The sequence below is a fragment of the Conger conger genome, chromosome 18 (genome assembly GCF_963514075.1).
Source record: "Conger conger chromosome 18, fConCon1.1, whole genome shotgun sequence".
Classification (NCBI taxonomy): Eukaryota; Metazoa; Chordata; class Actinopteri; order Anguilliformes; family Congridae; genus Conger; species Conger conger.
Window position 1 is genome coordinate 14,017,456 of NC_083777.1, and position 66,010 is coordinate 14,083,465.

The following is a 66,010-nucleotide window of genomic DNA, read 5'->3' on the forward strand; positions in this document are numbered from 1 at the left end:
GACCTACAAATATTCTGTGATATGCAAATGGATGGCGACTGAGAATGCTCTGCAAAACTGAACAGGTACGTCATTTCACGCAGTCAGATGAATATAATAAAGCCACAAAGCATCTGACAGAACAAGAGGCCACATTTCAATACAACTGAATTACTCATAATAGTTTTTCCAAAAACAATCATGCATGTATTTACATAAACACGCACACACACACACACACACACACACACCAACCATGCAAGAATGTACATACACCACACAGACATCCAGACACACACACAACAATCATGCATGCATGTACTACATTCACAAAGATAGACACACACACACGCACAAACCTTTAAAAGAAGAATGTTATTATAACAATAATAATAATAATAATAATAATTATTGTTATTATTGTTATTATTATTATTATTATTATTTTTATTATTATGATGATTATTATTATTTGTTTTAGTAGTAGGGGTAGTAGTAGTAGAAGTGGTATTTATTATTTGTAGTATTATTTATTTAACTTTGAGAGAATTATATTTCTTGATATTCTTGATGTCTCCATTTTCTCAGTGGAGGCCGAGTGTGGTTATTTGCATTGACAGGAAGACGCCAGAAACATCATTTCACACTACTGACTCTGGTTCCTAAGCAACAACTGTTGAGAAGGACAGAAGCAACAGACTGGTTTCTACGCAAACAGGGAGTGCTGTTGTATTTTTAAATCAGCTTCATCATTTTAGTGGTGACCCTGTCTGCTGCCTCTCTCCCAATGAGGTGTCTCTTATGAGAAGTAGTCTTTTATAATGGCTAAATGTGTGGGTTTGATTTCCATGTGAACAACTGTAGTTTAATGAGTGTGGCACTAAACCAGTTACTCGGATACCATGTACTTGTGTCATAGGGCAATATGTTCAGAATGAAACTGAGCACAATTTGCCTTGAACACCACAAAAACGCATAATCATCAAACCTTTATTTAAGCAGGCTGTCCTAATAAAATACCTTGATACAAACTTATGGCCTACACAAGATAACATACACTATCAGTGTAAAAGGCATTCTACCAATGTACTATATTAGTGTAAAATGTACTCAATCAGTGTATTTTTGATAAAAGGACAATGTTGAAGACATTTTATTTGTTTGGAGAAAGACATGCTAAATGGTAGTTTTGATCAGATGCCAGTTTGTTTTGCTTGTAACAGTTAACGGTTGGCTATGGGACAAACGTCTTGCCAGTCGTTCACATTATCATTCTTATTATGTAATCAGCATATTATGTTGTACTGATTTTCTGAAACGGCACAAACATGGGCTAAATCCAAACCAAGAATACTTAAATAGTGTAACATAGCCCTAAACAGGAAGTGATGTTCATAGAACTAAAATGACTAAGTTTGCATTAATCATTATTGATTGGCCACAGGGTATAGTAGTTATCTCATATTTGCACTATTACTTAAACATAACTATGGCTGTGAACATGAGACTGAAAACCTGCAATAGTTATATAAACAGCAAAAATGCATAAATCATGTTTTCATGTTACTCCATGTTAAATTAGTATTAAGTGGTGTAATTTTTAGAATCAATTTTCAGTCATTGCTGTTCCAGCCTCTAATGTGATTGAGTCACATTTATAATAGGTCATGTCATAATCCTGCTGGGGAAAATAAGATCTTATGATGTTTTTCAGTTCCTAGATTATAACTACATTTAATAAATTAAATTAAATGTAATAATACATGTGGGTCAAAGAGCCTGTTGGAGGGGTGCTGTTGAGGCCTATGGGATAGTGCAGTTATAAAACATGCACTGCTCTCTCTGCTCCATCATTATCAACCAAGTTTCTTAGCAAAAAGTGAGTGTGTGCGCGTGAGTGATTATGGTGCTGAAAAATAAATGCTGTGAACACACAGAAATCCATCTAAGCGGAATGCCTGTCTTCCGCTTCACATTTTGGCCTATGCATCAAACTCGTAAAATATAGCACACGTTCCTTCTGTAAAAGTTTCTTTGCAAGTAGAGATGAATTGAAGTTAATATTCTCTACTTTCCATTCTTAAAGCTAGGTTAGTTCTTTTTCATACACACAGTGAGCACTTTATTAGGTATTTATTTGACTTATTATTTATACTCAAATCTTCTGCTGCTGTAGCCTATCCAATTAGAGGTTTGATGCGTTGTGTGTTCAGAGATGCTGTTCTGTGTACCACTGTTGTAATGTGTGCTTATTTACGTTACTGTCACCTTCCTGTCAGCTTCGACCAGTCTGGCCCTTCTCCGTTGACCTCTCTCATCAACAAGGCGTTTCCGTCTGCCAACTGGATGTTTTTTTGTGTTTCCCACAATTATGAGTAAACTCTAGAGACTGTTGTGCGAGAAAATCCCAGGAAATCAGCAGTTACAGAAATACTCAAACCAGCCTGTCTGGCACTATCAATCATCAATCACGGTCTAAATCACTGAAATCACATTTTTTCCCCATTCTAATGGTTGATGTGAACCGTAGCTGAAGCTTGTGACCCATATCTGCATGACCTTATGCATTGCATGCTTCCACACAATTGGCTGCTTAGATAATGAATAATAAGTTCCCAATAGAGTGCTCATTGAGTATACTGTATATGTACATACAGAATATGAGTGTGTGCTATGGAAAGTGTATCACTCAGGATGTACTGTAGTTATGTAGCATAGTACTGGCACACCTAATCATCAATGGCTGTGGTGGAAAAGAAATAGACAACTAAGATTGTGCATTATGGTTTAGGCTGGGTGTTTGTCATAGAAGTCATGAGTGTCACGGATGCCATGATTTCTTTCTTTTTTGCAGTGCCGTGACCTTCCCTGTTTGTTTTTTTGGCATTTCCATGATTTCTCCTGTTTTACGGCTTACTGTTTTACTGATGTTTTTGGAAGTGTTGGATGGTAACCTTAACGTAGCCTTATCTGTATAGGCCTATGCATTTTAACCATGTTGACAAATGCTTGGAGGAAGTGCAACAATGTATGCAGATTCTGTAATGCTCTGGGATCAAGATTCACATCTTTTTGGGTTGCAATCAGATGTTTAATGGCCCCAGTAAAAACTGTTGCCCAGTTATCCTTCCCCCTCACAGTAACATCAGTGACACAGGCGCTCCATCAAAGACTGAAACCTTGCAGTGTACAACAGATTTGGACCATATCAAAGTTTAAGAAAGAAAAAAGGGACACGATGTAGCACATTTCTTTATATTAGTAATGCAATTTGAGCACACTCTGTTTCTAACTATGTTCTGTTAAATGAAAGACAAATAGCATACTCTTTCACTTTTTTCAGTTTTCCATGATTTAACAACTTTTCCATGACTTCTCCTTGACTCCGTGACCCAGCCTTAATTATGGTGGTTGACAGAATTAAGTTCTGTCACACTCTGCTTACTTTTCAAATACATGCATTAACTACTGGAGGGTTAGGCTAAGTGTTCATCTGAGAAGCAACTCAAGTCTTTGAGTGACATAATTAATAGAAGTTTCACCCACCTTCAAAACACAGTCCTGTCACTCCAGTGATGATATGCGCATTTCTGAGGAGAGGATTTGTTGCAGTGATTCTCATCATGTCTTACTGACAACAAATTATCCTGGGTGAATAACATATCTTCAGTGAGTTACATGTCAAGATATTTGCTTGGATATATGCTGAGACCATTCTGATTAAGTATATTACTATATTAGGGCTACAAGGTAAAAGTTTGTTATGTTTCTTAATGTGGCCGTGGAACTCTCTCAGTCAACAGTGAAAGCTTTTTATTGTAATGAATCTTCTTTTATTTTGCAATATAGTAGACTAAATGAGAATGGTCTGGACTTGTGCCATGTTTAGTGCTCTTATGTTTATTCTTAGATGTGCATGAATTGTAAGCATGTCTTCAGTGTCTCTGGAAAAGGGGTCATGAGACAGGGGTTCTGTGTATGCTGTTTTTTTCTATCTAATGTAAGCTTTTAGCTTTTACGGTGATCAGCACTATGCTGGTTCAACCTGTTCAATTTTGCTATGTCTGCAAAACATTTGGCTTCATTGATTTGGGTGTCTACACCTTCAGCATTTCGGTTTGAGTGAGGTGGGTCAGTAAGTGTGTGTCTGTTTGGCTAAGAGAGGTATACTTTAAGACCATGAGAGGGCCTCTTGCTGTGGACTATATTGCCACATTGAACAATGCGGTGGAAAGATGGGCAAAGGGCTGTTGAGATTTCTGTGTTGTTGCTGAGGGTCCAGTCGAGCATGTGCTAGCTGAAGTGGCTGTTCACTTGCTCTATTCGCACCCACTTTTCCGAAGGTGCTGTTCAAGTGTCCTCCATATATCTCGACATGGCAGGCATTCTAGTTACAGAGGGAGGGAGAGGGAATGTAAACTATATATTCTCTGTCACTAAAATCAATAACGCAGTTTTCGATTTGCCCGGAGGACGTCGAGAAGCACACTGGTTGGTGTACGTTTTAGAGGTTTAGCATTAGCAAGTCAATCAGGCAATCTGTGGTTTGTATTCCGAAAGGGAACCCAACCTCTTTGATTTGGTTTTATTGTTCATAGCAGAAAGGGGTGAGTCCCTTACTTTCATCCAGACTCAACCTGGAAAATAAATATTAAAAGTTGGATTTTTGTATGAGCTTTATACCAATTAGATATAATTGTGTATGGTTCCTGCGGTTTATAGCAGGCATGCTTGACTGTGATGGACCCGTTGGGTGCAGAGCATTACAAGGGCATCAGTGATGTGTAATTGAATCAGAGAATATCAAAATAGTCTGGTAAACCCAAAAGATAGTACATTCTATGAACAACTTTTGCAACTACAATAATTTTTATAATAAAAATGTACAAAGAATAAATCAATACTTTAGGCTTATGCCCAGCTCAGATGAGAAAAAAAGCTTCCCAGTTCACAACATATCTTGACAACATCTTTTTAGAAATCCCAAATCTGAGCACTCCTGGACAAGCATATGATGAAACTACCAGTTTGCTTCCGGCCTTGACACATCAGTAGTAAATGGAAAAAATCAGCGGATCTGATTGGCCATAATGAAACCCACAGGTGTAGTGTATTGTTGTAACACTGGAAGCAGTGGTGTACAGGAAGGGCTGTTGGGGCCCGGACCCACCACTACTTGGCGGTACTGTGTTCTTATCACTCATTTACTTTCTTATCTCTGAAGCATTGCAGTTCAATGAAGAAAATTAGTTTTAATCGCCCAGCCTTGGATAGATACTATCCACAATTCCTCTTTTAAAATGCAATACAATAAAATGTAATACAAAATTGTTTGTGCATTCTGTACTGTAGCGTATGGTGCTTGATTCTGACAATTATCTGTCAGTGGGGCCGGCCTCAACCCATAGCCCTAAAAATATGACAGGGAACCCGTTCTGCGTATGTCATAGCGGATTTTCGATGTTGGCCTGTGGGGCCCAATTGTCTCAGCCCCATGTCTGATAATGCCGACATAAAACTTAATTGCAGGGCGCAGATATCATAGCTATATGTCAATTGGCTAACTATCTGTAGATATTCTCAGCAGTTGTAGCTGTAGTAGTGGTCTCTTTAAAAGTAGGAGACTTAAATAGTAACTTAGCTGTAGACTCATAATTATCACAGCTTATGAAAATATCACAAGGTTGAAAACCATTAATTCAGAAAATATTAGCATCACCCAAGCAGGAATTGATAGAAAGCAGGAAACGATAGAAAATATTTCTATTTCAATCCAGTGCGGTTCCAGAGATTTCACGTAGCATAATATTTGACTGTAATAAAGCATACTGAAATTACCGTTTGTTTGTTTTAATTGTTCTTTTCACTGCATAGTGCAGTTGCAAACCAGTTTCCCACAATATAAACAGGTAATTATATCAGCTGAACTGATAATTATGCCAGCTCCCCTGATTACCTCCATGTTTGATCAAATAGTAAATTGGCAATGATCAAGCCAAACCGTGAACATCTTTTTTATTTCATGTTCCTCCCAAAATTTATGTTTGAACATCATTAATTTAAAATAGATTTGCACTCCCTGGTGGGCTACTCTCTTGTAAACTCTCACCAAACTTTTTATGCCAAAAACGTCACTGACTGGAAGTGAGTAACTCTGTAAGGTTGGGTGGAACTTTATTTTTGGTACTAGCCACCTGGAATATGTTTTTAAAGCACAAAAAGCAAACATTAGCATGTGCCACATACACATAACAAAAGCATTTTTTATTACACTATATTATCAATAACAAAACTGCATATAGTTATCATTCAGCTTTTTACACGAATGTTCTCTCATACTCTTTTGATGAAGAGTTCTTTCTAGTGCTCTCTTTTTTTTTTTTACTCACCATTTGTCTGAACCACTGGTGGTCGGAGCCCTGATTGTAACTATGTTAGGATGCAATACAGTAATGTTCTAACAGAACTGAGGAAAACAAACACATCTCATATGCAGTTTAGTCCTGTTCATGTTTGTACTCGTTGAAATTCCCAAACACTGTGGGGAAAAGAAGGAGCATAAAAAATTATGTGTGTACAAATCGTAAAACATTGGTGTAAACCAGGGATGTGAGGCTGACATTTTGGCAACAAACACAGATTTGTAAATGATCAGTGAGCATGTCCAAAAGTTTCTGCGTCATAGACTGAGAACGGCATCAAGGGACTGCAGCAGCACTTTTACACAGCAGCTGAGTGCAGAAGTATATTAACTTTCATAATTAACAAAATTGCTTGTATAATTAAACCGCATGGCCCACTAGTCTGGTCAGAGCAGCATGCCTAATCCGCATGCTTAATGTGCAAAATTTCTCACAGACCTGCTCAGCACACCCTCTTGTTTTACAAAATTTTAAATTGTGATGGATGCAGCATGTAACCTCCACAGATAGCATATCTGCATGTTGAGTTGAGCTTCTTTGCAAACATAGGTCAAATGTGGGCAATGGCTGGAAAATGAAAATAAGCAGTCGACAGACAGATTTAACAGCTTTTTATTACAACAGTAACACATAGATATATAGTAGTCTGTCATATATGAACAGTTTGTGATACCGAATAGTTATGCATTTGTACATTGGTTGGATGGGTTGTATTGGTTGTCAGTAGCTTGCTTTTGAACATGAAGGCCCATATTATTAAATAAACATAATTAATGTTAAACATTGCCAATATACACTTTATTAGGTTTTTTTTTAGACCTTATGTTCTATTTCTTTATTAGCTTCACTTTAAGCTCTATGGGAACTGGATTTTATCCAATCTCGAGACTGAAAACGATCTACGCAACGCCATCTTGATGGCCAATCAGGGCAAAGATGCGCTTTAGCGACCGAATTTACATACGGTGGCTATATAAGCGACATCGCAGGCCGTCATTCTTTCTTCTCAAATTTTCAGCGCAAGGTTAGCAACCTAGCTGGAGACTTACGTTTCTACCACGCCGAAGTTCTTCGTCTGCGAGCAGAAACGCGCCGCTGTGAGGAAGGAGCTTTTTTTCCCGACTCAAAGGCCCTCGCTAGACGACGTCGAGCTCGAAGATTCGCCATGAAGCGGTGCCAAGGGTGCGACGCAGCCGTGGAGGGTACGGACCCTCACACTGCTTGCGTTATGTGTCTCGGCGAGACCCATGCTCTCGCGGCCTTAACTAAGGTGACCTGCACCGCCTGCGCTGCACTCGGGGCGCAGGAGCTACTGCGCCGGGCAAGCATGCACCGCGAAGACGCCAGTTGGGCTGACTTCCCGGAGCCTTTTGCCATGCACTCTCAGGAGGACAGACCGAACCTGCGCGATGGCAGGGTTCCGTCTGACACGGCCCATCTGGAAGAGGCGCTCCTGACCCTCGCTAACAGCTCTCGGGACGAGGACGACGACCTCCTTCTCCACTCTAGTGACCAGGAGATGCTTCCAGACGACAGTTTGGAGCCTTCCGGCTCTGTCGCTATCCCAACGGCGACGGGTGAGTTGGAGCACCACCCCTCCCTGTTGAAAGACTTTCCGGTCGTGATGAAAGCGGCGGCGACCAGAGCGGAGCTCCCCTGGCCCCCTCCTCCTGCAGCGCCTGTAAACCAGCTGGTGGCTCCAGTGTACAGGCGCGACACACCGAGGCACCCCGTCTGCCCGTCTGTGCAGCACTACGTGCAGCTAACCTGGGATAAGCCTTTCTCTACAAAAGCCCCGGTAGTGTCTTTTTCGCCTTTCACGGTGGTGTCAGGCCGACAAAAGCTTCAGACAGAGGGGGTTCCGCGACTCGAAGATTCCTTGGCTACTCATCTCCTCGCCCCCACAGCAAGGTGGAGCGCAAGGAAGCCTAACCTTCCCACTCGGTCTGGGCAGATATCAGCTGCCTTGTCTGAACGTTCGTTTATCTGCGGTTCCCAAGGCGCCGATGCAACGAACAATCTTGCTATCCTAGCGATAGCACAGACGAACTTGATCGAGTCCCTTACTTCCTCCCTCGCAGATGATGTTTCTGCCGAGCTGAGGAAGAACGCGGGCGCAATCCTGCACCTCACCCAGGGGTTGGCACAGGATTTTGGACGGATTATGGGCTGGAGTGTAGCCTCTCTCCGGCACTTATGGCTAGCGAACTCGGCACTCCCTGAAGCGGACAAGGTCCCCCTCCTCGATGCCCCAGTCTCTCTCGACGGTCTCTTCGGTCCAGCGGTGACCGAAGCGATAGCGAGGTTTAAGCGACTGGATGAGGAGAGACCCACTCTGCAGAAACACCTGCCTCTTGCTTCAGATGCAAGACGCCAGGATCGCCGTTCGTGGTCTAAGACTCGCCGCACTCCTGTGTCGTCAGCCCGGCGCTCAATTGAGGAGCAGCCCGGTGGCCGTAGAGACGCTACCACTATTGCTAGCGGCAAGGCTTGGACGAAGCCGTTCAACCCTGCTGCACCCAGGGCTCACCCGCCTCAATCGAAAGCCCAGAAGCGTTCCTGAATCGCGTTCCTGAATCTCCGCGGGAGAGTGTCATAGAGGCGATCCGGTCGAGTGGACCGGACACCCCTCCTGTATCACTGACTTTACTAGCGCCTACTCGGGAGCGAGTTTTGCCCTTACAGTCACGAAGCACACTCCCCCTATTGTTACACAAACATTTCCCTTGCCCTCTGCCTCAAAGCTGGCATCAGCGCTTGGTGATTTCTCAGTCAAAAGGGGCCTTTTTCCCCGACATTCAGGCAGTATTGGAGTCCTCGCCGGCTCAGAATCGAAGCCGGCCAGGACTCTACGTCGGCCTATCACAGATAAGCACCAGGTCGCTGGCTCGAATTCGACCCCGCCCTCACTTAAGAGCCGGGCTTCTGCAAATTCAGAAGCCCGTGGTACAGTCTGCACTGCTTTCAACCAGGTCCGCGTTCAACCTTTGTGCTTGGACTCGGAAGTGCAAGCTGACGCCATGGCTCAGTACTGTAATCAGAGCGGGCTACGCGTTACAGTTCGCTGTCCCCCCTCCTCCTTTTGTAGGAGTAAGGGAAACGAATATGCCCCTGCATCTAAACAGCGCACTTTCCCAAGAGATAGAGACTCTCTTGGCAAAAAGCGCGATCCGCCTAGTCCCCAAACACGACGAAATGCGAGGGTTTTATTCCCTTTATTTCCTCGTTCCAAAGAAAGACGGCGGTGTGAGACCAATACTGGACCTGCGAGCTCTGAACCGTCATTTGGTGAAACGACGTTTTCAGATGCTAACGCACAAGCGCGTAATGAGCTCAATCAGCCAAGGGGACTGGTTCACGCTCGTAGATTTAAAAGACGCTTACTTCCATGTGAACATTGTACAGCGCCATTGGCAGTACCTTCGTTTCGCTTTTCTGGGAAGAGCGTACGAATTTACCAAACTCCCATTCGGTCTGTCCCTGGCACCCCGCACCTTCGAAATGGTGGCGCGGGCTGCTATCGCCCCGTTGCGACAACAGGGCATACGTGTTTTAACGTATCTGGACGACTGGCTTGTGTTAGCCCCTTCCAGGGAGTTGGCTGCGAAACACACAGAGATGCTGATAACCCACATCGAAGGATTGGGTTTCACCATCAACCGCGACAAGAGTGTTTTCACCCCGAGCCAGTGTGTTCAGTACCTAGGGCTCCGGCTGAACTCATTGTCAATGACGGTGCGTCTCTCTCAGGAGAGAATTGCTTCCCTGAGAGGCCACGCTTGCCGATTTCTCCCAGGTCGCTGCATCAGTGGAATCACGATTATGCGCCTGTTGGGTTTAATGGCGGCAGCAATCGCCGTGGTTCCGTTGGGATTGCTACGCATGAGACCGGTGCAACTCTGGCTCAAGCGAATGCATTTCGATCCAATGAGAGACCGCGCAAAGCTGTTTCGCATTCCGCAGTCGGTTGTGAGAGCACTCTCGCACTGGCGAGATGGGCGAATGCTGAGTGTCGGTGTGCCAATGGGCGCTATCTCCACTCATGTCCCTGTATACACAGACGCCTCCACCAAGGGGTGGGGGGCGGTCTGCAATGGAATGATGGTGAGCGGGTTGTGGAACCCTCCTCTGCCTCATATCAATGTGCTGGAGATCACAGCAGTATGGCTTGCATTACAACGTTTCGAACCCCTTCTTCGGGGCAGACACGTTCTAATCAGAAGCGACAACAAAGCGACAGTCGCTTACGTAAACCGACAGGGCGGCACCAAATGTCCACATCTACACCGGCTGGCGGTGAGGATCTGGACTTGGGCATACCCGCGAGTTCGCTCCTTACGGGCGCTCTACGTCCCGGGGCAGCTGAACTGCGGCGCAGACCTCTTGTCTCAGGGCGGTCCCTCCCCCCTAGAGTGGTGTCTTCACCCACTCGTGGTAGCGGAGGTGTGGTCACGCTTTGGGAAAGCGAGAGTGGATTTATTCGCCTCCCGACAGAATGCGCATTGCCCATTATGGTTTGCGATGACAGCAACCGGCTCGCCCCCACTGGGAGTGGACGCGCTAGCCCATTGCTGGCCCAAGGGCCTCCTTTATGCCTTCCCTCCCTTTGGTCTGGTACCGCAGGTACTAGCCAAAGCGAGAGAGGAGAGGAAACCCCTGATTTTGATCGTGCCAGATTGGCCGCACAAACAGTGGATGGCCGATGTAGCCCTGCTGCTGACCGACGTCCCGTGGCGACTTCCCCAGCGCCGGGACCTCCTGTCTCAGGGGGCGGGGACCATTTTTCATCCCCACCCAAGCAGGCTGCGCCTCACGGCTTGGCCCCTGTTAGGAGCAGGCTCGTGAACATGGGATTGAGCGAGGCAGCTGTAAATACTATACAGCATGCTCGCGCTATCTCAACTACAATGGCTTATAAAGGCAGATGGGAGGCCTTCGAGACTTGGTGTCTCCAACGCTCTCAGGACCCCCTGGTGTGCCCTGTATCCATAGTGCTCAACTTTGTGCAGAGCCTACTTGATAAGGGGTTATCTTTGTCCACGTTAAGGGGGTATGTCTTCGCAATTTCTGCGTGCCATACTGGCTATAGTGGCTCTACGGTGGCTGCCCACCCCCTGGTAAAGCGTTTTATCCAGGGCGTCTGGCGTCTGAAACCCGTGGCCCCACCCCGTGTTCCGCAGTGGGACTTAACGGTGGTACTAAAAGCCTTGTGCAGCCCTCCTTTCGAACCGCTGGAGAGCGTTGAGTGGAGAGCTTTGTCCCTTAAGGTAGCGCTGCTTACTGCGCTAGTTTCTGCTAAGCGAGTAAGTGATTTATGCGCCTTGTCTGTGCACCCGGACTGTCTCTCCTTTTCAGGATCTGACAGAGTCGTGCTGAGACCGAACCCTGCGTTTACCCCGAAGGTAATCACCACGTCCTTCCGCTCACGGGTATTGGACCTGGTGGCTTTCAAGCCCCCTCCTCATGACGATGAGGAGGATGCTATGCTGCATAAACTTTGCCCAGTGCGTGCTCTGTCGATATACGTACGACGTTCGCAGCCTATTCGACAAGCAGATCAGCTGTTTGTCTGTTATGGTGCTGCTGCTAAGGGAAAACCTGTTACGGCACAGAGATTTTCCCATTGGCTTACTGACGCAATCAACTGGGCGTATGAGTGTATGGGCTTGCCCCCTCTGTCGGAGGTTCGCGCCCACTCTACTCGAAGCATGGCAGCTTCTCGGGCACTTTTTAAAGGGGTCAGTGTGCAGGACATTTGTACAGCGGCGTCATGGAGTTCGCCATGCGCCTTTGTGCGTTTCTATCTGCTGGATGCATCGACACCGTCAGTGGCGCATGCAGTCCTGAGCTCAGCGTCCAATCGGACGTAGCTGCTGCTCAAACACATTATGTGCAACGCCTCTACGCGGTGGCTAGAGGCGTGCATGTTTATATTGGCCATCTCCCGGCTTGGGTATTCGGTAGCTGGTTTACATGAACCGAGCGCTGGGGATGGTTGTGGCTCCTCGGTTTATACAGTCCCCCTTTTTTTCATGCATAAAAAAGGGCTGGCTATTGAGGGGAGCCCCTCTTGATTGGCTATCACTGCCATCGCCTGTTGTTCTGCATCAGGGGGCTGATGTTGACGACAGGGCGTGGGCTATAGGGTTCCCATAGAGCTTAAAGTGAAGCTAATAAAGAAATAGAACTTCCGGGTACAGTGGTACCCATTGTTCTATGAGTTATTAGCGAGCTTTAAGCTTCACAGGCCCTGTCTCTTTCCTTCGCTGAAAATTTGTCTCGAAGAAAGAATGACGGCCTGCGATGTCGCTTATATAGCCACCGTATGTAAATTCGGTCGCTAAAGCGCATCTTTGCCCTGATTGGCCATCAAGATGGCGTTGCGTAGATTGTTTTCAGTCTCGAGATTGGATAAAATCCAATTCCCATAGAGCTTAAAGCTCGCTAATAACTCATAGAACAATGGGTACCACTGTACCCGGAAGTTCTTCTGCTGCTGTAGCCTATCCACTCTGGTTTGACAAGTTGTGTGTTCAGAGATGCTCTTCTACAATCCACTGTTGTAAGGTGTGGTTATTTGTGTTACTGTCACCTTCCTATTAGCTTTGACCTGTCTGGACCTTCTCCTCTGACCTTTCTAATAAACAACGTGTGTTTGCCCACAGAACTGCTGCTCACTGGATGTTTTTGTTTTTCACACCATTCTCTGCAAACTCTAAAGACTGCTGTGTGTGGAAATCATAGGAGATTAGTGGTTTCTGAGATACTCAAACCACCCTGTCTGGCAACAACAAATTTCAAATTTCTTCACCATTCTGACATTTGGTCTGAACAACAGCTGAACCTATTTACCACGTCTGCGTGCGTTTATGCATTTAGTTGCTGCCACATGATTGGCTGATTAAATATTTGCTGATGTACGGGTCTACCTAATAGACTGCAGGTTAATGAAGGTTTTTTTTAAATGCAGCCCTTCTCTGTAAATAGCACTGGAACTCCCCCATTCCATTTCTTATTCCTGTCACAAATAGCACATTCTCAACTGTAATTTACTTCCGTAGTCCTTGAACAATCTGCTTTATCGCCGTATATGTTTGAAAGCAGGGTAAATTTTTTTATTTTTTTTTGGCAGTATGAAATATCCTTAGCCCAAACCAGCAAGGGCAACTTCACTCAGATAACAAGCCTGGTTTGAACCGCATCGCAGAGCGATCTCCTCCAAATAAACAGAGCCCTGTGTGAGAGCAAATGAGCCTTGCTATTCTTAATGCTCGTGTAACGTTTCTTTATCTCAGCAATGTGGCGAAGCAGTTTCCACGGAGATGGATAGTGCAGTGGGGAGAGCAGAAGGAGAAGGATGGTGAAAGTTTTCAACAGAACTGGTATTTGACGGTTTTATGACATCCCATCAATCCTGACTCACTTACCGAGGTTGATAGATGTATTGCTGATGCAGCTCGCTGGTGTCGGAAGAATGATAATTTATACGCTTATATGGGACATTGCAGGTGCCTTCTATAACGACACCATTTATATCAATAAAACAATGCACATTGTGCAAAGAAGAAACAGGGAAATATGGCGGCATTTGCAACACTTCAAAAAAGCACACAATCACAGCTGTGCACTTTCTAAAAAGTTAAGGCACATACTTTATGGCAAGGATAAATCTCAACTGAGTGGAAAATAAAGACTTAGATTTTCTGCATTTGGCACTTCCATTTCCCTGTTCTTTTATGTTTGTATTGAATAAACAAATAATAAGCCTGACTATGGTAAATAATAAAGGGTATTACGTCCCACTGCTTTTGTGCTTGTTTCGTGTGGCTTTGTGTGCTTCTGTGTTTCTTTCTGTCTCCCCTACAGGTGGACACAGTGATGTCTCCTGGAGGCATGCGTTGCCATGGACGCAATGTGAGATCACCGGGCCAACCATTTGAGGGATGTGTGTTTTTGAGGTTGCCAGCACCGTCTTCCAACTGATTACCTGGTGAGACCTGCACTGAGCTTGTACATAATCTTTAGCATATAGAAGTAACTCCCTCTTTGCTGTAAATACATGTCTGCTCGTCTTTTAGTATCATTTTGGCTCAACTGGGTCATCTTTCAGGTTGGGGTTATAAGTGGTTTAATGTTACGGCCACTAGTGCACACCTGGTTATTGTAAGGAAGAGTCATTATAGCCCCATCTCAATCTTTAAGAATACAAAGATAATGAAAATACACAAAGTATGTAAGTTACTGTTCAGCTGAAATCTCAGGTTAATCATGAGACTGCTTTTGTATTTTTTTATATTGCCGTTCATACAATTTTCAGCAGCCCAAAATAAAATTTGAAAAATCTCTAGTTATAGTTTTATTTAGTAAGACACAGAATAAAAATTAAAAAGCTTTTGTATTAACCATTCATATGCTTGATGAATTTGAAAAGGTACTCAAATACAATGCATATAGCAATCAAAATGAATCCTAATACCAATAAATTCAAGTAAAAGAAAGCACTCTGTAAATACTCTCTGTGAACATGCACTGCGGCTGAAACTCATGTCCACTTTGGTGTAAGCTCATATGCAGTATGCTTGAAGCCCATATGCACCTCGGTTAAAGCTTACAGTGTACAGTATGTGTGTTACAGCTGAAGCTCCATACACATAATATCAATTAAATAAACACCAGGATGAAACGTGCAAAGCATCAAAATGTTTAATTCCAACTTGTGCTGCAATTGAAATGCCAGTTGACTGTGCCACCTGTTTATGAGAACTAAAGATGCAGGACCTTATAGACTGGAAATGGCGACGTTCCTTCAGCCTTTCTATGTTTGTCTCATATAAATAAACAGCATTAAAAACATTACAGATTAGAACGAAGAATAAGAAGAAAGAACATGGCACAACATTCCATATCTCCAAGGGGAAGGCAATTGGTCTTACTATAAAATGTGACAGCACGTGAGACCAAAATGGATGCTTGCATCCAAAGGTATCCCAACGAATAAACAAGGTCTTCATTATAAGAATATAATTAGGCCAACTGGGGCCCCAGAATCTCAGCAGAGACCAGGGCTACAGGCCAACTCATGGAGTGATGCAGAAAATCAGAGAGGGGGTCTTATTTTATATCACACGTCTCTCTCCTGGGGTTTCAGCTGCGATTGGGAGCTTTTCGCTCTTCTTGGAAAAGCAAACAGCAACACCACAGCACCATCTCGCAAAAGAAAACAACATAAAAAGCATAATGCCATGGCCCATGATGTCTTCTCCTGGTGGATTTCTGACATAAAATTGCATTCAATAATGACCAATATATGCAATGATTCATACATTAAGGAGAAAAAGAAAAAAACTAGATAAAAGTGAAAAGAAAATAATCCTGAGTGCTACTGGGGAAACAACAGGGATTCCCATCCCCCTTTGATGAATTACAATGGGGAATTTACATTCATGTGTTTAATTGTGTATATTCATGTCCACTTATACAGTATAACTATAAAAACATTTTTAATATATATTTTGAATAGCGTGCCACTTTCATGGATTTTGTTTAGTTTGGCAGGTACAAACCATTTAGCAAGGACAAGAAGGTGCACTCTCATCAGCAAGCATCCCAGTGCATACATTCATCTGTTTAAACACAATCACAGCCCAGTCGTCCTTCCAGTCACTTTTAATGCTGTGTGTCATGTTTAAAGTGGAATTAAGAGTATTTCCTGAGAGGCAGATAAGGTAATCTTGCACAGAAGGCATTGACTGAACAGTTTCCAACAGACTGACTAGCGTCTCCCAGTTCACATTTTTTTAAAAACTGCCACACTGCTATAATTGATAACGATCCTTCTTTCAGCACGTGCCAATTGTTTATTCTTGTAAGCTGCAAAGGATGTCTAAGTGCAATAAAATAGGTTTTTAATCAAAGTACTAAAGTGCTTCTTGTTCTATAGCAATTAAGAGCTGTTGATGAAAAAGGCACACAGCTCACTATCTGATGAGCATTTGTCTTCAGAATCCCAGCCGTAGGCAGCTGAGCACAGGCACTCTGTCAGATACAATGTAGCTCAACAGAAGATATGCACATAATGCAGGAATCTGCCACGACGATTGTCTGTCTGTCCCCACACTGAACCAACTGTGGTAGATGGGCCCCACATTCCGTCTCTGTTAAGGCACTATCGCAGTGTGTGGATGGGCCCCATGGTCTAATATCTGTTAAAGCACTGTTCTACTGTGTGGATGAGCCCCATGGTCTGGTATCTTTTAAAGCACTGTTCCAGTGTGTGGATATGCACCATGGTCTGGTATTTGTTAAGGCACTCGTTCCAGTGTGATGATGGACCCCACAGTCTAGTATCTGTTAAATTGGGGTGCCCAGAGCCAGTTAGGGGGTTAATTTTCCTGAGCCAGCAGCAAACCCATGAAGCAGATTCTTGTGTGAAAAGGTTCATACAGGTGACATTTTATTGAGTCCAGGGACAAGTAGACCTGTGTAGAGTTACTGTTTGAGGATGCATCTCTGTGCCATAACTCTACAGAATGTGCTCCACCACAATCAGAGCAGTAACGAGAACTTTATAAATGAAAGAAGCTGCATTCACGTCAAAGCCATGTCTGAAGAGCACTCCTGCATGCGGAGAGCGATTACGTGCCTTGATTACATTAAGCGGCGTGATCTCCCACTTCAGTATATATAAACTTTTCGGTCAATTCATAACCACTAAATTCTGCTGCGCTCGGCAATATGTCTGTCAGGCGGAATGACCATCAAATCAAGTACGGCAAAGACAAGGCAGTCTCGCTGCACCAGTGCTCTAAATCAGCCTTTCTCAGTCAGAGCATTAGAGCCTGCACTGCATCTCCAGATAACGCAGTTCTCACTCCCGTGGAATGACAGCGGTCGTAAAAAATGGGGATAGTAAGTCACCATCTGCTGGTCGGCTATCTAGAGAAAGCACATTACTGTATATCAGCACCACTGGCAGGGAGCACTACGGCACTGATAAAGCCAGACCCATGACTCTCAGCAATATTCTGATTGTGCATCCAATAAGCCCTTGCAAGGGTAGAAAGAAACCAGAAGTAATGCTTATATAAACACTACTGTAGACAAGAAAGTACCAAATCTTTTGTTTTGGTTCATTGTGTCAAATATATTTGTAAATATCTACCAATGGGCTACACTCAGGGGAGGCAGAGGACATAATTCAATAAATGATAACGGACAGACATATTTAAATAGGATTTTAGCCAAACTGCTCTGTTATCGTTATTCATTATTCATACCATGTTTTATAATGCATTCTGATTACACTTTGAACTCTGAGCAGAGATGGGCCATGACAGGGGGTGGGAAAACTTCCCAGTGAGTATGATGATCAGAGTGAGAAATAAAACTTCAGCACTTTTTGCTGTGTTGATTTTCCTCTGATATACGTTTGAAATACGACACATAAACTCAGTGACCATTTTATTAGATACTGTGTAGCAGTTCACCGGCTTGTTAATGCAAATATAGAATTAGCCAGTTATGGGGCAGCAACTCTAATAAAAATTTGCAGAGGTCCAGTTCTTGGTCATACCAAACATCTGAATGGGGAAGAAATGTGATCGAAGTGACTTTGACCATGGAATGATCAGGGTGGTTTGAGAATGCAGAAGAGCATCTCTGAAGCCACAACACATTGAGCCTTGAACTGGATGGGCTATAGCAGCAGAAGACCAATACTTAGAAAAAAAAACCCTAACAAAGTGGTCACTGAGTGTATATATGATTATATATATTATACTTACATACATTTATGTCCTGGCCTCTGCTGAAAGATCAGGAACATCAGCAAGTCATGGTGTTGGTGTCTTTACCAGCTCTAGCAGGGCGAATCCTGCTGTCATTATTCCATAGGATGGAACCCATAAAAGCCAGGATCATATAAATCATACAGGGATGCGCCATGCACTTTCCTTTCAATCATCTTCGCTGCAGATATTGTTCCAAAATACTGAATACATCTACTAAAATTAGTAGGAAATGGATTGGAAATGATAACATGAAAAATACAGTGTAATTATCACCTGCTTAAAACAAGTGTCATTTTGCTGGAGAAATGTATGGGAGCCCGTCTGCAGGAACAGCAAGGACAGAAAACAATTAAAGTGCAGCAATTTGCGGAACAGCCGCCATCTGTGTCTAACTGCCCGAGCGCTCCTTGTTATGTGAGGGATAAATCAGGGCAAGGAGGGACGGAGAGGGGGAGAGAGGTGGGCAAGAAAGAGGAGCAGAAAGCCAGAGAAATAATGTCAGAACAGCGTGGGGAATAGAGAAAAACTGAAATGTTGTTATATCTTGAGTGGCAGGGGATGACGTAACAAGGGATGGTATTATTATTATTCATGTTATCTGTTACTGGAATAATTTCTTGTTTCAAGAGTGATTGTTGTGGTATGGCCTAATTTCAGAGAGAGAGAGAGAGAGAGAGAGAGAGAGAGAGAGAGAGAGAGAGAGAGAGAGAGAGAGAGAGAGAGAGGAGAGAGAGAGAGAGAGAGAGAGAGAGAGAGAGAGAGAGAGAGAGAGGAGAGAGAGAGAGAGAGAGAGAGAGAGAGAGAGAGAGAGAGAGAGAGAGAGAGAGAGAGAGAGAGAGAGAGAGAGAGAGAGAGAGAGAGAGAGCTGTAAGGGGAAGTTGGCACAGTGCCCTCTCTTTGCTGATTCCTGATTTACACATTATCAATACCTACTTCCCCTTTCCCCTTTCAAAGCTTATAGCAGCCGCAGGCCAATGTTCCATCAGTTGGCTTGAATATGTACAATATTTTCTCAAAGGATGTCTGTACACTGTTACGAAGCACAGGCACAAAACATACTGTAACCACTGATGTTAATCAGGTCCACAGAGGCAACATTTTATAAACAAAGACTGGACATCAAGTATATATGAAGACATATATAATTACATTCCAAAATTCCATAAAAACTTTATGCAGTATTAATAACACATAACTCGACGTCATAGTTTTATTCTGAAGTTAAAGTTTAATGCATAGAGATAGAAGAGTCTCCCAAGTGTGCATGAAGAAGTGAACGTCTCCTAAAAGGTGACATCACCCCCAGCTGCGAGGAAAATATGTTTAGTTGGCTAATCTGTGGTCTTAATTAGAAAATTGTCCTGTCAGTGTTGCAGTTGATTTTTGGCACCAGAGGTATTACTAAACTGCAACCCACAGGGTGAAATGAAGTATTCCAAAATTCTGTGCAAGGGGTCTTCTATAAGTAATATATAAATATTATCCAGAAAGCGTTAGCAGTTTCAAATCTGGCGTTTTCGAAAATACTATCTTAATGAATATGACCACAGAGCAGCTGTTCATGTTAAGAAGAAAAAAAAGACAAATCAAATTTCTGTTTAAAGTGATGAGCATCCTGTAGGTGTGTAGATCGCTTTCACCGGGGTCCCTGGGAGCGAGGAGATGCAATCTGAGAATATGTCTGCTTGGAAGCTTCTGGAACTGATGGGAAAAATTAGCTGGTAAAATGAGGAGAAAAATGAGGAGAAATAAGACAGCTGGAAATGTGTGCTCTGCAGGGACCTGCCTGTTTGTTTGTCCAATGAGGAGTGCCACTGTCTTTATTGTCTCATTCCTTACAGTCCTCTCCGAGCAGCATGCAAGCTCCCAGGGCCTGGACAAAAACTAACAATGAAGCTGACATTTCACAGATATAGGTATGCTCATATAAAATCTCACTGACTGCGGGTGGGTTATTGAAGGCCCACACGCATCAGTGCTATCATCCTGGTTTTAGTACCTAAAAGCACAAAAACATAATAATAATGCTTGGGAATTTAAAACAAGTTCAGCTCTAAGGAATCACTCAAAGTGATTGACATAGCAACGACATATGCTCCAAAATGTTTGGGACAAATACTTTTTCTTTTTTTTTTTTGGCTCAGTACTCCAGAATTTTAGATTTGTAATCAAAGTGCAGATTCTCAGATTTTATTAAAAAGTATTTTTATATAATTTGGTTTTGGTAGAAACGACAGAATGTTTTATACACAGTCCCCCTATACATAGGCTTAAATGGTGAAAACAAGATCCATGCTCTGCAATGGCCATCTTGGTCTCAAGACTTAAATCCCATCAAAAACCTGTAGTCTGGACTGAAGACAGCAGTCCATAACTGCAAACCCAAGGATATCAATGATGTTGAAAGGTTCTACATCGAATCCTTCCAAATGTGTTCTCTAAAGACCCATGACTAACATCTTTGCCAGGAGTGGTAGCATGAAGTATAAAACCAGGGGTTCCAATAACCGTGAAACCTGCGAGTTTTTATTTGAAAAAATGGAAGACTTTGGTTGATTCCATTGTATCATCAATAAAGCACACTACTTTGTACATTAATAAAATTAAAGTTCATGTCAATATGGTTTTATTTCTTAGTTTACAGTATTATGTGCATATTTATCAATATAATATCAGAATAATTCTGGGGACTATATGAGAGAGTGAGAGAGAGGTGGTGGTTGGTTGTTGTTTGCATCTGCTCCCCAGTCCCACAAGAAGTTTAGTAGGAATAAAGCGCACCAGACAAGTCAACAAGTCTGTGAAACGGAGCTCACAGCCCTTGTGGATGCAGCCGCTGCAGGAGACTGTAAACAGAGCTGTCACATCCGTGTGGTGCGAAGCCACACACGGCGACAGACGAGACACGGGGGTTTGTCATCTTCCATTCCGCTTTTCCCCACAGCTTCATAAATGAATGCATTTTAAAACAAGTATTTCAGCTAAAATGGCAAAAGCACTGCTATAATTCATCCGAAAAACTACTCCAGCGGAACACAAAAGCAAACTCATTTAAATAATCCGTACTTACATTCAGCAAGTGAATACTGGGCTTTATTTTCTTGGAACCATGACTTCAAGTAGAAGCCTTGTAGAACTGACTTCTGCAACCCCAGCATTTGAAATAACACATTCACTTATTATTTAATTATAAATATCTATGAATGTTGAAGTAACCATCACCAGTTTATTTGTGTTCATTTGTATAATGGCACCCAGTAATAATTTTATTATTTTATAATGTAGCCAGTAATGGCCTGTTTAACACATGAAAAATGAAATTTCAAGAATGACATAGTATCTTTAAGACTAGATGAACTTAGCTGAATCTTCGCTTCTTTTCATCTGCAGTCATTAAAACCAGTTCTTACAAATGTGCAATAGCTATGATTTTTATAATGAAAATTAATATTATAAATGGCACAAGTGTCTTGCTTCATTTCAGCCATTTTCCAAGTCTCTGTGATGCACAGGTTATAAAACCTTAAATAGAATACTACATAAATAGGTAAGGATTAGCCAGATTTGGCTTTGGCATTAAGGGCTTAAAAGATAATAATGAAAATAATTTGCACACTTATTGTCGGAGCCCTGTTGGAACCCAGTGGCCAGTGCACTTGCGGCTTTTGCAGAGAATTTCAGAGGGAGAGTAAAGAATTAAAGAGTCCAACCCATGTCGGCCCAGTTTCTCAGGTTTCAAGCAAAGTCCATCCAGACAAACTTACCTGTCCTTGGAAAAAGACTGACTTGACTGTGCACTCACTCGCTGTAGAGTCTCTAAAACCCTTCCTGTTCTAGAAGCATTAAAGTCCGCTTCAGTCGCGAGCCCACTGTAGAAAATCTGAGCATAATTCTTCCTACTCCAAATTCTAGTACTTTCAGCTGAAAAGTCACCCACTGGTTCTGTATCTGCAGTCTGCACTGCCACCAGTCCCTTCTGACAACTCTCTTCACAGCCAACAAAAAACAAACCCACAAACCCAGACATTAATTAAAAACATTACTTTAAAACAATGTAACAAACTCAAAAGTCTAACCAATGACAAAACATAAAACAGGCATTGCCAGCAGGTTAACCAAAGTTCAATAACCATTTGAAAAAATAAAAACAAGAAAACTTAACCCCTTGCATTCTGCCCGCTGAGAAAAGTGCTAAAATATGCAAAACAAGAGAAAGCACAAAACTGAACATAGTGAAAGAAACACACTGCAATATTTTAAAAGGTAACTTCTTCACTTCTTCCAACAAATTCAGCATGCTTCTCCTTTCCTCTGCTCCTCCGTTCAGCACAGAGCTTCTTGTATGTCAATTTCACCAAGAACACACAGCTTCAATTGTTTGTGTGCAGAGACTGCACTTGAATCGATTACATTTCTCACAATTTGTCATGTAGTCAATTTAGTTTATTCAGTCTGAAAAACTGAAAATATATTGGATGCATTACCATCCACCGTAAATTCTTTACCAACATCATGCAACTGCAATTAATTGATTTTGTGTGAATACTGTATGTGCAAAATAAATTCTGATTGTGCTTGACTGAGCAATTTGCATCAAACTATTGGTCATTCAATTGAGCTGAATGAAAATAAAAGCTGTTTTATGTCCAGATATTTAGGAAAGGAAGGAGGCATGGACTACATTTACAGTTTGGACTTTTACACTTAAAAGTCCAAATGCCCAATGGTGTCGGCGCTGGCCTTTCCAGTGTTAAGAGATTTACAATGTAATTTAAAGATGCAGGTTCATCCAATTTTTGCCCAGATTGATGTTTCTCCACATCTGGAATGTTTTTGAAATTAAAATCTATTATGGATTTGGTTCTCTGGACCCTTGCCATGGAAATAATACCAATTTTAGCCTGCCACTTACAAAAAAAATGACTACAGCTACTTGAAGTTATACTGAGGTTAACTGAAATGCAATGCAGTACAATGCAGTTAAAATGCAATAAAAAGTGTTCTACTTCATGAATACTGCACGTGAAGGAGTGAAACTACATTCTAACTGCAGTAATACTGCAATTTGAAAATTTAAGTGTGTCCAATAATTACAATCATTTCAACTACTGTTGAACTGTAATTTTTTTTTTGGAAGGGGCTCATTTGTGTGGGATGTTCAGGTCTAAAATGCATAGAAGGTGAGGTCCCCCAAACCGTAAGTGGATAGCGGAGTCCTCACCGCAACTATATCGACAAAAACAGTGACTAAATATATCGTTGGGATCATTTTTCAGAGCAATAATTTCCAGCTGCATCAATGATGAAACACAGGTAGCCAGTCAAAAAACATCCGAATTTACACAAAACGGCAGATGACATAGCCAAGAGACGATAAACAGAACGTTATTGTTCATCAGTGTGGACGCTCACATTGTTATTGTAATTGTTATAGTTCTTGGTGTGAATGGGACTTTAGTGTGTTAATAAACTAGTTTAGCAAGCTAAATTTCCATTTTCCCTCAATTTTAAAAGGTTTGCTATCCCTTCATGCAAGGAAAGAAAATGGACTGCTTTCTTGCTTCAAAGATAAGGTCTCAACAAAGCCCACCCACAGTCCCAACTGACCTGGGGTCACTGACATTTCTTAAAATACACACTGTACATTTCAGGGTTATGGTTGGACCTGATGCATATTATCAATTGATATCAATACAGGCATTTATGATATTGATCATGTGTGTAGATTGAAGTCTATGTTGAACATATCATATACAGTTATTATCAGTGTTGTTTACAAAATGCAGTCTTTTCCCTCAAGGGTGCCAATAAGTCTGGAGCCCACTGGATATATGCTTTATGTATAAATACATGCATATGCATGCAAATACATATACACTCACTGAGCACTTTATTAGGTACACCATACAAATATTTAATCCACCGATCATGTGCCAGCAACTAAATGCATACAAGCTTACAGACATGGTCAAAAGGGTTCCCCTGTTTTTCAGACCAAATGTCAGAATGAGGAAGAAATTTGATCTAATTGACTTTGACCATGAAATGTTTGTTGGTGCCAGACAGGGTGGTTTGAGTATCTCAGAAACTGCTGATCTCCTGGTATTTTCATGCACAACAGTCTCAGTCTCTTTTGGTGTGAAAAACAAAAAAACACCCTGTACAAACGCATACTATATCCATATATGTGCGAAAACATACATACTGCATGCTGTCAGTGCAAACACATATGCATGTACACGCAATGTCTTCTGTACAAACAGTTTTGACAATGCGCACAGGCATAAATACTCGCAGAGACATAGACACAGGTACATGTACTATAAACACAATAAACAATAAATTAATGCTTGCATGCATAGCCAGATAAATACCCAGACACACATACAGCTAAATGCATGCACATATTCACACACTCACTGGGCACATACACAAACACAGGCTATCAGTTGCTAAGATAACGTGGTTAAAGCATGTCCAATTTAAAGCACAATATCATTTCCGAGCTTTTCCTTTCATGCATTCCAGGCTAGCAGCTTACATAACACCTCTCTGCCAATGGAGTCAGCCAGGATTGTGGACCAGCTGACCAGATAAGGACCTCTTTACTGTTGATGCATGAGTGTGCCAGCTGTAGGAATGTCTGACTTCCCTCGACTAGCCCTCCGTCCCCCCACCCCCACCTCTCTCTCTCGCTCTCCCTCGCTCTCCCATCCTCCTCCTCCTCCTCCTCCTCTCTCCCCCTCTCCACCTCTCACTCCCTCCCTCTGTCACACACACAAACACACCAGGACTGCAGCGGTGGAGGATGGAGATCTCCTGTAAATGCTCCTGTCGCCAGTGAGTGTGTGCTGTGTGTATGTGCGTGCGCGTGTGTACGCGTGTGTCTCTCTAGCAAGGACCGGAGCCGGGCTCGCGCATGTGCGCGCCTGTGCGTGTATGTGTGTGTGTGTGTGTGCCTGCTTGTGTGTGTGCGTGTGTGTGTGTGTGTGTACTCTGCCTTTCGCTGACACCTAAAGAGAAAAGGAACCAGCACCTGATTCTCACTGGAGACTTTTGAGGCATTTTGCTTCAAGCTGAAGCAGGGGACCTGCGGGAATGATAGCAGTGCTGCTGTAGCCCTTCCTCATGTCTGGACCATGGAGGAGGCCCCCGGACAGAGACTGAGAGGCTCCCCCCCCCTGTAAAGGACACATACTGGGAGAACTGGGGAGCACCAGTTCCACCCGCTCTGCCCGCAAATTGCTTTTTGAGGTGAGTCACTTTCCTTTCACCTTTTAGTTAAAAAATGAAAGAAGTTAGTTGATTTCCTAGAAGGGGGGAGGGCGGGGGGGTTATAGTTTTGGCATCATTTCAGATTCCATCTTCTGCAGACTGCAGAACTGCTGTGCTGGTTTTCAGCGTGGAACATCTGTGAACGGACAGTGTTGTCACATTTTGTTTTCGGGGAGAACCAAAAGGTGAAATAATTAACCACAAACTGTACAAGAAATACATCAGGACACGTTTTGTGCGTGCTTACTTTTATAAAATGTTGAACACCCTTAAACTCACAGTAAATAAGTTCAAGAGACAAATGATGTCAATCTCTGTAAGACAAGAACTACAAATGTAATTGTACAGTTCATTTGTAATAAAACAGTTTTGTAATTCAGGATTGCGATGTAAATGACTAAGGCAGGATAATGACATTTGCATTAGTTAATTTGTTTTGTATTCAGTTTGCCTGAGTGAGCAGTAGTGTCTAGTGATCCGGAAATAATGCTGAATTTCTTAGTAACATGTATCCAATGTGCAGGCATGCATTGTGCCGGCATATCTTAAGAACAAATTGCAGGAGGTGGAAAAAGTATAGGAGTTTGTGAAATGCTGTCAGCTGCTGCTTGGTGTATCCAGAGACTAGGGAAACAGCAGAGAGGAGCGATCAGAGTACAAATGACTCCATTGCAGAGAACGCAGATATTTAATGAAACATAAGCACTACGGTGAGATGGCATCTGAGGGGGCTTCAACTCCTGGCTTCAACTGAGGGGACAATCACGAGTGATGACATGCCTGATACTGCTCGTGACTGAGCTAGGGGGCATCGCACCAGAGTGAGAGAGAGAGAGAGAGAGAAAGAGAGAGAGAGAGAGATGCCCCCCCCCCCCCCGGAGTAATATTCCCATCCCCCATTGCTTTAGCGCTTAACTTATTTTTAGTTATTAATATTTTTCCTGCTTTTTATTTAAGTCTTGATCCAGAGATTCCTAACTCTCCCCCATGATCTGCTCTGTCTACTCTGTAATCCTACCATCTGTCACGCTCTGTCCTGAGGTGAACACCCACACCCTAGTGCTAGCTTGGGACATTCCAGTACAGTGCTTTTTTTTTTTTCCTTGTTTTGTTTATAGGGTGCATGTTTCTGATATGCAAGTCTGTGAGCATGTAACCCGCTCTAGTGTTCTGGCCAGATGTTACTTTGCATGTGCCGTAAGGCTAATTCCCTGAAAACCAAAACCCACAGTCTGCTTGCATGTAAACGTCATCAGTCGCGTATTGCGTTATAGGAACTGGGTCCGTAACTTGGTGGACAATTTTCTGATTCTCCGGTTGGCTGTACATTGGACAGGGAATTCACGTGGAATTGCTGCAGTAAACGTCCAGCTATGTACTGTAACTGAATAGTGTACAAAGAGAGTATGCAGGCTACCCTGGGTAAAGGTGACTGTACAGCAAATAAGCTATAGTCTGCAGAGCCTGATAAAATCACACTTCACCACCACATAAAACACTGACGTTGACAACTGGCTCCAGAACTGCAGTGGAGCTCTGCTATGACTGCCACAGAGCCGCAGCATCTGCAGCTGGACTGTAGACCAGGGGGTAATGCTCCTGCAAACTGAGCTGAGCTGAGCTCTTCTGCTCCTGGAGCCTCATTTACTGTGTAAATGGTGCATACAGACAAGAAAGACGCATACACCACTTCCCCCGTGGATTTGTGATTCACAAACACAAACCCGACGTTTACACACATAAACTACCACCCATCTGTGCAAATGTACATTTGGGAGACTAGAAACTGCTGAGTCGGATATACAGATGCAGATGGTAAAATGCAGGTAAATGTACAGACCCAGTTCACTCAGTTCCTTTCACTTCATGTCAAAGTACATAGCTAATAACAATATGCATTGTGACATGAACATAAGCAATTTGTGTTTTTGTGTGACTATGTAAGACCTCCGCTTTTAGATGCAATACTTTTCTGTTTAATCAGACAATAGTATTATCTTCGTATCATATCGTATAATGTTTTGAATAATGGCTCATCATAAGCTGATAAGTGCTGTGACTCAGTTAATCAAAACCACTATTATTAAGTCCTGGATATGGTAGACTGACCATATGAAATTTGGGGGCAATTGGGGGGGGGGTGATGCCACAGGCACATATGCATTAATTGCACTGACAAAAATGTGTTATGTCTCATAATTCTGAATGGTGCATGCCTCTTCAACTGTGTGTGCAGTAAATAGTTTGAGATATTAACACTTATAGGACGAGTACAAAATAGGTGGAAATTGCCCTCTGGGGGGGCAAAGGGGAAAGGGTTAATTTTGTGAGCTAACAGGGCAGAATACTAGGCTTGTGCACATATGCAAAATTTCAAGTTTTTAAAGTACAGGTGAGCATGGACAATTTTATAGATCAGAATATTTTTGAAAGTATGCACTTTTTTTCTTTTATGCAGACATGACCTTTAAGTGCAGAACCTCCGCAAAGTAGTGCCCAAGGTTTTGGGATATTTTTGGTCCCCAAAAGAAAAAAAGATTTTGGTCAATCTCGTTCATACCTTTGATCAGATCTCTAAGCATGGGTGTGACATGAACAGCCAGGGGGTTTTCTCTCCCATTTGAAACTCGCTCATGGCATTCCGACAGCTGTCGTGCGATGCTCGGCTCACAACCAGTCATATACCTCCTGGTGTTCAAGGACTGAAGCTGGTCTATGTTTAAGCACTGTGATTAGCAGGCTATAATATGGGAATAGGCTATACTTGAGCACAGTCCAACTGGGATGGATCTTCAGTTCCATCTCTGCTTTGTGAAAGAGCTTCAGGCTGCATGAGTTCTCATCCTGGACTATTCAGCTTTCAGCCTCTCTCTTCAGAGTCTGTGTGCCAAAGGGGGATTTGATATGCGATAGCAGGGCACTGACCTCACATCTTCGTGCCTTAAGGACAAAATCCTGTATGAGAGGCCAGGGAATTGAGAGTCAAAACCTTTGATACAGTCACACGTTTGGAGACAAAGCAATAAAATAGTGTAACTAATCCTTTCTGGTATAAAATTCCCAGTGCTGACTACTCACTGACTACTTTGCAATGAGAAATCCTGCCAAACTGCTATACTAACCACAATACTACAGCCAATCCGCAGTCCATAATGAATAAACAAATAGATAAATAAATAAAATCTTGTTGCGTAATGGCACAATTTATCAACTCAACTGCATAACTTTTTGGATAAATTGGAAAAAGCTGTTATATAATTTCATTGAGACCTGCTTTATCAAAACCCAAGGATAATTTTCATTGAAAATTTCATTGAAAAGGGAATGCATTTAAGGGCTATAATGGAAATGTTATGTCTGTGCAGGAAAGGAGAATATGTTTTTGCAGTCCTGAGTAAAGAAAATGGGCTGAGATGCAAATGTAGAATTAGATAATCTACTTTTGCCACAAAAACAACTGGCAGACATGACATTGCTTCACATGGCTCTCCTCACACACAACCCACTTCAAAGCATTAAATATAATCTTGAATATGCAAACCCACAGAAAAAACAGGATTTTCAGATTAAAACTGCAGGAACATGTACGAGAAATAAATATTTAAAGCAGTCTATTTCTCTGAGATGTATAAGCCAAAAACAGCAACACTCATTTAGCTATAATGGCCTAATCTTTTTATTTTATTTTAAATTGTATGAGCCCTTTGAGGATAAAAATACAGTAAAAAAGCATATGAAGCTTGAAAGTTAAAGTCCCATTAAGCCCAACTCATATGTACAATATAATATCTGGCTTTATCTAAATGTTGTCCTGTATATTATACAGCATTTGAGCAGTGACACAATTTATTTTGTTTTGGCTATAATGTACATGTACTATAATGAACATGTGGTTAAAGAGTATATTGTCAGCTTTACTTTGAGGGTATTTACATCCGTATCACTGTAGGAATTACTGCTTTTTTTAATATACACTCACCGAGCACTTTATTAGGAACATTTTTACTTATTAGGAACAATACACCCACTTATTTATGCACTTATCTAATCAGCCAATTGTGTCGCAGCAGTGCAATGCATACAATCATGTAGATACGGGTCAGGAGCTTCAGTTAATGTTCAGATTAACCATCAGAATGGGGAAAAAATTTGATAGAAGTGACTTTGACCGTGGAATGATTTCACACTCTACTGTTTGCAAAGAATTGTGCAAATAACAAAAAACAATCCAGTGAGCAGCAGTTCTGCAGACAATTAATGAGAGATGTCAGAGGAGAATGGCCAGCCTGGTCAAAGCTGATAGGAAGGTGACAGTAATGCAAATAACCACACATTACAACAGTGGTATGCAGAAGAGCTTCTCTGAACACACAACACATCATAAGTCTACGTGGATAGGCTACAGCAGTAGAAGTCTAAAAAATAAGTCTAATAGATACCTAATAACGTGCTCACTGAGTGTATTGTGTGCCCATTTCAGGGCACCAAAATATTTTGGATAAATGGCTTCACAGGTTTCTGATTTGTCAGGTGTGTTCAAGTGCTTCCTGTCTGCTATTGGCATTTAATGATATCATCAGCCTGAACATGCATTTCCTTGTCCAGTATTTAAACTGCTTTTTTGGCTTGCATTCTTTACTTCAGATTAATGCGGGTCACATAGAATAATGTTGTATCAAGAGGATATGCTTGATATGTTTTGGAGAAGATACACTAAAATGTATACAAATACCCTTTAATAAAAGCTCAGAGTCTGCGCTTTGACCAAATGTGAGTTGTTTGATTACAAACAGAAAAAGGCAAGGTGATTCCAAACTTTTGAATGGTAGTGTACGTTTATGAATTTTTACAGATGGAAATGGCTGCAATTTGTGCCAACACTGCATTTTATTTTCCCACAGTACAAAACACCAATTGTAGCATCTTTCATGACTCTCCTTCATGTACGGCAGCCATTTTGCACCACAAAGCTGAGGTGAAGAGGGAGAGAACAATGTTTTTGCTAATAAAAGATTAGGTTGGGAATTTTGCCAGGGCATCTGGGAACCCCCGACTCTTTGCAATGAGTGTCACAGGATCTTTAATGACCACAGTGAGTCAGAGTCAGTGGTCAGACATTGACTCTCCTGAATACAGGCACTGGCCCCTCCCCATCTATCTCTCATACAAGCGGTGGACACCCAACCCTGTAACTGCAACCGACTTTTATCACACTTCTATACCTGTACCTTCATATATTAAGGACAAGGGTTATTACTTATTATCATTAGCTTGTAGACCTAAAAGTAAAATGAAAAATAATTACATTTGTGATGTACATTATTCAAGTTAGCTTGTACTTAGTTTGTGAAGCAAACTAATGGTTAGCTTAATGGTTGTCGTCTCTTTAAATACAGTAACATGCACTTGCATAAATGCAGTGCGTGATTTTACTTATGAAAAATCATGAGTATGGGATTTTGCAGTTGGCAGTGAGCAGAGGTGCAGTAGTCACTGAGAGGTGTATATTTAACCTGGGGTAAACCCCAGTCAGATATACAAAGAGCCCAGCAGTCCATGTTTCCCTTCAGAAAAACTGCTGGTTACATTGGAGAAAGAGAGCTGCAGCAACTAAGAAAATAAGTATGGATGCCATCCAACAGACCTGTTGGGCCCCGGTGCAAATGATACTCCGGGCCCCCCTCCCCTTCAATAATATTACCAACACGCACACCTGCAGTGCGCATGCACCAGCCATTCAGAACCACAGACTGTAGACAAAGCACAAGGATAAGCACTAGCCAGTCCTCCTAACAAATAGCAGTAATGTTACTAGCAGATATGAGACAACATCACAATATTAGTTTTTTCACATTTTTAGTTTTGAGAATGAGCATTTGGATGTGGCGGCGGTCACTAGTAGCCTATGGTGAAATTGAGAATCAACGCAGTGCATACATCGGCTTGTTTGCACCAGTTGTGTTAATATTCCTGCATTCTCTCAATTTGTACTTGTTTTTTGCTAGCTATCTTTTGCTGACAAATCATGAAACTGAACATGATAGATCGAGCTTAGTTCACAGCAGGCCAATCATATGATAGATCGTCAAAAACGAATAGTTTCCCACAAACAAATTACAAACAGATAAATATACAGATAATAGAAGCAACCATTTTTTATTTGTCCACCTCTTACAACATTAACGTGAAGGTAATTTGTTCTACTGTTAAAAACTAAAAAATAGTTTTTTTTTAAACACATCATTGGTTTGTAACCATGGAAGAGATATGGTATGCAAATGAAAGGTATTTTTTGCATGAGCAAAGATTGTTTCTCAGTTTATCTATATGACTCAGCAGTCTTCTCGTTGCAGACGCACAAACTCCCCACCTCGGGCCCCGGTGCGATCGCACCGCCAGTCCCATCCTGAGCTATGCCCCTGTCGTCCAATGAGGGCCAAATTAAAAACGGAGATTTCCGTTAGCACAGTGGTGTCTGTACTTGCTAGAAAGCATAACATTGAGATAGTTGCCAGGAATGCTTGATTAAAAATATTTAGCTATGCAAATGGATAAGGTTTTGAAATGTGACATGGTCAGAGAATCTAAGTGGACCTAAAGGGCGGATATCACAGGGTTGAGGCTGGGCAATGCCTGTGGCTAACTGGCTATGACCTAAACAGAGCTGACTCCATCTCAGCAGAGGTCATCCAGAGGTCCTCAGGTTATTTCAGCAGCTCCCAATAGTGTGCGATGGGCTAATATCTGCTGCATTAGCTTTACATGCAAGAACATGGTGCTAGGTGATACAACTGCTTTCAAGGTTACCGTTCACATGACATTACATAAGGTATTATACATTTCAGTCATGTTTCAATAAATACGATGTACACATTTCCAGAGGAGAAAAGAACTGCCACTGAGATTGAGTGTAAATTCAGACAGACCGTAATCATGGCAAATTGTTCAATGTTTGCATGTCAAAGGGTCTGCATCTCTTCAGCTTAAGTGTACATTAACTGTGGAAGGGGGTTGGAGCTCTGCTGTCATACCAGTGACTCATCATTTTTTATACATACACTGCAGAACAAATCAGCCATTCTTTCAGATTCTGTCAGATAAGATCACGTGCAGTCACTGTATCTTTACGCGAGTGCATGCACACACACAGACACACACACACACACACACACAAATAGAATAATTATTTATTTTATATTTCTTATGGCTGATTAGTCTTTTTTTATCTGTCATCTAATCAAGGGATTATAATATGATCATTGATTACTAGATTTTGAAGACATTTTTGTATTGAATTTGCAATGGCAAGTTGAATTGTACTTTATATTGCACCCATATACTGACAGGGATGTTTGAACAGATTATGGCAGTTTCTCTTGAAACACTGTTAGACAAATGCACTTCACATTTTTTTCACAAGTGGTAGGTTATTACTTGTACCCAAGAGAGTACAAGGATGATTTTGTTTAAAGGGTACCATCTGAAATACAAAATTAATATGGAAGACACATACTGGGTATATTGCGAGCATTAAAATTCACAAGAGTGAAATGAAACCACCAAGAGTAAATTGCTTTGTATTCTTTGTGATGCATATGATTTTTAATCTCTCCAAAATTCGAAACATATTTTTTTTTACCCAGGAGAGAAAATGATTAATCATTTTAATCATTACGATTTGTTCTCAACAATACAGTGACTGACTATTCACAAGCACTACCAAGGCTAAAACATGAAAAAGCTCAAATTCATGAGGATTTATGAGGAAGAATTCTAGGCTTGGTTAAATCCACATTTGCCCTTAACATTGTCCCGACTGAACTGTAAATGCAAGAAATTGGTTAATGATGATTATCGCTTAGCTCATCTAACTGTGTTTGAAACACTAAAATGCATTAAGGTGTGAGTCAGATTGAATGTCATATAAACTGTTTATTTTGGTAAGCCTAGTGTTTGGACTATGTCTCTGTTTTTTATTATTTCTCAGCATCATTATGGCTTCCTTGTCTGTCATTGGCACAACTCTGGTCCTCATGTTGACAAATGCAAATAACAAACTCAAAAGGAAATGAAAAGCCTAGAACTGTGACTAGATACTGAATGCTTCCTTATACCTCCACTAAGGAAGCGATTGAGTACTCCTGACTACTCAGAAACAGAGAGCTGAGAACCAAACTGTCCAAATGCTTTTGGTCCCCTAATATGGGGGCAGAGTATGCATAAAAATAAATGGGATGTGATTCCTACATGGATCACCTGATATGGATGTAAATGCCCTCATATTAAAAGGTGACAGTCTGCACTTCAACTTCATATTCATTATATAATTTCAAAAGTGTGCTGGAGGACAGAGCCAAAAGAACAGCTATTGTACCACTGTCAAAATACTTACGGACTGCACTGTATATACTGCACAATAGTAACATTACATTACATTACATTACATTATTGGCATTTGGCAAACACTCTTATCCAGAGCGACGTACAGTTGATTAGACTAAGCAGGAGACAATCCTCCCCTGGAACAGTGCAGGGTTAAGGGCCTTGCTCAAGGGCCCAACGGCTGTGCGGATCTTATTGTGGCTACACCGGGATTAGAACCACCAACCTACAGGCCGCCCCAGTAACAGACAACATCACCTGTAGTACATAAATAGATTGAGGAGGATTACTCTTTCACAATTTTAGAGTGACTACTGCATTATGCATAATCCTTGGGATGAAGTATCTTGGTTTATTAGAAGAAAGGGTGGTTATTGGGAATGGACGTAGTGTCAGGGAGGCATTCACTTTGGTGAGAGAGTTCAGTTCTGGCTGTGAAGCATACAGACTGTATGAATAGGATGCTTCAATTCAGCTGTAAATCTACAGTACTTGTGATTTAGCTTTTTTAATTAAATACTTTATCTTTATACACACTTCAGTTGCATGAGCATAACAGGAAAATGGTCTAATGACTAATCTGCAGAGAGATAAAAATAAGCGCTGAAGTACTTATTGAAATAAGTTTTTATATTGATTTTATTGAAATAACATTTAAGAATGAGTAAATATTTAAATTTTACTATTGACGTAGGTGCATTAACGTGTGTGCCTTTGAATGGGTGTCGGTGTGGTGCACTAGATGGCATGTAAGAGACTAATTGGATAGTCTGAATTAGCAATAAGTAGTGTGTGTGTGCCCTGCAATTGAATGGTAACCTGTCCATGATGTATTCCTGCCACTTGCCCAATGCATGCTGGGAGAGGCATCAGCCCCCACCTCACCTCTGCAACCCTGGTCAGGAATGAGCAGGTTAGATCTGGATTGAGCATGGGTGAGTTTGCATGTTACCTGTGGTACTGTAGAACTTCCAAATATAGAATCCGATTTGTCATTTCCATGAATTGTAGACAATGAAAATTAATTTATTCATTCATTCATGAATCCACGTGGTTGTCTCCGCAAAGGTTAAATAGTAGAAGGCTGGCTAAAACAGCTCCTTCACAGATCCTCTGGAATATCTGCATTGCAGACTTGGGACTGGGCTTCTATTCAAAGCAAAACCCCTCAGCAGCTCAAACAAGTTTTCAATTAAGCATAATATTTCCCTCCATCAAGACAAAGTCTATTAGTGGGGAGGTGTAGATGGTTAAAGCAAAAACCATGTCAGCATTACACAGGAGGAATGATTAATTTATTTTTCTTCTCAGAACTTTTCTTTCCATCGAAATAATTCCATTTGATGAAGCAATTTACAGTACAGGGACTTTTCAGTGTTTCTGTCTGAGCCAGGAGTGGCTCTGAGCAGAAAATGTTATTAATTTATTTTGTTATTAAGTTTATTTTAAAGCATGTCAATTTTGTAAACGCATACCTTTAACTGTGTAGTGATCTCTTGCTTTACATTGCAGTTATTTAGCTGACACTTTTATCCAAAGCAACATGCAGTTGCTAAGCAGCTGTGTGGATCGTATCGTGGGTACACCAGGTCTTGTACAAATACGATTCTGTCTGTAAACACTGTAAATTACGCCCCAGCAATTGTTGGGATGGGCAAATCAGGCCCAAATTGTCCTGATTATACTATAGTGTGCACCAGGTTTCAGCTTTACATTCTTAAACATAAAAAACAGTAACAGGTTTGACAGTAACTGATATTAACTGGGCAACTCTTGCAGTTTTGCAATGTAAAATGACATTAAAAACACATATGTAACACTTATGTACTCAGTATATGAATTGCCTTATTTGTAGGTTACTACTACAGATTCATTTACATTTATATTTTACAATTTTGTCATTTGGCAGACGCTTAAAAGTGTCAAATCCATAAATAGCAAAACACACATGAAGAGCTGTTCTAAACAAAAAGACAATAGTCATCTTAAGTGCAAATTTGTATTATTATTTTGTTTTAATTAAGGGTTAAGGTTAGACAAGAGGGACATTGGAAGGGGGGCGGGGGATCAGGAGGGAGGACTAAGGTATAGTCTGAAAAGGTGTGCTTTTAGTCTGCGTCGAAATATGGGGAGGGATTCTGCTGTCAGTGGAAGGCAAGTCATTCCACCACTGAGGAACCAGAGCGGAAAACAGGCGTGAACGTGCAGCTTGACCACCTGGTGCTTGTAATGAGGGGACCGCAAGGTGACCAGAGCTGGCAGACCGGAGTGGCCCGCTGGGGTGTAGGGAGCAATTCAAGATTGGATGTAAAGTGGGGCAGTCCCCTAAGCAGCCTGGAAAGCCAACACTAGTGCTTTCCTGTGTCTGGCGATAGGCAGCCAGTGGAGGCCAATGAGGAGTGGGGTGACAGGGCTGACTGGTGACTGGTGGTCAGGCGGGCTACAGCATTCTGGACCAGCTGGAGGGGCTTAATGGCACAAGCTGGGAGACTGGCCAAGATAGAGTTGCAGTAATCTAGACGGGAGATGACGAGTGCCTGGACTAGGAGCTGGGTGGCTTTCTCTGTCAGGAGATGACGGATATAGTGTATATTATGGAGAGAGAGGTTCTGGCAGTGGAGGTTATATGTGGAGCAAGGGTGAAGTGGTTATCAAGGGTCACCCCAAGGTTCTTGGCCTTATGGGAGGAGGATACTACAAAGTCCTCGACAATCAGTGAGAGGTCAATTGTCAAAGAGGACTTAGCAGGGATGTGGAGAAGTTCAGTCTTGCCAAGGTTAAGCTTCAGGTGGTGGTAATTTATCCATGCAGAGATATCAGCCAAGCAGGCAGAGATCTTTGTGGTGACCTGCGTATTGGGAGGGAAGGAAAGAAACACAGTGTCGTCGGCATAAGAGTGGTAAGAAAGGCCATGAGAAAAGAGATAACAGAACCAAGAGACATGGTGTATAGAGCCCCTCGAAGTCACCTGGTAGGAATGAGTGCAGATCCTGTGACACCCATCCCAGTCAGTGATGAGAGCAGAATCTCATGGTTGACTGTATCGAAGGCAGCCGACAGGTCAAGGAAGATGAGGAGCGAGGAGAGGTATTTGGCTTTAGCAGTGTAGTGCCTCTGTGACCGCGAGTAGGACAGTCTTAGTGGAGTGGCCACTCTTGCCAGACTGGTTGGGATCATGAGGATTGTTTTGGAGGGGATAAGTTGTAATAATAGTGGGGGGCAGACTGCACATTCCAGAGTTTTAGACAGGAAGGGAAAAAGAGGCCGGTAGTTGTTCGGAGCAGAGGAGGAGAGGAGTGACTCTGGCCCTCTTAAGGGAAGAGGGCATAGTGCCAGAAGAAAGGGAAGTGTTGATTAGGGAGGAGAGAAAAGGGAGAATGTCATTAGAAAATTGATTGTAGAAGGGGAGAAGGGATGGGGATGGTAGTTGGGTGGTGGGATGTGAGGATTTTCAAAGTGTCAGAGAGGGGAGAAAATGAGGATAGGGAGTTGGGGATGACAGGAGGGTTAGCAGGCATAGAGCATGAGGATGTCATCTACCTCATTTTCATCAGCTGTGAGGGATGAGGGAGGTGGGGGAGGAGGGGGCGTGAGAAGAGAGGAGAAGGTTGAAAACAGTCTGCGAGCGTTAGAGGCGGCTGCGTTAATCTTAGACTGAAATAAGGTAGATTTACTAAGAGAGGCAGGGGTACAGACAGATGATTGGAGGGCATGGAAAGAAGTTATATCACTGGGGAGACAGGACCTTTTCCGTTTTCTCTTTTTTTTTTGCGCAGCTCCTTGTGAAAACCAGGTCAAGAAGGGTGCCTACCTTGGATGAGGGTGGGAGGAGAATGTGTGAGGGTGAGGTCAAAAGAAGAAAGGAGGGAGAGACAGGAGGACTGGGTGAACTCTGAGTTCAGGTTGAAGTCACCCAGGAGGATCAGGGGAGTGTCATTGCCTGGTGAGCAGCTAAGCAGGATGTCTCTCATCCAAGAAGCTCCGCAGAGGACCTGGAGGGCGATAGACAACAATAATGAAGAGTTTACACAGGAAAGTAACATAAACCACATGAAATTCAAAAGGAGAAGGAGAAGGATGAAGAGAAGACACTAGAGCTCCATGAGGATGAGATTAGGAGACCTGTGCCTCCTCCTCTGCTAGTGGGTTGGGGTGTGTGGGAAAAAGAATAGGCAGAGGAAAGGGCAGCCGGGGTGGCTGTGTTCTCTTGTGAGACCCACGTTTCTGTCAAAGCAAGAAAGTCGAGGTTGAGATGGGTGGCATAGGTCGATATGAAGTCTGCTTTCTGGATGGCCAACTGGCGCACACAGATGGATCTGGGAGAGAACATCAGCTTAGAGATATTCCGGCCGTGTTGGCAGGCAGCAAACCTCCAACCTAACTGGGACCTGGGGAGAGGAGAGATAACAGGAATGGGTAGGAAACACATGGAGGGTAAATGGGTGGACAAGAGGAATCCTACGCAGTGAACAGAGGGCAGGCAGAAAAAACTATAATCAGTAATCAGACTCTCAGACAGCCTTGATGGACACCTGCAGATTGACACTCATTTAACAATCACACACATGATGGCTCAAATAATTAAGAGGAGAGGTTGACATCACGTCCAGAAATGGATTTGACTCTCCTTTCCAACCCCTGCCATCTCTGGTGTGTATAAGAGCTGCTTCACAGACTTAAAGCTGAAATGGAAGTTAGCCCTGGTGTTCAGAAATTCAGCTATGACCGCCTTGAAATCAAAACCTAGCTTAAGCCAATTTTCTGTTCCCCTCCACAATATCCTTTTCACGCGCATCCTCTCGTTTGACGTCAATCAAATAGACTCCCTGGCCAAAAATTCCCCCCGGAAGATCTGTTTCACTCCTGTATACGTCATATCACTTCCGCTTCAGCTTGTCTTTAAGCCAAACTGAACTGCAGTAACATAAGAATAATTCAATCAAAATGTGCCTGGTTAGATAATGGCTAGGACAAGTAGGGCTGCCACAGTGACCAAATAAGCACAAATTATTCCACTCCTAACCAAAATGTCCTACTGCAGAGGTACTCAACCGTGTTCCTGGGGATCTACTATACTGTGGGGGGGCCTATAGTGTAGTGGTTAAGGTAAATGACTGGGACACGCAAGGTCAGCAGTTCTAATCCCGGTGTAGCCATAATAAGATCCGCACAGCCATTGGGCCCTTGAGCAAGGCTCTTAACCCTGCATTGCTTCAGGGGAGGATTGTCTCCTGCTTAGACTAATCAACTGTATGACGGATATGCATATGGATAAGAGCGTCTGCCAAATGCCAATAATGTAATACTTGTACTGTCTTACACTCCAACCTTAACAAAGCAATTATATTGAATTCAATTTATTTTCGAACAGCTCTTCTCACAGAAGACTGTCACAAAGATGCTTTACGGAGTAACACAGAAGATAATTAAACATTTCAGCTCTAAGTTTACCAATAGCATATGAGGTAAACGACTCCCTTTGGGGAGAAAAACAAAGCACACCTCATTCACTTCATTGAGCTGCGAGTTAGTAGAATTAGATGTGCCAAAATACAGTTGAAGTGAAAACCTACAGGACCGGAGATCTGCAGGATTAGGGTTGGGTAGCTCTGTCCTACAATATAGTAGAGGAAAGAGTATTATAAAGCCACAAGTAATAATTGTCTAAACCAAGAAAAAACTTTCAGGAGTAGTGATCACTCCAGAAATGCCTTGAGACTGGAAAATATAATAACGAAAATCAGAATGATACGAAATGCATTGAGCTTGTTGCTAGGATACCATGCATTTGAAATATGCTCTATGGAATGAATGTATAAGTATATATCTTTGGCTGGTGACCCCTGGCCCTGCTTCTTAATTAGACCTGGTTGTTTTTGTTTCGTAAGAATATTATTAAAGCTGCTGTACAGAGACGTCTGAGTCAGTACTGTTGCTTACCGTATTGTGCTTATGTTTGGCTTTACTTTCGGTCAACATTCTATTTTATTTGTCCATTAGAGAGGTTATCTTACTCTGAATGAGTCGAAAGAAGGACTAGACAAAAGAGCTGAAGAGAAATCTTTCTGCCCGCTCAGGAAGGTATAAATAAATGTGTTGAGGCCGTGGCGCTGTAATGCGGTGTGTGTTTGCTGTGGTATTTCTGCACCTCAGGACGTTGTTAATAATGTCTGTAGATTCAATTGATAAGATTGTGGCTCAGACCAAGGACGATATAAAGATCTGTGGGTTACGAGCTTTTGTTGTGACTCCAGGGCTAAATTAAGTGGGTGATATGGTGTGAATAATCTGATATCAGAAGATTCTTGTCACTTTAAGTACCTTGGAAGAGAAGTAAATCTTTGTTGAGTGCACTGCATACCTACTGTGGTTCTCTGCGGTAGTCTGAAATCACCATGGGAAGTCTTGGTGCAGGTATTGGTGCAGCACTAGCATTTCAATTTGTTTGCATTTCAGGTTTCTCCTGGGAAGAAAATAGCAATTGTGTTTGTATGTGTTTTGGATGTACACTCACTCTATGCAGACTGCATCACAGTTTTATTTATGAATGCACGCACACATGCACTCTGTGATCCTGAGCCATTAACAATAAGGGAGTGTTAAAACAAATGTGTTGGTCAGTGAATGAAATTCAAGCTCCAGTCTTCAGGGGCAGCACTGAGTAATGAAATTACACATTTTTGTGGGAGGGACAACTCCATCATTTTAACCTGATTTAAAGCATTTGCCAAAATAGGACCCCTCTTGGTTTATGTCCCCTCTTGGTGGATGTGACACCATGGTCCCCTGTTATATAGGTAGACAAGTGCACGTAAATACACACAGGGTTCCTTTTGTGTGTAAGCCAACCATTAAAGATACTGTATGCTTCCGTCTTGAGCTTGGGCTGAATCGTGAGTTCTTATCATGGGCCCTTAAGCCCCTCCCCCTTCCAGGGGGGTCACAGATGCACAGGACAGTTACAGAAATGCAATATTTTAATAAGTTAAACTTGCACAGCAGCAAAGCCGTCACAGGCACACACTTCTCCAAATCCAATTGCAAATTCAATGGAGATGAGGAGTGTGTGTTATGAATGTATGAGTAATTTCAGTGATGAATTCATTGGTAAAACTGAAAGCTCTACAAATGACAGGGTTAGAAGATGTAGCACATCAAAAGCAGCATGTCACTTAGCCAATAATAAGACAAATGAATTGCAGAGCTAAATATTAGGTAAATATTATGAGCACAAAATATCAGGTCACGGCTCTGTCAATATATTTAAGAAAGAACTTATGTACGAGTGTGTGTAAAAAGCATACAAAAGCGAAGAGAACCATCTCCAAGTATATATTCGTGAGTCACTCTCAGCACTGTTGAATTTTCATGTCAGTTTTCATTGCCGCACCTACTGGAAGTATTCAGCATACTTTTCGCTGAAAGTGTACCAATTCCACATTTTTTCCAAATGTTTTTTTGACAGCATTTGAAATATCAAAACAACATATGGTAACAAGGCGCAGTGAAATAGGCATAAGTTAAGGATTAAATAACAGAAAATGTAAAAACTATAATAAGATAGTATTTACATCTGTAAAGAAAATTGTATGTAGCTACAGTGGCTTCAGAAAGTATTCAGACCCCTTCAATTTCTGCACACTTGTGTTGTAGATTTAATTTTAAATTGATAAAATTGCTATTTTTGCCCACCAGTCTACACTCAATAAACCATAATGACAAAGTGAAAACATGTTAAGAAAGTTGTGCAAATTTATTAAAAACCAAAAACTTAAATCTCTCATTTATATAAGTATTCAGACCTTTAATTCAATACTATGTAGAAGCCCTTTTGGCAGCAATTACAGCTTCGAGTCTTTTTGGGTAAGTCGCTACAAGCTTTGCACACCTGGATTTGGCCACTTATCCCATTCCTCCCGGCAGATCCTCTCAAGCTCCATCAGATTGGATGGGAAGCATCTGTGAACAGCCTTCTTCAGGTCTCTACAGACTTATGGGGTTTAAGTCTGGGCTTTGGTTGGGCCACTCAAGGACAGTCAGAGACTTGTCCCTGTCCCTGTCGCTGGTGGTGCCAGGCCTATCATGCTAGCTGGCACTCCATGTGTAGGAATGGTAATAGCCAGGTAATGAGCAGTGTCTGGTGTTTTCCAGACATCGTGCATGGAGTTCTGCCCAGAGTTAAATTTTTGTCTCAGACAAGATCGTTTTCCTCATGCTCCAAGAGGGCCGTCATATGCCTTTTACTCAAGGGTGGCTTCTGCCTAGCCACTCTACCATAGATGCCTGATTGATCATCCTTCCAACTCTAGGAAGAGTTCTGGTGGTTCCAAACTTCTTCTATTTCACAATTATTGAGCCCACTGTGCTCATGAGAACACATAGTGAAATGGTCTCAATATTTTCTGAAGCCATTGTTTATGCATAAGCATGAATACCGCATTCAATTACTCTATTTTTGTATATAAGTTAAGGTTTGAAGTGAACTATTTAATCTCCTGTTGCCCTTAATATTAGGTAGGATGAAGTATGATAGCTGTTCTACAATGGTATAACCTCAGTGTCCCACCTTTTTTATATATATCATTTATTAATAAAAACTCTGACAGTTATTGCACAATGAAAAGGCTTTTTTCAGCAATTTCCAATTGATGAGTATGGTTTTTTTGGCGATTGTTAGGGCTATGAGTTCCAGTTCACTGTTTGTTTTGGTGAGATCTGACAGATTGCCTAGCAGGCATGAGGATGGGGTTGCAAGCCATATACCACTTACTTTTCATAAAGATATTGAAAAAATAACAGTCATGCAAATCGCAGTCCAATTATTTTAAAACAATGAATGAACAAAGTAAAATGGTTTACAATTGCATAAAATTCACTTTGAAATCATAATTAGATAATGATCCAGCATTTGTGTTACATGCCATGCCAATCTTCGCACAAAGAAGGCTCACACAAACTAGGTCATCTGTAACTTATAATTTCCCTTGATAGTCACTCGCTGTTTCCTTCCCTTCCAGGAACCATGGTGAGCAGGGAGGCCGGCAAATGCATGCTCACCAACTCGGAGTCAGACTCAGAAGCGGCGCCCTCTCTGGCCTCGGAGGAGAAGTACACCCTGGACCCCAGCAGGCAGGTGCGCAAGAGGAACAAGGCCCTGCAAGTGCGGTTCAAGGACATCTGCGAGGCGCAGAACGAGCAGAGGGAAGCGGCCAGGCTGGCGGGAGGGAAGGGCGGCAGACCCGTCTCCTACAAAATGGCGTACCGCAAGTACATGACCGTCCCCGCTCGCCGCTCAATCCCAAACGTCACCCGGAGCACCGGCGTGCAGACGTCCCCAGACCTTAAAACGCGATACCAGACGTTCCCCTTCGAGCGCAAGAAGGGACACACCGTCAAGCATACCGCAGCGGTGGAAAACTTCAAGGGACAAAACAACGGCTTCCCCATGGATGATGCCTCTGGGACGAGGGACGGAGGGAGCTTGGGGGGCTCGGCCCAGTGCGTGGGCAAGGTCAGCCACCAGACTCGAGCGCTGTTCCATGCCATGGACTGCACCGACGCGGCCGAGGATCTCCTGGCTGCCAACTGCTCGGACGGTGCCTCACGCGTGGAGTCATCGCTGGTCAGCTGCTCCGAGGACTCCCGACGATTCCCGAGCACGTCCGACTCCAGCCTCGACGTGGACTTCCAGGAACGCCACAAAGAACTGTTCCCCCAGGGGGAAGGGGACATGGACCCTCTTTCCAGACGCCAGCTTCGAGACTTCAAAGAGGCGTCATCCAGGTCTCTGGAGGACGCGGTGTCGAAGGTGACCGGACCCATCGCCTGGAACTCGCTCACGCAGGTGGAGTGCTTGGAGAGCCCTTCCTTGCGCAGCAAACGCAGGCAGGCTCTGGAGCTGAACGGGCTGCAGCCACGGCTTACGCAAACTCAGAGCCTGCCGCGAGCTGGCTGCTCCACACAGCCGCAGTGCCACTCCCGTCCTCCAGGGGCGACTGAGGACACGGGGCCCGGTCCCGGGGGTACAGCGGCCGCGGGCGAAACCTGCAAGCAGATAGTGGCTGTCACTCAGGACGGGGACATGAAGGCACAGCTGCAGGTGATGGAAACTCTGATCAGCTCCAGTCAGGAGACTATAAAAGTTCTGCTGGGAGTCATTCAGGAGCTGGAGAAGGGAGAGGCACAGAGAGAAGGGTAGGAGTCGTATCAGTCAATATGTATGCTGCATTATTCGCATTGTAAAATACTCTGAAATCTTTGAAAAGTGCTTTATGGATACAATTATTATTATGATTATTAGTATGCATCTAGCTGTCTGTCTTATCTGTGTGCTCAGCACATTGGTTCAAGAGCAGGTCTGGCTCAATATTTTTTTCTGGTAGTAAGAAGGGAAGAGCGTTTCAAACATGAATGTCTTGAATGAAAGATTCATGCATTTTCCCCTCCCCTGCCATTGTGCCAGCGGCAGCAGGGGTCTCGTAACATGGAGCAGTGCTCACAACAGTACATTTAAATCCGAAAATATTCACAATCCTTTTCTGTGGCCAAATCCAGTGCCGTTTTAAATGACAACGGTCCCCCGTCCAGTGCAGAACATTCTGCATTCTGCTTGAAATGATATGAAAGTGGGCATTGCCTTTGAACAGTGGGATGCTAAGCTGAGAGAGATGAGCACGGCTCTCTTTTGTATGAGGTTTTCCGTCGCATAGCATCCCACCATCACTCTGCATTCCATTACACATGAAATTTGATGCATTAATGCTACGCAAATTATTTTGCTGTGCTCAGCATGCAGTGAGGCTTTGGATTTCACTGTTTGGATTTCATTGCACACCGCAATGCTAAGGACTATTTAAAGTGTCAGCTTATGCAATATATACAATCTGGTATTGATGTCTGACAACGATGTCTGACAACACGAAGACCAGAGGTGTCCCAGTAGAATTACACAAACAGTAAAAGCAACATATAACCTATTAGAATAGCACTATTCACATCGGTTTCAGTTTCACTTTGTCCTCAATTGCACATCATCCTTAACTGCATGGAAATAAGCATCCTCATCCCCAGAAAGTGCACTTTGACTTCCTCCACCATCATCTTCATTCGTAGGATTAAGTATGGCTTCAAGTAAAAAATTTGGAGGCATTTATCAGGCATGTTTCTGAAGTATTACAACTACAGTGCAACTGCAATGCATCTTCTCGATGTTGTGTGTGTGTTTTCAGCAGCTACTACTAGTGGTGATGAAACTGTCAAAACTTAGCAAATGGTCAATGTAGTTTTCAAATGCAACTCGGTCAATTCCACGTATGTGGCCCGTTCAGTTTGATAGTAAAATGTTTTGGCTGTTTTAAGCTTTCATTTTCATTTTGCACAATAATATCTTGGCTTTTATAATATGCATGTCTGAATGCCACATTCAGAGTAAAAATATAATTTAAGCTTTTAAACACAAGATGACAAAGTGAAAGTAACACCGGAGTTGTGCATTGTTTGGAGGCTAGCCAGCTTGTCCACATCAGCTGTGTTCATGGCTACATGCTCATGTGTTTGCTTTCAGGGTCTGTATGTCTCAATGTCAAGAGTAAATGTTATGAGTAAAATATAGTTTTAAAGGGTTTATACATACAATGAAGTTGTAGCCCCAGAGTTTTGTTAGCCTAATCTCTCAGCACCTATGCAAGGGCATTTTACAAGTTACCAACTGCTTTCTGTCAGCAAAACAAATACCATTATGTCTTATTATGTTTTTTTTACAATTTGCTTCCTTGTTTTATTTATTTTTTCTTCATAAAATCAGTTTAAATAATGTCCAGAGATAATCACTTGCTTAAAAGCACTAGCAGAGGTGAGGACCATTTCTTTTCCAGGTATACACTTATATGTATTAAAATAATCTTAAGCTCCTAGTGAAGAAGAATATCAGTGAAACACTGACAACACTGGAACCAGATGGGTTCCATATTTACCTGCGTAGATGTCAAACTACGCATTTTAAGCACTTTCAGTTTCAGTGGGCAGATGATGTATGTCCTGAGCTTTCCAGCAAAATCTCAGATAATTTGGTGCGAGGTGGGTGTTCACAACATGGTTTACAAACATTTGCTCTTCCCACAAAGCCAGCCATCCCTCACGGAGCACAGTTGTTCATTTTCTTCATTGGTTTATAAATATCCACAGGCGTATAGCTGTTGGAAAACCAAGTTGTTTACTGGATAAACACTAATTTTGGGAAAGCTGCTTAGCAGTAAGCCTTGTAAGGCACAGTCATTTCATCTGTCATTGACCCAACTAAACACTTTATCACTGTCTCATTTCCAAATACTATTTCCAGATAGCTCAAACAATTAGACTCCAAATAATGATAAAAATAGATATTTATAATAAGACAATTGTGTGGGAACATGGTTTGTGTAAGGTGATGCTTGATAACACATATTCATGGTTTGCATTAGAGCACTTTATGATGATTCATAGTTATTCATGCCAATTTCAAGCCACCATGTGTGATTGTCTCCACGGGTGTGTTTGTGTGTATGTGTGCATTTGTTTAGATTCGTATGCATGTTTGTGCATGTTGAACTGAATGTTGTTTCCTACACTGTCATGTAACATCATCTTAAAATAGATTTTTTTGTTTTATACTGTGATGTCATGATTCTATCACACTACCGTAGCCAATGTTGTCGTGTAAAATGTTTGATTGACGCAAAACCCACTGGAGGGCAAGTCTAAATGTTACCCACTCAATGATTGAGTTGATGTCAGTTCAGTTACATGTACTGCACTGGCACAGCAATGATGTCGCATTTGACAAATCATGGATCAATTGTGTAAGAGAATTTTTGGCCTTTTTGTTTTAGGAGTTAAAAAAACATTCAACATTTTTATATACATGGAGTATATTAGAGTGTGAGTGAATACTTGTTATGCCGTGTGCATTGATGCTCGTGCCTGCTTCAGTGCTAGTATCCCTGCAAACAAACAAACAAAAAATCCCCAACAAAACTGTTTCTCGGTTTACAGAAGGCCCTGTGAGACTGAATTATAGGTACAAAGAAATTCAAAATGTTATACTTATGAACAATATTTTCAGAAATGATTTGTGTCTACCGGTTTTCTTTAAACAGTCAAATGTGATGTACTAGCATACTGTGTAATGTCTCCTTCATACTGCATGTTTAGTATGTGGCCAAAAGTATGCTCCAGTTTTTATGTTAGATTTTATTCTTAAATGGGAAGCTAAGCACAACATTGCCACAACTTTAGAACAGGACAGATTAATCAGTGTAAACACTTTCCATGCCAAGGCCTTGTGCAGCTTTGACTGTAATGTATATGCATGCAATGTCTAGTGCCATTCATAGATCTGCCCCAGAAATACGGTCTCGGAAAAAGACTCAGATTGGCCGATATGTCTGAGTCATTGTCATTGACTTGTCAGCAGAGAACAACCTCGTTTGTGAATGACTGAGGCATATTGCAATCGGGTATTGTAATGCAAAATGAGCACAGAGATTACGATCCAAAAATAAGGAGACAGGGGGATGAATGATGGATGGCATTGTGACTCATCGCTCTCCCCCATTTAACGGATCCCAAACAGGGGCTACAGGTGGTCCCCAGGCATTCGTTTACAGAGTGGTGCCATGTTTCACTGATGCGCTGATGTAATTAGAGGCTTCCTTTGCTTGCTATTGTTCACCGTTTATCGATAGAACCGCTGCCTTGGGGCAGCAGTCGGACTAATCGAGAGGTGAGTTGGAGAGCGAGGATGTGGCCTGATACACAGTCAGGTCCAGAATTATTGGCATCCTTGATGAATATGCAGAAATAAACTAAACAATAATACAGTTATTGGCATAAGCTTTATTTTCCAACATGTGTAAAGTAGTGTGCAGGGTTCCCAGTTATTGGCAGCCCTGGTTTAATACTTTGTGCAAACACCCCTGGCAAAGATTACAGCCATGAGTCTTTTCCTATAATTCGTGATAAGGTTAGAGAACACCTTTTTTTTTTTTACTATTCCTCCATGCAGAAACTTTCAGAATCATTGAAATCCTTTGGTTTGCGCTTCAGTTCAGATCACATGTTTTTGATGGGATTAAAGAGATGGCCATTTCAGAACATGGATGTTGTTTTCTGTTAACCATTTCTGTGTGGACCCAGTCTTAGCTTCCTAGCAAAGAAAACCAGATTGTCTGGCAAAATATCAAATCAATCTTTGTCAAATGTATTGTGGCTTTGATATATTAAATAGATAGTTAAATATCATTAAATAGTGCCCCTGGCCACTGGCAGCAAAACATCTCCAAAACATCAATGACCCACCTCCATATATGACAGTCCATATACGATGTATGAGGTACTTCTCCTTGTATGCATTAGTATATTATTGCCAAACATATTGATGGTGTATATGGCCAAAACATTTCTCAAGTCATAATTCCAATGAGATTTAGCAATCTCCAGATGTTTATTGTTTATTGTTAAAAGGATCCCCATTAGCTGTCACCAAAATGGGACGAGCTAGTCTTCCTGGGGTCCACATAAAAAAGAAATTAAAAACAAATTAAAATCACTTAACAATGATAAACTAAAAACATTGTACACATTGACATCATTATACACATCATCAGAAAAGATTCAGAATAAATTATTACAGCATTCCATTCATTATTACATTGATACAATGAATATGTCCATTCCCTACTCACAAATTTAAAAAGTGCATTCTCAGATGGTACTTGAAAGATACTTTACTCTTCAGTTCACGTATATTCAGTGGGCAATTATTCCAATGACTGATGGCACGATAAATAACTGTTCTCTTTAAAGCACTTGATTTTGGGTGTGGTAACATCATCTGGCCATTATCAGCTGACCTGGTAAAATGAGAATGAACCTGATTGGTTTTGTTTATCGTGCTCAGTAAGGGCTGTCTTTGTTCAACCCTTCCAAAGAGTTTATTTGTATGGAAGTGCCATTTTAGAACTCACTCAAAAATAAAATACCACTTATATAAGGAATGGGGACAGTTAACTTTAAGCCAAGTTCTCAGCCAAAGTTTTATTTTTCATGCATATTTATATTGACCTATGAAGTATTAATTGAACCTCTTGGTTTAAAAACTAAGGGAATGAATCACAAAAACTATATTTTATGTGTAATGTTTGCATTTGCTGAAAGCCTTAATGGATGCTATTATACTGCAATTAAATTTGTGCGTTGCGATTTTTGCCATTTCTGAAAAGACGTGGAGTCACAAAATTAGATCCTGTCCAGACATGTTGTCAATCACATACGGTCAAATTTTGCAGAGGTGAGAGGGTACCGATAATCCAGTCACCCCATTCAGGTTATTGATCCCCAACACTGAGACACACAGTCGTGAGGTCGCCCATGCGACCGCATTAAATTAGGGTTCAACTCACTCCCGCTCCCATCTGTCAGGTTCTGGGTGACAGTCAGTAATTACATGTTCTGCCAAGACACTTTGGCATCCTCTGCACTCATTTTCACCCCCCCAAACCAAGAGGATAATAACACTATTGATATCAGAGCCAGTAGACGCTGGTGTCAGTGGTCTGAGAAACTAATGGGGAAATAGCTTTGTACACATTCTTCTTGTCAGTCGTGGGGAAGGATCATGTAACATGGAGTCTTGACCTTTACCGAGCAGAGTTAATAGCACGGACAAAAGAAAAATACATGAGAAAGAGTGTGTATCACTTCTGTATGGTGGAGTCTCCATGTGAATTTAACCCCACAGATATATTACACTCACCAAGCACATTATTAGGAACTTTATTACCCTTATTAATGCAATTATCTAATCAGCCAATTGTGTGGCAGCAGTGCAATGCATACACTCATGTAGATATGGGTCAGGAGCTTCAATTAATGTTCACATCAACCATCAGAATGGGGAAAAAATGCCCCAATGATTGTGGAATGGAATGATTGTTGGTGGTAGACAGGGTGGTTTGAGTATGCAGAAACTGCTGATCTCCTGGGATTTTCACACATACTTGTCTCTAGACTTTGCAAAGAATGGTGCAAAAAAACAAAAAAGGATGCAGTGAGCAGCAGTTCTGCAGGCATAAACTCCCTGTTAGTGAGCGACATCAGAGGAGGAGCTGGAAGGAGACAGTAATGCAAATAACCACACATGGTACAGTGGTATGCAGAAAAGCATCTCAGAAATACATTTTATATATTTAAATATAATTTGCTACATGAAATGGGGGGTGATTAGTTAGGATGGATGGGGGACAGCTAAAATATGAACAGTTTAGCCTATAAAACAATGTTACAGTAGAAGCATTATTATTATTATTATTATTATTATTATTATTAATAATAATAATAAAAACAACAACAACACCAGTGACCTACCCTGTCCTACAGTATGTTGGGTTTTCACAGTAGATTGATTGAGTAAACACAGTTTAACCTAAAGTTGCATCATATGAATGAATAACATGAATGAATAAACTTATAACCGAATATCATTTTCTTTTTTGCAAGATGGTTGACAAGCAATAAAGAGTGCATTCACACTCTTTTTCTGTCTGTAATCAATATCATACTTTTTTTATCCGTTTCTGTGGTGACAGTATTTATCTGTATTTAATCATTTGTTCACTCTTTTTGTCTTTTCAGGCTCACCTACCGAACAGGACAGGACACAGACAACTGTGACACATGTCGAAACAGCGCGTGCATTATTTACAGGTTGGTGAACAGAAACATTTGTGTGTTGGGGGCAGATTATAATCCTGTGTTAGCTGTGCTGTGGTACAAGGCGGAACGGGCTTCTCTGTTGATGGTGAGGCAGCCCTCATAACGTAGCAGGGAGTTTGGAGACCCGGGGAGAGTGCGAAGAGCTTGAGCCTTTGAGCAGTCGTTCTTTGTTTTCAAGCTTTGTTCAGCATTTTTTTTGGGAGGTTTAGCATAAGAACTTTGCGGGGGGTTACGCATGGGGGACAAAACGGAGCCCTGCTGTAAAATCCAGTTGTGCTACCAGCTGTTTCAAAACATGACTTCAGCTGGTCAAACTACGTTGAGTGTGGAGCCGGTCTACCGGCTACCAGCTGTTTCAAAACCCAGCCGGAGACGTTTTTTCAGCAGGGAGCAGACCCCAGACGGCGCGGCTTCTCTCTGAGAGAATAGATAAGCATTAGGAATGACAGTCGGCTTCAGATTGTGATGAATTGACGGTGCCCTGTCAGGCTTTGGAGGAAGTGCGTGAGGAGCGGGGGAGCGGCCCCGTGTCACTCACTGACAGAGTGCTCTGAGCAGTGATGCAGGGATCCTGCAGAACCGCAGTGTCATGGTGCAATCCCATCCTCAGAGCTCAAAAGCTAACAGGGCTGTACCAAGTGTAGGCTAGTAGGCTACTGATTGGCCTACTGAGTGGTGGCTTTACTTGTCTATTATACGCAGCTGTGTCGTTTATTTATGGCGGGTAGGCAGAGACTTCACGGAATCCATGTATACATTTTTATAAAATATAAGAGATTTGTTGTAGTATACAGTATCTGACTAACTAACTACCGATTACTACAGATTATGTGACTATCAATTGTGATACATTGCTACCCAGAGAGAGAGCCCTCTAGTTCAACCCATTCAGCATCCAGTCTCTGCAGCAGGAGATGGTTTACTCACCCTGTATAATTTTAAACCTATAGTCAGTCAACATACGTATATGACCTTCATTTGGTCTTCTCATGCTTTCAGTTGTTCAGCATATTCCTGGATTTCAATTGTGCATTTAAGTCACTTGTTTCTTGGTGTAATGAGTGACTTTTGAGCAGGTCACTTACGTGCTCTGTGTAGGGCTAACAGGCTCATACTTTGCATGTAAAATGTACTGATGTTCTGTCACGGTTATAGATTTCCCTTTACTAGCAGTCTGTTGTATTTCTATCATACATCCTGGTACCCTACCCCTTACCCCATTTCATATTTCTGAAGAGAAGCCTGATGTGGGATACATTTGAATGTTGAAAATGAAGGTATATAATGTGAATAAATACATGAATTCTGAATCTAAAGGCACATCATTCTTGGCAAGTCTGTGTTCTGTTCTGCTTTTTTATCAGCTCTAAAAGGTACACAGTGTGGGCTGTTTTAGATCCCATTCCCCCACGCTTTCACAGCTTCCCTAGCAGGAAACACGGCAGGAAGCAGACAGTGCTCATGCATGTGTCAGTATGCATTTACATCACCACATTAAGACAGCTACTGGAGTCAAAGCATATCATGTATGCAAGCTTAATTTCCAGGGGATAGCCATTTGTACCTTTCAAGTACATACAGTGTCATGGCAACGTGTTTTTATATTCTATAAAGGGAAGATTGCCACTTTCAGAACTGAGTTCTTAAGATATCACGAAGACTAGAATTTTCCAGCTTGATTCTCAATCGATTCATGAGCAGCCTCATGCAGTATCATCATGGAACATTCCTGAATACTACTGCCTAGTATCTAGATCCACTGGCAATCTGGTCATCAAGACATATGTTGTTTTGACACCACTAAGATACAATATGTCCCAATTAGCTCGTTCTTACCACCATCTAAGGCATCTATGTCCAACTTTCAGCATACTGCAATCAAAAAGAGTATAATATTTTGTTCAACTCAAAAAGCCATTTCATATTACTATTTTAAGCAAATGGATAAATAATGACTTGATTGGTCCATCAGACATCAAAAATGCACTAATCCCAGGGACCTATCTCTTGGTAACCTCTTGGAGATTGTGACACCAGGAAGGCAGGACAGTGCCAACCCTGCTCACTGGCATGGTAACATCAGTGGCTCATTGAAAATCATGGCAGATCATGGTAGCTCCTGCTCATTGCCTAATCAATGGGTTTTGTAAAGGTCTAGCTCTGAAGCCTAGGCCCAATACACTGGTCCGTTGAGCCTTTATCTTTCTTTTCTACTGTCTTTTGTTGTTATTTATTTTCTTGTTTCCTTTGTTTTGTGCTCCTTGCACCAGGGGCCTGTATAGCAAAGCAGGATTACGGAATTAACTAGATAACTGCATCGGTAAAACCCGGAACCCTCCTAAATCTCGAACACAGACTGACGTAAAAACAGTTCAGATTTTACATCCAGCTGACTCAGTAATGCTGTTTCGTGTTACCAGCTCCAGATAAATTAAAGGCAGTTATCCAGTGTCTGCCATGTCATCTCCTGACATGGTGGCTGCCCCAATCACAGTGTTACAACCGAAGACAGTTTTATTGGCCTGGGTCGAATAGTCTTGAACTGAAGCCCCATGCGCTGCCATGGATGGCTGGAAGAACAAAAAATAATGAATGAAAATATTATAAAATACGCTACAATGAAATGATTAGTGTAATTATATTACCATCTTGTGATCTATAAACTGGGAAAGCTAATGTGACACAGAACATTCGTTACAGTCTAATTAAAGACCTCCATGACAGGAACAAGGATGGGAAATGACTCCATATATGTTAATGCCACTTCTTTTCTTTATACTTCTTTGTTTTGTTCATTTGGCAGTGCTGTAATCTAATCATCTAATTCCTAGCTGTTGTGGCTTAATGAGCTGATTAAACTGGGAGATATGTTTAAAAGGGTTTGACATGTTGCTTGTGGCAGTATTCTGAGACTTTCCTATTCTGTCTTGTATGAAAATGAGAAAAACTCAATAGCATTGTTCGCTGACATAACCTTATACACCCAGATAATGAAACACAGGTCGTCAGTACTTGTTGTAAGTTTTCTTTCCCCCTTCCATAAGAGTCAACACTTGAACTGAAGCATCACTTTGCACTGTCAGAAATACAATCATGAGACCTGAGGCAAAGGATGCAGTGCAATGGGGAATCTGTAGTCTAAAATGGAGACATTGTCTAATTAACACAATAAAGCACAAATGTACAAAACACAAGCATAATCCATGGGAGCCATTTAAAATCAGGGTAGATCTGATGAGCACTGAACTGCATTTATGGGAATTTGAGAGTCTCTAAGGGCTGTAGGAGCTTGTGACTTGTGACTTAATAAGCCATCTTCCCTATTTGTGTACACGAGATATTTTCTGTTGAGTGGAAGATAGGATAGCTGGTTTTCTGCTAGCTTGTCAGCCGGTTGTCATAGGTACAGCAGGGATTCCTGTGGGAGCGACGGAAACCTTGGAGTGTGTGGTGTAATATTCTCCGACAGATTAATGTGGTAGGATGTGTGGGCCAAGCAGAAGAGGGGAAAATGCCTCTTCGTGTAAGGCTTCTCCCTGCGCTCAGAGAAGGAGAGGTTAGTAAAGAACATGGTTCCAAATCGTGTCAGAAAGTTGCTGCGGACTGACAATTTAGTCAGGGAATTCACGGTGAGGGGTACAAATAAGCGCTCTGACGGCGTACCCCAGAGTGCACAGGAGCGCGCCCCACCACAGACAGCTCACTGATGCTGATAAGCTGGCAGCACAGAGAATAATGAATCCTTCATTAAAGCCCTTTTGAATATTTTCAAAGAGGAGATGATTATCTTCTCACAATGTCCGAGATTAATGAGGCCGGGGTGGAAACGGAGCGCTTGTGTACATTTCAGGGCACCGAGCCCCCAGGTCCGACTCAAATGCCTCTGAAGGGGACTTAGCTCATTAGAAGACGGTTATTTAATGAGTAGAAATGCGTGATTGCACTTGAGAAATAATAATTAAATAATGTAATATCAAAAATTCTGCACATTTTTTGATATGTAATCAAGCAATTCACATGTGGTTAAAGTGCAGACTCTCAGCTTTTAAGTAACCCCTTAAGCATCGCCCCCTTTATTAACACAAGCTTGAAAATGACATACCCAGGCATAATCCTGGTCTCTCCTGAAAGGTAATCATGTGGGGTTTGATTACTCTAAATATTACTAAAACAAAGTTACAGAAGCTCAAACGCCGTGGAAGATTTTTTTTCTGCTGAAAATATTTTCTGTTTTTGAGCGCATACAGATTATTTTAGAACTGATGCATTTGGTTCACTGGATGCTTGCCATGAAAAGGACACTGACATTACCTTGATTAGTGTAGTCAAATTTACAAAATGTGAAGGTGTGGTCCCCCCCACACTTGTTTTCTCACCCACATAAGGAACTGTTATCACTAAAGCAATGGCATCTTAAAATAAATTATAGAGATAGAACCGCAAGTTTTAGTGCTTTTGAACAGTATAAAGAAATTACGGCATTTTTCATTATTCTTCCGCGCAGTCGTCCCACCTGCAGTGATGGGCATAGCAGGATAAAATGAATCGCAGCTGACACCTATAGAGCACCGAGGGGACAGGAGAGGGAGGAATGGAGATGAGAAAGAGAAAATGCCCTGGAGGAGTCTGAAGATGGAGGCGGACAGGAGATCCTGGCACATGGCAGGCACGCTTATCTGCAGCAGCAGAGTATCCATTTGTACGTTTGGTTCTGTGCTGAGGTAGCGCAGGTTAAGTAGGCTAATAATAATAATAATAAATAATTGTATTTGTAAGTTTAGCTGATGCTTTTATACAAAGCAACTTGCAGTTGATTTGACTAAGCAGGGGACAATGCGGGGTTAAGAGCCTAACAGCAGCATGGATCTTATCGTGGTTACACCAGGGTTTGAACCACCAACCTTCCAGGTCCCAGTCATGTGCCTTAGCCACTAGGCTACAGGCTGCCCCAGGTTAAATAGGCCACCTACGCTTGTTGGCTACATGTCCTGTTCCCTGACCTTAACGCCTTAAGTGACTAACGTCTTTTTGTAGACCAACACAACAGTTTATTTTTGCCATGGGCTCCCTTAGTAGACTTCCCATGCTTTTTTCCAGATGGGATTCCTGCCGAACATAAGGTCCGGGTTTATTGTACACTTAAGAGAGTTTCACATTTGGTTCTATAAGTGTATTTCTAAGCGGTTATGTGCTTTAAAAAAGCAAGTTGCTAAAAGGTTGCTGCAGCTCTCTTCCAGTCCTCATTACTGTAGTGATGTGAGGGAAGATGCTGCCAGTGCCGATTGTAGCAAGCAGCATGGCTCTTTTTTCAGAAATTTATATTATTTGTCAAATTGTGTTGAATTTGTCAAACATTCTCGAGATCAGATTTTTGGGGAACACACAGTGGGACTGCAGGATAAACCAATATTCAGACCAGTTGCCTAGCTTCATATTGGCCACATACATAACAGATCATAATAGCCTGCAGCACTCACGCATCTTAATCTGAATAACATGATCACTTACACACAAATGCACTTTCAAACCCATATTTAACATGAATACTGGAGCACTTGATGTACTCCTATGCCCCATATATATGTCGCTCTGCATAAGAGCTTCTGCTAAATGAGTGTAATGTAAAATGCATAAGGAAATGTAAACTACTCAAAACCACACATTCACTGCATTAAAAAAAATTCCAGCAGCGCGGGATAAGTACATAGGTACATCATTGCATTTTATAGCACTTCTCTAGACAAGGATTACAGTGATGAGGGAGAAACTCGCTTCATCCATCAACAATGTGTAGCACCAATGTGATGCAATGGCAGCCATTTTGCACCAGAGCACTCACCACACACTAGCTGAGGTGAGGGAGAGAATAATATGTTTTCCCAATTGAATCAGAGGATGATTAGATGGCAGCTCGAAAGGGTAGTAAACATAAAAGTGCAAAAGGCTTGAGTGTTTTCATCCCCAAATGCAGTGACCTGAGAACAGAAGGCATTTGTAGGGTTATGCTGGAGATATGGTTCCCACTGGTGCAGCCTCATGCTGGCTTTTCCCAAACCAGATTGGATTGATTACAGCTTAATTGCATGCTTCTGCAGGCCGATTATTACTTAATAAGAGGCTGCCCAGTACACTCCACTGCCTCCTTCCAAGGACACCCACAAAATACTGAGAAGGCATACATTGCAGTATTTTTTTTGCCTTGCTGTAGTGCAGTGTTTACAATCAAAATGTTTCCTCTTCTGTTCCCAACCCTGCCCAATCACCTCCCATTTAAAAAGAATGGACAGTATATCCATTTTTTATATTGTTTTTATCTTCCATTACATTACATTATTGCCATTTGGCAGATGCTCTTATCCAGTGCGACGTACAGTTGATTACACTAAGCAGGAGACAATCCTCCCCTGGAGCAATGCAGGGTTGCTCAAGAGCCCAACGGCTGTGCAGATCTTATTGTGGCTACACTGGGATTAGAACCACCAACCTTGCGTGTCCCAGTCATTTACCTTAACCACTACGCATTGGTTAACATTGGTTTACAGGTGTGTGTGTGTTACCATGTCTGAATTGGTTTACAGGTGTGTGTTAGTGAGTGTGTGTGTTCTCTCGGCTGAATGGGTTTACAGGTGTGTGTTAGTGAGTGTGTGTGTTACCTTGGCTGAATGGGTTTGCAGGTGTGTTTGTGTGTGTGTGTTACCATGGCTGAATTGGTTTACAGGTGTGTTTTGTGAGTGTGTGTGTTACCTTGGCTGAATGGGTTTACAGGTGTGTGTTTGTGTGTGTGTGTGTTACCATGGCTGAATTGGTTTACAGGTGTGTGTTTGTGAGTGTGTGTGTTACCTTTGCTTACAGGTGTGTGTGTGTTACCTTGGCTGAATGGGTTTACAGGTGTGTGTTTCTGTGTTTCAGTGTGGAGCTGGACTTTAAGCAGCAGGAGGACAAGCTTCAGCCTCTAATGAAGAGACTCTGCCCTACGGACGATCTACCCTTCCCCTCCCTGCCGTACCCTCAAGAGGCGTTCACCTCCACCCCAAAACGCAAGTCCAAAACAGAGTCAAAGAAGCACGCCCGCTGGAAACTCTGGTTTCTATGAAAGTCTGGCTTTTTTTCGTTCTTTTGTTTGTTTCTGATGTGGGGAGGAGCCGTTCCAAGATGGATACCAGTTACCGAGGATTTTGTCACAAAGCAAAAGTTACAAACCTATGGTTTGGCAAAAAAAAAAAAAAGTTATAATAACCTGTTATGTTTATCAAGAAATTGAAAAAAACTGAACAAATTTCAAGTTTGGAATTACATCGTGGCAATGGATTTACTTCTTTTTTCTTTTTTTGAAAAACAATTTTTAGAGTATACAGTAAATATTCTACACAGTGGAACAATGTTACATTGTGTAACAATGTTTTACACAGTGTAACAATGCAACAGTGTCACTTTTTATTCACTTTGGCACTGTCTTTTTCTGCCTGTTTTTTTGGTCTCTTTTTTGATTTTCCAAGTGATGGCCATGGTGTGGAATAATCTTTCTGGAATAGAGGAAGAACCAGAAACTGTGTGGAACACATATTTCACTATGGATTACTACAACAGCATATCAACTTATAGGCAAAGCACAAGCGACTTTATTTAATGGCTGATCTACGAGAGTATAAACACAGAGTATAAATGTATAAGCATATACATACAAACCCATACACTATTATCCTGTGAAATTATAAAATATATAAAAACAGGGATGTATCCTGGCTCTTCTGGCCCTCTCTGAACATTTTTAGTTTTTTTGGAGTGAAAAATATGAAAATAGAAATGGTGGAAAATGATTATCACCGGGTTATGACAGGCAGTGGCATAACCATTTATTGGATACAAACTGAAACTAAACAGCTCTGTTTCCATAGCTACCAGTTTCTTTTTTGGTTACTGCAGAGTAGTTATGCCACAGTCTGGCATAACCCCATTTTAATTTAGCACTATGATTTGAACTGGGAAGTATTGTAGCTCTACACAAGCTGTTTTCACAGTTACCAACTGTAATATACAAAATAATGAATACAAAAATTGCTATTTTTCTATAGATATTTATTACATTATGCACCTCCTTGTAATTTTCTAAAAAATTTAAAGTATGTATAAAGGGATAAATAACTGAACTATCACTTAGGGCCAGTATCACGGACACAGATTAAGCTTAGTCATGGACTAAACCGAGTTTTCTATGGAGAATTTCCATTCAATAATGAATTTAGTCTTGGACTAGGCTTAATCTGTGTCTGTCAATCTGGCTCTTAAAGGCTCATCAGTTGATTAGGCTCTTGTAAAAGGGGTGGTTATTTGTAAATTGCACAGCATTTTCATAATGAGCTTGGAGGTTGAAAACAAGCATATAAAACTAAAAATTATGCTTTATTGTCACACTTCTTGAAAAAGGCTCTTTTTTTCTCTTTTTTCCCCCCAAATATGTCTTTGTCTCTCACACACAAGCAGACTGAAGCCAAGCTATTGTACCTAACACACAGCTAGTCTAAAGCCAAGCAAACCTGCTTACCACCTACAGGAAAAAAGTGCCCTGAAAAGATGTAGATTCATTTAATCTCCACTTTATTTATTTTTCCGGAAGAAGATAACAGTTCTTAGCATCCAGGGGCAGCCTATCCTGAGAGTGCTTTTGCTTATCTGTACCCATCAGAGTAATTACACCGTAAGAGACTGCTAGTTTAGCTCTGCTGGGCACATTAAGAGTTCCCAAAAACATCCTATTCATACATCCTCCTCAACTCCATACAATCATGGAAATGATCAAATTCATGCCAATGTCACCTGTTTAATTAAACATGGTTTCAAAATAAACATACAATTTATATTTTAGCCAAAGTGCATTACAAAAGTGCATTTAATATGGTAGGGGATTAATTCCTTCCCATTCATTTCAGCTGAACAAGAGAGGTGGATTTTTTTTTTTTTTTTATCATTAATTGCTCACACAATGATGGGGTTCTGAATATCCAACATTTCTACTGTAGCAGACTGAGAGTATAGGTATGCATCTGTACCTTAAGGAATTTTCCCAGCATATTATCGATTCCATGGCCTGAAGAATTCAAGCTGTTCTGGTGCAAAAAGGGGGGTTTAACTGGTAGTATAACATGTATTTTTCTGCTTTATGTGTCAGTTTGACAAAAACCACAATGTACGATTATTTTGTAAGAGTCAAGAGTAAATAGTTTTTCAATCTAAGCAATATAAATTGCAGAGAGTGGTACTGGTACAAGATGCAGTCTGCTTCACTCGTGGGGTTGATAAGACTCCAGTTTCCAAAAGCCCACTGTTCAGTCCACTGCATGACTGTGTGAGAAACCCTGCCAAGTCTTGAATAAGCTCTCAAAATTTGATTAGATTAAGGTCTGGCAAGAGTACAAGCGATGTACATTGCCAAGGCCAGTGTACTCCAGCTCTGTCTGCTGTGATCTCACTTGCTTTACAGTCTACACCCCATTGTCAAACTGCACCATCACCGGAAAACAGCCGCTAGACATCAGAAGGATTTTCATAAAGTCTTTTTTCCTTTAGTATTTTGAAAGAGTAGGAAGCCACAAAAATGAAACACCCTCCAGTAGCATGTTCGTCTGGACACACTCGTCATCTGGGGGGACCCTTGCACTCTACTTCAGAGCAACCGCTCGTAAATGTTGAGAAATGTTCACACCCTTAAGTGTTTGAGTCTCCTCCCACAGGTTGATGCACCTCACTTTGAAAAAACGAAAAAAACTAATATAGCCGCGGTTTTATTACACTCCTCAATGTGTCCACCTCTAAAATTTTTCTGATATTTAACGAGCTTTGGTTCCCTCGAAGCTCCGTAGCAATTCAAAAACGGGGCACAAAATTGTCAGAAACAAACCTAATCTCAAATTCATAAGCTTCTGCCAATGAGAGTCTGGAGAGGAGAGCACGGCTGGCAGCAGCCGTGACGGATGGGCTTCTGCGCCGTAGCGTGCCGCCAAAAGAAAACCGCGAGGGGTTGGGGGGGGGGGGGGGGGGTTGGAAAGCAGCCCCAGGGGCAGTTGGGGCAGCTGCAGGAGGGGGGATTCCTGAGGTCTTGGCACAGAGTCCAGGCAGCCCCGCGGCTCACTGCTAATGATTAGCGTGTCCACTCACACACGCACCGTCCCCTATGAGCAGACCTTAGTTCAGAGGCACGCAGCTGGAGGCTGGTGGCTCTTCTGTTAGGGATGAACTCTTCTGAGCTCTTCTGTGGCCACAACAATCTTACGGGTTGCGGTCCTGCCATCTACCTGGGTCCCGCCCTGGCACCCCTTTGACTGCCAGACGACTGCTCTTACCTCCTGAGCCAATGTCGTCTGAAGCTCCCTCTTCCTCAGCCACCCTCAAGGGTGAGGAATGGCGATACCACAAATTTATGCAGTGGCGTTAGCCTTAGCTTTAGCCTAGCTCACTAGCTGTGTCTTGCAGAAGGAGAGGGTTTACCCGCAGATTGTAATTAAAGGTCAGGAAAAGATCAGGAAAGTGTTTTCTGTATCAATTATGACAGTCAAATGATTGTCAAAATATTTGTTCTCTTGTGCCCCATACATATGACAGCTAAATACGGTTGTCGTTGCTCATTTTAGTGCTTAGTACAGTGAAGATCACACTTTTATGAATGTGAGCAACAACTAGTAGTAATGAGTCCTGAGTTTGGTTGACAACTCTCCTTTCACTCTCTGAAACCATACTGGTGTGGTTAAAAACTTGTTGCAGAGAGTAGTACTGGTATGAGCTGCAGTTGGCTTCACTCATGAGGTTAATGAGACTGGAAAGCCGTTTGGTTGTCCACTGCATCACTGTGGGATAAATCATGCCAAGTCTCATCATACTGTAGCTCTCGACCTTTTACTAGATTAAGGTTTGGCCGGAGTATATATAAGTAAATATAAGTAAGTTTGAATGTTCCCAAACCTGACCTGATGTTAGTTGTGTTGCATGCATGTTTCTCTGTCCTATTGTCTGCCAATAATTATAGTCCTCAAGTCATGTTTGATTGGTTAATACAGACCCCTAACAACTTTCCCTGGGGTTCATTCTGTCATAAACCCACACGTTTCCTTTTAAAAATAACTGGTACAGTACAGTGATAGCTACCAGATTTGCAGTATTTAATACAGCCTGGACTGAGGTGTGGCTCAGATTTTGCAGCTCTCCTGATTCTGCTGCCTTATCACAGAGTCAGACAACAAGAACAAAAACAAAAATGTGATGACGGAGAGCAATGAAGAAATTACAGTATAATGCTCCTGAAAATTCAAAAGCAATAAAAATGTCTGACACACAATAGGAAAAGTACATTATGTGTAGCCATCTGGAAGCACAGAGGATACCTCAACTCTGAAAAAGAAGATTCTCATATGAATTCTGCCTACACCTCCAGGGAGCCAGGGGAGAGACAAAGTTAATGCATAAATCTAAATCCGAGACTTATCCCCCAAGAACAAGGTCAGCGATTCAAAGCACTGGTTGTCCTGCTCTCCTGAAACAGTGTCGACACTAAAAAAATGTGAATCCTTATCAGGTCTGAAATAGTGAGAATTTTACCATTTAAAATTGAATAGTGGTATCCACATAAATAAATTCCGCCCAAGTAATTACAGTCTAATTAACTGTAAGTCGCTTTGGATACAAGTGTCAGCAAAAGAACAAATTCATGAATTACAGAAACAGAGCTCCACAATGAATAGAGTTCTACTCACACAAATAGCAGAGTTCAACAGCACCCCTCAACTTATAAATAACTTCTTTCACACTAAGGAATTTAAGTGCCTGGCTACTCAGAAATAGCAAAGATGTTATGCAAAGCCAGCCAACTGAAAAATATTTCCATGAGATAAACTAAAAACGCAGAGTGCAAGGTAACATCAAGCTTTTAGTGACAACAACAGTTGGATATTTATAGATAAGCAAGTTTTCAAAAGAGACCATAGGATGTTACATAACTATGGGAACTCAGGCAGGTATTTCAAGATGCACAGCGCTACTCATTCAGGTGAAACTTTGTGAGAGCTGACTGGAACCTTGGCTGGCATTTCACCGATGTGCCATTTTAAAATGCGGTAAAGCTGTGGTTCACAAGCAGAGACGGTTCAATTGATATGCCACAGCCAGACATTATACCTTCTTCAACCTCAGTTTATTTTGAGGCGATCAATTTGATGTCTTATGAAAACCATATTGACTTATTAGCAATACTCCACATACAGTATATACTCTCAGTGAGCACTTTATTAGTTATTGGCTGATTAGATAATTGCATTAATAAGTAGATGTAATAAAGTAAAAATGTTCCTAATAAAGTGCTCGGTGAGTGTATAATATCACATTCCACAGCATATGGGATCAGTGATTAAATGTGCATAACTGGTGCTCACATTCAGTTATGATTCAAAGGGATCTATGATGACCCTTTTTTCCAATTTTGAGGTGTGAATGTAAATTCCCTTCAATTAGAGGATTTACAGTAATGTTTAATTTCGGCATCTCCCATTCCTCTGCAGTACCAGAACGACTTGACTCAAAAGAAGTTTAAGGACAAATCCAGGTCAAGAGGAGAGAGGCAAGTTTTGTGTGCAGTGGTACAGTGTTTATGTGGACACTTAGCCAGTGATTTTAACTTAAAAGAATTCAAAGAAAACCTCACCCAGGTCTTTTCTATTATGGAGAGAAAAGTGCAGCTGATATCTCCCCGCCACATTAAATGGTGGCTCCATTTCCACACTTGTGTAATGGGAGTAGACCAGCTGAAAGTTTCTACAACCCTTACATGCCAGCCAAGAGTCCTAGCGAGATCCCTAGGGAACCAATCACACTCTTATTACTTCTCTGGGGTGGTGATTGCACATTATGAGCAGGACAACTCAAGGTTATTCACTCAGTTGACTGAAAGGCATCAGTCATATAATCTGACACCTCAGCACCACTGTTGTGCCGGAGGCTTCGAGCCATAACCCGCTACACAACGAGAGCCATGATTAGCCTGCTGAGCTAAAGACCAAAGTCTCCAGCTAAGGCAGCCAGTCACACTCATTGCTTGTCCAGTCGTGACCTTTGAACTGCCCTACGCTGATTGAAATTCCACCTCTGTTGCCGAACGAATGTGTCAGTGAACAGAATCACACTCATTGCACTGTGTGGAATTGTATCACTGTGACAGTGTTAGTATCTGTTACTGATGTTCTTGCTCTCATTCATGCTCATGAAAATGGATGACCTCAAACAAATTCAGATTGACAGTAAATACATGGAACAACTGATAAGTAAAATAATTGATATGGAATTCCAATTAAGTGTTTGTAGTGCACATGAATGATGATTAATATCTGGTGTACTGTGGCACAGATGACATTAGAAATGTTCTTTGTGTTGGGGGGCAGATGTTAAACTGATGAAAAGCCTTCAATAAGAAATAAGATAAGGGGAGATGATAGATAAAGCAAACCTTCACAGCAAGGTTCTGGCAGTGCAGTAGATTTAAACATGATTTTGAATGTAGTTCCACCACTACATATTTGAAACAGTTATTTCCAGAGCCAGATTACTAGTGTTCAACTCTTGCAGTGTAACAGTCCAATATTTCATATATTACAGTTAAAAGTAACCCCGACCAGGAATATGTGGGTTTGAGAATGAATGGATGCATGTACCCGGATTAGACTCACAGGTATAGTTTAACACAGAGACCCAACAAAAACCAATTCAAATATGCCACTGTTGAATACAGCATCATCTTGCATGTCATAAAATATTTTAACAGAAGTAAATATTCACATGGAGGGGAGAGTAAATCTCTCATACCAAGCTTTGCATCTCCATAATTTTTGTTTGGAATAAATAATTCCAGCAACAAAAAATTGATATGGAAAATGCAATGATATATAATATAAAACTTGATAAGGGGTGGATTATAAAGTTACGGGTGAGGTGGGTTATGGTCTCTTTTACCTCTCGACTATTTGTTCAGAATAAAACCAAATGGTGTGACAACCTGGATGATTTATAGAAGGCAAAGTGCAGCCGGTAACAACAAGCACGATCTTGCTCAGCTCTACTTTGGTCAAACCCTCAGGGAAGGAGAACATTTGTACTTTAGGGTGTTTTTTTTTTTGGGAACTGTGCTTTTTGGTCTGTGTTTACTGTGCTGACATAAGGTCAGCGAGGTTTGATAAAGAGGCAGTGTGTGCCCATTGACCCATAATTCTGCTGCCTTGGTGCAATTCTGCCACCTCAGTGGAATGCTCCCAAAATGACTAAGGTGAAATAGCATTACATAGATAGTGGCTAAGGTACATGACGGGGACCCAGAATGTCGGTGGTTCAAGCCCCAGTGTAGCCATGATAGGCTGTTGGGCCCTTGAGCAAGGCCCATAACCCCACTGCCCCCTGCTTAGTCAAATCAACTGTAACTGTAAGTTGCTTAGGATAAAAGCTTCAGCTAAATAACTGTAATGTAATGAACTTAGGATATCTGCACTCCATAGTCACTTGACTCATCAGAAGTGTATCAAGTGTATCATTGTAGGCTATACAGGCCAGAGGCACGTCCATGTCTACCTAGAAAGAGAGCGATCAGTATAGAGCCACACTACTGGCATTTTGCAGTCTTCGATGTATAACTGTCAGCACAGAGGAACGGTGAACATATAATTTTCGAGTTTTAAATCTTAACCGCCTTGTTCTAGAACCTTCACTGCAATCATTCCCATTTCTAATTTCTCCCAATTAAATGTTTAGGAGTGTTTTTGGCTTCCGTAGAGATTGACAGCATGTCTGAGGCTGAAGCACAGGCAGTTATGGTGCATCATTGTTTTGGATAAGTGTAATCTCTCTAAAATTTCACTCAGTATTGCTTTGTTTGGCAGCAACCGAATAAAGCAGCCATCTAACTGGGAATTTCTGAGTAATTGGGTATTGCTGGGTACTTATGTTTCAGTAACTGTTTCTTAATTACCTGTGATATCACAAACACATCTTTTCTGCAAACTGGTACTGCAGCTAGACTGAACAATTCCATATGCAATCAGTGAAATAAATAAATAAATACATGTTATTTAGTTGATGCCTTTAGCCAAAGGGGGGTGGTTGTGGCTGTTCTTTAACCTTCAAATGAAAGGCATAAATTGCATAAAAGCAATATTTGAACCAAATATGTTCAGGGAACCAAAATGTGAAGCATTTCTGAAATGCATAGCATTTTATGTCTCTTCTCTTTGGATTATTGCTATCCTGAGAAGCAGTAAGAGCATGCACAGCTGTGTCTGAATCAGCATATCACACAGAACAACATGACTGACATGAACGTGAAAGGTATCCATGCTTTTAATTCATTTCTGTTATTCTGTTACTCTAATTTATGTTTGAGAACTGTGCTTA

At 41.8% G+C, this 66,010-nt stretch overlaps 1 protein-coding gene across 2 annotated transcripts; it reads left to right on the forward strand.

The window, feature by feature from the left end:
• Window positions 1-24,997: 24,997 nt before the first annotated feature.
• Window positions 24,998-58,907, forward strand: LOC133118663 (inhibitory synaptic factor 2A-like). 2 transcript variants are annotated; one of them, XM_061228815.1, is made up of 4 exons: window positions 24,998-25,444; window positions 42,865-44,041; window positions 50,516-50,587; window positions 57,506-58,907. In XM_061228815.1, exons 2-4 carry the CDS (start codon window positions 42,870-42,872, stop codon window positions 57,687-57,689), a joined length of 1,428 nt encoding a protein of 475 aa, XP_061084799.1. In that variant the 5' UTR covers window positions 24,998-25,444; window positions 42,865-42,869; the 3' UTR covers window positions 57,690-58,907. The 2 variants fall into 2 exon arrangements, with proteins under 2 accessions (XP_061084799.1, XP_061084798.1); XM_061228814.1 differs by lacking the exon at window positions 24,998-25,444 and adding an exon at window positions 34,719-34,782.
• Window positions 58,908-66,010: the final 7,103 nt, after the last annotated feature.

Excerpts from the sequence above, each read along its gene's own strand:
- LOC133118663 (XM_061228814.1), top strand. Across the intron at positions 44,042-50,515 it reads GGAGAGGCACAGAGAGAAGG|GCTCACCTACCGAACAGGAC; the intron begins GTAGGAGTCGTA and ends TTGTCTTTTCAG. Across the intron at positions 50,588-57,505 it reads AGCGCGTGCATTATTTACAG|TGTGGAGCTGGACTTTAAGC; the intron begins GTTGGTGAACAG and ends TCTGTGTTTCAG.